The 71,225-nt window shown below is 35.4% G+C and overlaps 1 long non-coding RNA gene across 1 annotated transcript; it reads left to right on the top strand.

The window, feature by feature from the left end:
* The first annotated feature begins 18,196 nt into the window (after positions 1 to 18,196).
* LOC121428122 lies at positions 18,197 to 70,797 on the top strand. The gene is made up of 3 exons (XR_005971737.1): positions 18,197 to 18,992; positions 44,849 to 44,947; positions 69,930 to 70,797. It is a non-coding gene; the product is annotated as an uncharacterized LOC121428122 (long non-coding RNA).
* Positions 70,798 to 71,225: the final 428 nt, after the last annotated feature.

The raw sequence follows: 71,225 nt of genomic DNA, 5'->3' as shown, positions 1-71,225 counted from the left end.
CCACAGATATAGGTAAATTAAAATGGTTTTGACGTGACAATCAAGAATTGCTGCCGGGCTACTTTGCCACAAACTTTCATCATATTGATTACAAGGACTCATTTTGTTATTAATGTAGTAATGGTATCGTCATTAGGCAATTATTTGGAATCATTTGGCATAAACATCAAATGTCGATGCCGCCATTTAGGATGAGCAAGGTATATCAAAGTGCAATTTGCAACGAGTTAATGAGAATGTCTTAATTTTATTATCGGGGTATTATACAGATGACTTAGACCTCTGCATTTTTATTTATCTTTCTTCCCTACTAATTAAACAAAACATAATAGGGGGCGGTTGCCCCTCTTCCAGTTTCGAAGCTGCTGGATGTCAGCACACACATCACGTGACTTACAATTATATAATATCAAATGACCGACTTGCAATTCATCCTCTCATCGACCAGGAAAATAAAAATAATTTGTATAAATCATGATGAAATTAGGCCTACCTAGAACGGATCTTTTGAAGTCTATTTCAATATTGTTTAACATTCGCCGACAATAATTCTATATCCAAATTTAATATTAGAAGCATGCGTTCTCAGTTGATTTTGTTTTCCATTTGATCATAATGCTCTGAAAGTTATGACATGATCTTTATTTACAAATTTTTCATTGAAAGTAGAAACTGAATAATGTCATGTGCAAGGATTTCTTACATGACTATTGATAAGGGTTATATTTTAGTGTTACTGCTAAAATTGTACGGTAAAAAACCTTCAACTTACAGCATACGCCTCGGCGTAATTCTCGATTTAATTCACGACTCAATCATAGATAATTAATTACATAATTATTAGTTAATTGACGGCCCTCCGTCTTCTTCAGGAGTTTACAATGTGTGGTATCAGATACCACACATTATTAACTCCTGAAGAAGACGGAGGACCGTCAAAAAATTCGAGTAAACAATCAAAACTTATTGGCAATCAAAGCATTATCATCAGCATTATTGTGTAACCTTACCGAAGTGACTACGTGAAACTTAAATATATATATATATATATATATATATTTATGTGCATATATATATATATTTTTTTTTTGGGGGGGGGCGATGTGGATCTTAATGGTTCTAGGTTATACATCAAAGTCACTGGTGAAGGTAAGAATAACTGAATTATTATTTTTTCATTTTCTCTGATTATGAGGGGAACATTCTCAATTTGTTTAACATCTATGAACTTTTTGTGAATTGTGGAAATCTAAATTTCATATCACTCGTAAAAGAAAGTGTAATTTATTCTAGAACTTTGACATAATCATCCGAGGTACGGGAGCATTACCAAGCAAGGTAGGCTTACGCTCCTTACTTCACCATCTATTTTTTTCTCTCTCTCTTTCGAGGTGCTTTCGTTTTTAACTACCTTTTTACATTATTCAATTAGAATTCAAAGGTAGGAATATTGACGCAGTTGATGAGAACCATCTCATTGGCTATATGGATAGTAATTGGTATGGTGAGACGTGCTCAGATTGAAAATCGCTTCCATGAATATCAATCTGCAATAGCAAATAAATTCATTACTGAAACTGTTACCGTACTAAAGTGAACTTGCTCGGACAATTTTAAGCGAAATTACAAGAAAATAGAAATAAAAACTCCAAACGTACCATTCAAGGAAAGACGAAATATATTTAAGGAACATCAGCTCAGAAAAGAAAGCGCAGGGTGACCCTCAAACTTTCACGTCAACGGAAAACTTTCACAAATTTAAATTGTCTAGCGATTAAAAAATCCCGTCTTATAGACAATGCAATAGTTTGTCAGCTCTTTCCTTTAAAAATATAACCCCAAAATAATTATATATCCTACTTTATCAAGACGAGGATTATGTTTGTAATGTATGGAAATATACAGAGTATGTCAGACGACTATTTTCATAAAAATACTGCACATTTTATCGCGCCATTATATATTCACTTGCCTGAAGAAGATAGACAGCCGTGAGATCGGCTATAAAATTTTGATTCGAAATACGAATGAACATTTTCTCACGCACAAAACGCAAGCCCACATATCGCCTGTCAGTCAAATCTATCACCACCTCATCATTTTGTTATTTTTCTATTGTAAACCTGAAAACATGTTGGAACGTCACGTTCCTTTTTGTTTCAACTATATTTTCTAACATTTAATTGGATGTGTTCATAAATGGTACTTGAAAGGATGTGACTTCAAATCAGCATCGGATTCTAACTTGGCACCAGACCGTAGGAAAAGTAAAGGTGTGAATCATGTTACTTTGATCTGCCCAAAGGCAGTGATTACTGAATTTTACAAATAAGTTTATTTAATTTACCGAAATCGCATTCTCTCGTGGTTGGTATGATCTACCTAAGATGTAAACGCACTGTTTGTAACGTGCATACTGTTTTAGCTCCACGATTCTCATCTTGGGTTTTTCAAATTCAGCTCTTAGTCCATATCTCGGTGGGTAGTACCCACGGGGTGTACATTTTTAAAGATATATTCACGTTCTGAATGTAGTTTGTGCATGTGTTTGTGTGTGTGTAGGGCTGAGAGTCTATGTTTTTGGCGAGGATGTATTTTAATTTTTTTAAGATGAATTAATAGAATATTTTAAAGAGTCTATGAGGATTTGTTGCTGTACGTTTTTTTTCTTTTTTACTGAGATAACCATGGTTCTCACTATAAAATAATTTACTTTTTTCTTGGTACCTTCGCTAATATTTGATTGATTCATGAGCGTCTTTGCTTAAGAAAAGACTTTTGATGCGTTGTTGAATAGGGTTCATAATGTAAATGAGTAAATATGTGTTATCTTTATACGGATATATTTGAGAATTGTGATAGGTGAACGTGTATCGTCCCATGCTTAAAGTCATGAGCGTAATAACACATTTTTTTTCCATTTGAGCACCTTTTTGTCAGCATAATTGCATGGAGGTTATTAAGGGTGGAGAATCATCTATCTCATTCCCTTTCAAGTCACGTTTTCTGCCGCACAGATAAAATGTGTTAGACGTATTATGCTTCATTGGATCTTTCGTGCAGATTATGTTATGATGATTAGTTTTCACTGTCTCTGGTCGGATAATGATATTAGCAGGAACATCGTTCGCCTTTTAAAAAGCAGGAGAAAGCAAAAATAAATGTTGCAATATTTCTTTCAGTAGGATTTGAAATTACTTGACTGGCGGCATGTGGCCGCATTTATGACACATAAAATCGTAAAATACATATCCCAACACACTTTATCGTATTGTGAAGGTTTGGAAATTTTTAAAATGTTGATTCTTAGCTTTTTTTTTTACATTTTGAAACTGTCATCATACAATATTTTGCCCAATTTCAGGACGCAATTAGGCTTTGATATATGCATTTTCAGGTGTTTGATATTTATGTTTTGTAATTAATTATATCGAATATATTTTTCATTATATTCATTTCATTTATTTCCAAATACAATGAATATATAACATTATGACATACAAGTATAAATACAAAGATTTCGGGGGAGCCAGAAGAGGCTATTGACCTTTTATAGGCTGGACGCCAATACTATAGTGAATAATATAAGATAAAGAAAGAAAAATCAATATCAATAACTTTCCCATGAAACCAGGGGCATTACACTTTGGTCTCACATGTTGCAGTGCATTGTACAGTGTAATCTTTTATACTCCTTTAGAGATGGTTAGCAGTACTATGAATTCATTTGCAGTTCATTATCACTCCATCCTTGAAAATTTTATGGTTACACTCTGAAGAACCAGTGAATTGTTAAGAAACATGCTCTGTTAATCCAACGGGTAACTCCTTGGTTAATCATTTTCAGAAGAGTTGTTAATCCAACGGGTAACTCCTTGGTTAATCATTTTCAGAAGAGTTTGAAACGGAGGTTTTGACTTCTTTATTCTTTAATCCTGTATAGCCCTTAAAAATTCCTGTGCATGAACTCGACACGTTTGATAATTTTTCAATGTATTTTTTTTATGTATTGATGGAACCAAGGGGGAAAAAATGAAACAGATCAATTTATCAACAAAGTGTTAACGCATTAAAAAACAGATACGAATGAACAGTGACAAGGTTTTAGCTACTACCACCGTGCTGCTACCACTTCTACTACTACTACTACATGTAAAGTATAAATATTATAAATATATCAATTGTGCAATGATCACGAATATTCAACGTCGTGCTTAAAAGTGTACCACTGAACGACTGTAATAATACACGAAGAGCTTAACAATACTGAAAATTGATTTTCTGCGTTTGAGTTGCCGTCAAATTATTGCGCACGACGATGATTTGCTCTTGGTATTGTAATCATGTGCCCCTCCATTCTTGAGATGCACCTAGGCACCAGATTTTCTGTTTTTCCTCATCTGAAAGGGGTCAGGAAATATATTGCAATGAATTCATCATGAGTTTAAACTAGTTTACATTGCGGTGCCAATCATGTGGGGATTAAATGTCTCCGAATCACTGGATAGGAATACCACAAAATGACATTTCCATCACGAGGTATTTCACAGCTGGTATTGCCGTCAGCATTAGACTCGAATGTTTGGAGAAATGTAAACATGATGTTAACATGATGTAAAAGTTGAGAGAAGCGGTACTTTTAAAGAAAGGGGACATACTGAAAAGTGACATTGTTTTATCATTGTATAAAGATAAAGTGTTGTGAACGAAGTGATGATATACTCACGAGGGCACTACGAATGCCTTTTTGATCAGTTGATTATGACTCAATATTTCTAGGAAGACATGAAAAAGAAAATGAATTTGTTCTTGCTGGTTAAGCAAGAAAGAAGGTAAAACAAGATTCTATGAAAAGTTTCTGTCATCATCATCATCATCCTATTTGTACCTAGTCATGATTAGTTCTTTTTGTTGAAACATGCATTCATCGGGCTCACCCCCAATCATTGTTAGATGTTTTCCAACTCAAATGAGGGCCAATCACAGTCATTACTCTAATGGCAGACCAGACAAGCGCAATTCGAAATTAACCTAGTAATAAAAGGCTATAGTATCAACTTTGACAATTTTATACCCAAACCTCTCAATGACCTTCATTCAAAGAAAAGTGGTCCATGGGTTGCTATATGTGTTTTATTTGACAAAAAAGGTTACGATCAATGCGATACATTACAAATTGAAATTCTGCCTTGAATATCACACACAAATGTAACTCAAGTACACTGATACACCCCGTGATCATTCATTAGTTTGAATCGTTTTAAGCAGATTGCGTAAGAATTTTGATAAAAGAAAGTCTACATTGTGTTGAGGTCATGAACATTAAATTATCAAACGCTCTGTCCCTATCGATAAGCAGTACTGGCAAATTTAGTATTATTAAAAAGCTACGTCTCAGCCCAAGCTCTTCTTCGTAGGTAATACTTCCAGCTGTTGTTTACGAATCAGTTGAGTATATTGTTTTATGATTACAGGTTAATTCCACAACGTATGTGTTGTAAAAAGCAGGCTACCTTTCGATCTCAGTAGGAGAGAGCTACATCAAACATTTGATATTCACCTATATATATATATATATATATATATATATATATATATATATATATATATATATATATAATATAGACACTCTTCACCATAGCCATCTAATAACAAAAAGGCAAATGTTACTGATAGTTTTTTGTTGGAAATTTCCAAAATACCATTATCTTAAAGGCAATATTTGGTCATTGTAAACAAAGGGCCAATGTTTTATATTTTTCTGAAGAATTTTCATCGTATAAGTCATTATTATCTTTTAGTTAAAAGGTGTTCTTCATGAAAATGAAAATAACTGAAATTGTAGACCAAACGCCATACATTCTGATCAAGAAAGTGATCTTTTCGATTAATCATCCCAAATGGAGACTTATTCCAGCGTTGCATTGAGGAACATTTTTTAAAACATCACGAGTCAAACCAACCCATCATTTGAATGTACTCTATTTTATATATATATCTATTCACGATACTTAAATCAGTTGATATAATTGTAAATCTAATGGTATGCTCCTTTCGGTAGATTTGACATGTACATGGTGTGTGTGTGTATTGTGATTTATCATTTCGTTCGTACAGAATGATGTTCGATCAGGCGATGTTTGTAATGGTTTCCTAGAATGCAAATGCGGTTCGGTGGAACAATATTGTTTCCGTCATCTTCCATCAGGCATTAAGGTAGAAAACATTTGAATCTTAAAGAACCCGAGTTTAATATATCACACTAAAACTTACGAACCCAACAAAACTTTTACCAAACTCATTTTCACTGATACAATGGCAGCCGCAACGAAAAGATAATCCTGGCCGAGTCCTCGATGAGGCTATAGCATACAGGTCCACAGAATTCTCTAGGGTCTTGTGCATTCATTCTGGAAATAATATTTTTCATGTAAATCAATATTTTCAAGGAGAATTTATTACTAATCATACTACTATTGTAATCATGAGGAAAATGTTGACGATTATTATTATCGGTTTTTTTTCTGTGCGATGCTTCTTGATGTTTGCTTGTTTGTTGTTTTCTCTTTTTTTTGCTGTGCCCATTCAATGCCGTGACCCAAGGTACGTCACTGTTAACGATGATTATTTAGTTTGATGTTTATGTACTTTTTTTCCATTGTTGCTGTTTGTGGGGTAACCTGCCCTTCAGGTTTATATATTTCTACTTAAATATCATCATGCAGTACGTGGCAGTACACAATATATATATTTCAGATTACAAATCAATTTGATGTAAAATACTTCCTTAAGATTAAGTCAAATGAGTGATCAAACAACTATGTATATTTGATATCTATAATGCTTTTCGAAAAGGAAAAAATATATTTTATTGATGGGTTGAATTAATTCAATAAATAACAACTTAACAAAGTATCAGCAGAAGTGCTTCTTTCAAAACAGAATTAATATTTGTTTTTGTGGGTGTCATTTGCCGATAGAACAAACAAGACGTACGTAATTTGATTACGAATTCAAGTCCCCAGTGGTTTGCAACATCAATTCTAGCCAGTTTTATTTTGCGTTTCAAGTGGAATGAAATGAAAGGGGGATCAATAGCATACCCTGGACCTGCCCACTTTTTATTTTTTAGGATCGACTTGGGTGTTTTATCAACCATGACTCATTAGGTATTCTTTGTCCAGCATATACCTTTAGAGCTATCATGGTGAACCTCTAGCCTTTGAGATCAGTCTGTGTTTGAGATACCTTTTAATACTGGCAAGAAAGGCTGAAAAGTTAACATAGCCATGTGGATTTGTAGACGTGTCGTGGTTTAGTTGCCCGGTGCATTGTGTCTCTGGACTATGGATCACAATGTTCAGGTTCAATTTCCGCTTCTGAACTAACGTCCTTTTGCAACGTGTTTATCTCCATGTGTCACTCGACTCAGCTGGGGTATCTGGGCCCTCGGTAAAAATTTGATTCTTCGAAATGCTAAAAAATGCTATACTATTAAAGCTTGGGTAATAAATATTCACCGCTTAAAAACATTTAAATTAAAGTTTGTATGATTGTTACCTGTTATTAAATTATCGATTATTAGTAATATTATGAATTATACATGAGCCACTTAATTATAATGTCCAATTATCTCGAACATAAATTTGCTGTTCCAGCAAAATGCCACAACGCGCTAGTGTCAAATTAAGGAATAATGATTTTTAAATAAGAGCAATATTAGCAGCATGACCCAATATTGTGCTTTTTTTTAATGAGGGTGGGGGGGGGGTCAAATTCGGATGGAGATGTTTATTCTATATTTCAATCTTTTCGTAATGTTATTGAAACTCCACATTTACTGACATTTTGTAGTCTTCGATTCTATTCTTGGGTGAGAATGCCGTGCGGAATTCATCTTGATCGTGAAGAAATAAAAAGTTTTACGCTTCCTTTCCTCTTTAACGGATCTTCAGCAACATTAAGCAACATGTTGATGATATCCCATGTGAAGCTTTTTGTTTGTTCATGTATAGGTTAGGAGTACAGCATTGTTAGACTAGCTAGTTGTGAAGCATTGCACCGACACAAATTCCAATTTGACAATTTTTCTGGATGTTTGGCAACCAATCTATGCCTGTGTAGAGAGTGGAAATGATCTGTCCATCTATATAAGGAGGGGAGGAAGTTTACTGAAGCATATTTTAGGGCATTATGATAATAAATTTTCCTGTGTAGATGGTATACGTCACTGCAATGCATAATCCATCAAAATGCATTTCTCTCCAAATAAAAGCGAAAATTCGTACTTGTATATTGTAAAAAGGCCACGTTGATTTTATTCCAATGTTACAATGGCTTGAATAATTATTTTGTACATGAAAATCTTTTAAAATTATAGAATTTCATCTCATTTTTAATCCGTATTCTAGCAAGTTTTTGCAGAATTTTTGAAGAAAGACAAATGTTCCCTCGTCATTTTTTTTCGTATCACATGTACAGTCTCGGATTTTTTTTCAACAAATGAAATAAAGAAAGATATATGAAACAACTAAGAGGTTAAAAAATCCAGTAAGGAAATTGTAGCTTTTTAAGTTTCGCCTTTTTTCGGAAACAAAATTCATGGTTATGTATGTATCCTGTTCAATATGCAAATAAACGATTAATGACGTCACCCACTCACCATTTATTTTGTATTACCTTATGTGGAATGTGATATATATATATGTATATATATATATTTATATATATATATATATATTTCGACATTGTAATTCGATCAAGATTTGGTTCTTCCTTGAATTGCAATCGCAATGTGATCCAATAGAAGAGCTTCCTTATTTTCAAATCTGCAAAATCGAATATTCTATAATTTATCATGTGCACAAACTGCATAGTGTTGAATATCATCGGCCCTCTTATTCGCATAATATTCCTATCTTGCATGTATATAAAAAGTTAACGAAATTTTAAAACGAAATATTTGCATCGTCATTTCGATGAGATGTTAAGCATTATCCTTGATATTTAATGTATTCAAATCTGATAATAATAGTTGAATTTGGTTGACCGTTTAAGTATAGGGGTTATAAGAAACCTTGTATCAACCATTTGCTTTGATAAAAATATCATAAATTCAAATTAGATATACGAATTCAATCAAAATAGAAATCAATAACTAAGTTTGAATTCTAATTATGGTAGTAGCTCGTTGTCATCTCTGCCACACTGAATATAAACACTCTTTTGCTTGATATGAAATATTGACAATAAATTGATAAAATTCACAAATATACACAACGCTTAGATTAATCCAATATTACTCATGTCATGGCCTTGAATACCTTATTTACCAGCCTCGATGCTCCTATCACAGGGCTTTGGTAATTTCATGATCCACTTTTTTATAAAAAAAATCCACATTTGTGCCGGAATAAAGGAATGTGCACTGTTGAAAAAATGATCTTGCTTTGAAAATATGGGTATTTAAGTTTCTTTATTCATTTGAAAGCTAATCATATTGTCACTCCATTATCCCTATGTGACTATGATCTTGATCCCGAAAACTAATCGGATCATGCTCAATTGAGCAAAGTTGATCTTCGTCACTTCTAGTATACGATGAGTCTTGTTTGAGGTTAATCTGTCAAACATTTTTGAGTTATCGCTGAAACAAAAACGAGATGCACGGAGTGATGGACGATCCGAACATGTCTCTGGTTATACCACAAGGGAGTGGAAACATAAGATTTTCATATTTATGTATGCATGGTTACCATTTACATGTTATTATCAGATGCAAAAATAAAGAAAAAAAAGGGCAAAGAACCACAAAAAAACTTACGTAATATGTGTGGAGTGTACTTTTGTGCATGCTTATGTGTAAAGCCCCTTTTACACCTTCACGGATGCAACACGGATCATCACGGATCTCAGTCCGTGATGATCCGGGGTGCCAAATATATTATTTTCCTAGCATTCCCGGAGTGAGTACGGAGTTAACTGGTTATTAATACGGATATGTACGGAAAAGTACGGAGTCTACAAGGATAGGCAAGGTAGCAATAGGGATCCTGTTTGATATGCTCCCGGAGCCAACACGGAATACCGGGATGATCACGGATGTTACTGGGTCTTTACACGGACCTTCACGGTTGCTCACATTCTGTACTGGCTAGAATGAAGTTTCGTCCCTTTTTGCAGCATCTGGAGCATGCTCGTGCTTGGTTATGAATACGGACTATTGTTCATGTACGCAAACAATACAAACATTTGACCCCGGATAAAGCCGGTATCAACAAGGATCACCCGTTCTTACAAGGAGCGTCCCGGATGCATTCGGTAGCTACACGGATGTACAAGGAGGCTACAAGGATGAACACGGATGATTATCAGTCCGTGTACTCCGGGATGAAAAATTGAACATGTTCAATTTTTCTCCCGGACATGCCGGTACATCAAGGATGGCGCCGGATGAGTAGCCGGAGTGTACACGGTAGTCCCGGACTGTACACGGATGACCCCGGATTGACAATCCGGGATGATCCGTGTTGCTTCCGTGAAGGTGTAAAAGGGGTTTAAGGAGAGTGATTGGATAAGGGAGAGAGAGAGAAGAAAGACGGCTGCTGGATTCGTGAGGAAGGTCGTTAGTACGTGTATGCGAGAATTAAAAAAGGAAGTACGGAAGCTACATTACAGTCTGGAAAATGCGAAACAAAAGCATGCATCCAATCAATGATCTGAAGCTGTATTCGAATGATTCTTTCATAACTTTGCACCTGTATGTTGCCATAACACTATAGTAAGTAGGCATTCAGAATGCATTTAACAGGTGTATTCTGTTGTTGGTATTGACGAAAGGATGCGAGATAGCTTCTTTCAATAATTCATAGGATATCTTTGGTTGTTCTAACAAACACTTAAGTTGGGCTGAAATATAATGGTTGCTGCGATTGAACACACTACCGGATTGGTCAGATGATGCTTCGAAATATCGTGCAATTTGGTTGTCTACCAATGAGATAACGCTTTGTGTTTTTATTTCTAAATGTCACCAAGAACTTAAATTGACTTCTCGGAGTTTCTAACCAAGGGACTTTATATGACTCGTACCGGTGAGCAATGAACCCACGTCTGTTTTTGTTACCATGTGACTCAAAATACCAATCCATATTTTTTAAAGTGCGATGAGGTTCACTCTCTAAACTAGCTTCTTTAAAGATATTAACAACTTCATCTCCGAACATTGATGAAGACCCCCCAAGTGCTACCATTTTACAATGCTATGAAATTTGTATTGTTTTTATAGGGAGTGAATGTTCGATTGATCATGATGATGGTATTCATATCACGAGAAGGACAAATATATATATATATATATATATATATATATATATATATATATTATATAAAGAAAATGAGATATAATAATACCTTGTTGTTCCAGACTTTGGCAACTTGACTTTCAGTGACTAACTTTTTTTAAAAGAATCGGGATGATGACGTTTATCTAGACTATAAGAAGAAATTAGATGTAATTAACATAATGAGTTCAGTGAGAAATACTTGGAAACATCCATATCTATTAGAATCCATTTTAATAAGGTGTATGCTTGAGAAAGACAGCACTTGCAACTATTTAGATGAAGTTTAAAACAAACCATTTTTAGTCACTTTTCGAAGACGAGGTCAGCTTTAAAGCATAGGAGGTCTGTAGGGTATTTGTGAAATACTGGGCTAATCAAGAAGGTCACACTCTCCATAAAGATTGTCTTATCCAAGTGGAAAATGATGTGTCATGGGTGAAGTTGATGAAATTACTTTTCTCACCTCTCGATAATTGAACATCAGTTGAGTAGATTGAAGCGTCCCAAATCTGACTGCTTCCACCTGAAAAAAAAAGAATAAAAGAGGAAATATATTGGACAAGGGGACGAGAAGATCTTGACGAAGGTGAAATCGGACAAGAACATGAAAACTTTAACCTGACTGCTTCTACTTACCCTACCCGAATGCCACAAACACAAAAGTGAAGAGATTTTGAACAGCCAAAAAAAACATCAAATTTTGTCACTCGAAGCCTATTATTCGTCGTAGAAAACCAAATCTTGAGAATTAGACCTAACTTTCGTGGATTGATTGATGATAGTAATTACGGAGTAACTGACAGGCAAGCCGTGAAAACAAACCCTCCCTCATTCGATGCAAATTGTAGGATACTGTTTAGGGCCACTCAGAAAAAAAAACACTCAATAAATGGGAAATGAAAAAAAAATAATTTTGGAGCTAGCTTGTGATTTAAAAACTCACCGACCCATTTTTTCAGTATTTTCGAAATGAACAAGGTTATTGATGAATTTCTCACGTCGTCAATGGTCGTGTGTATCTTTATTGTCGGTGTGCGTTTTGCAAATATGGAGCTTTGTGGCCCGGTTCTTTAGTCTCCGGATTTTGAGACAGAGTCGTGGGTTCAAATCCCAGTCATAGCGTAGTTTCCTTCAGCAAAATATTTCCTCCATATTGTGCTGCACTCGACCTAGGTGAGGCAAATGGGTTTCCTTGAAATTGGTGTGCGCTGTAAGTTATTTCAGTCAATAAGCTAAAGGCGGGGTAATAATATCCAAGTCGCATGAATGCGCATACTTGGCTCATAGAGACGTTTATAATCATAATTTGATGTGCGCAATTATTATCATTCATTAATATAATGAAGCATGCGCTAAAGATAGTGAAGTAAATCTCGAAAAACAGATCTTTTTTTATCTGATTAGACATTAATATATTGATTAATACGAGATTAATGTCCTAATTAATAATTTCACTCTTAAATATCGTCGAAATGTTAAGTCTTAAAGTGATGAAAGTACTTCACAATTTCGGAGGGAAAATTCTTCCGAAGGAACGTTAAGTGAAGAATTGTTACCTTTTCAGACGATTTGACCGTTAATGTTGAATAATCAATCATATATTTATCAATTATTCAGACATAATGATGACAGTCGCCTTTTGGATTCTTCCTGAGAACGGACGTGCGTTACTCAAACGCTAGCTCTCTGTAAGTGCCGAGAGGAGAGACAAAAAGAGGAGAGTTTGTGAAATGAGATTCCATCATTGTATGACATCCCTGGATTTATGATTTTCAGTGACCTATTCTGTATTGACTCTAACCTATCAGACTGTTCTTTAGTTAAACCTTCGTGATACACCTGACATGCATTATCAAGGACAGATCTAGTGCAGGTCACATGATATTGCACATATCAAACTGGCTTTATTAGACCTGCTCTTCGTAATTGGACAAAAAGATACAACTGCTTTGCTGCTTTATTGTGTAAATTTCTTTTACATGACTTTTCCATTTCAACTTTTCATTGATAAATATCCAAAACTTTGGCTTCATCCTTTTGGGTAGCCCTTATACAGGGCCATGTGCCTATTAAGATGTTTATACCAAACGCCTACCGACTGAAAGCAAAGATTAGTAGCAAAAAGTCGAATGGATGCCAACTATGCGAGCCCAAAAGTCGCTCGCCGTAGCGCTAACTCTGGGTCTCGCCAACTCCCTTCATGGAGGCCTTGTCAAAAGGCTACCTTTTGGGCAGACTTTGTACATGTATCGTAACGGAAAGGTTTGAGCATAGGTCAGATATCGTGATTACGAACAGTAATTGGCCAGTTTTTGTTCCTTTGGGGACGCCCCAAAGTACATCTATCGAGCCAGACATAACTTGGTTTGATTTTACCCTCTGTTGTCTTTGAAAAGAAATTTTCTCAGCCAAGTTACAATCGTAGAACGGAATTCTAACTGTTTTAATTTTTTAAGAAGGAAATTGTGATTGATCATCCTATCGAATGCATTCTGGTAATATATTAACAAAACTCTTATAGCATTATTTTTTATCATGTTTGAAACGACCAATTATTGATAAGATCAATTAGAGCAGGTACAGTTGAAGATCCTAGAATATTGCCGTACTAGTTTGATTTTATTTTATTTACCAATATAAAAACAATACATATAAAATTACAACTGTGTCGAAAACTGTGTCGAAGACGGCCCTTTACAGTCAAGTATTCGGCATGTGGTAGGCATTCTTTATCCATTTATAAACATAACTTTCTGATATTTTTTGCCAACACTGGTGTTAGAGATGTACGTCTCAGGTCATTTCAATAGAAACTAGTGGATTTATTTTTTATTTGTAGTGGGATTACATCTGCTAATTTCCTAATAGGGGGAGGTATTCTCCTTTGAAAGAAGAATCGAATGTTGAACAAACAAGTTTCACAAGAATATAGGAAAAGTCTTTGAGAATCCAGGAAAGTATTCCATTTGGCCCAGGTGCCTTTGCATCGATGGATCTCAGTTTTCTTGTGACACCGAAGCAAAAAAATCAACTTCTTATATTATTGGATAGGTCAGATTTGTCATCTCCCTCGATTCCATTAATGATGTTGCTAAGTGGATGATTTAAGAAGGAATCTTAACTTTCCACCAATTATGACGATTATTATCATCTACTAGTATTTGCGCAAATTCTTTGCCATACGCTTTACTTACTTTCTCAGCAACTTACAAAGACTAATATTTATGTTTTGCGTGATGATGCTTGAAAATCAATTTACGAAAATGGTCGGTAATCCATGGTCGCTCACTTTCCACCTTCGTCACAATCTTGATTTCAATAAGCGATTTTAGACCGTTCTCAAATATTACACATTTATTTTTACATGACGGGGTTCTGATGAAGTCCTGGCGTCATATCCAAATATAGCCTTGCCGTTACCACTGAAACATTTGATATTCTAATTTTCCCCCCTTACAATAGGCACCGAGAATGAAGGTTTAGGTGGACCAATTACAACTTGGTGATCAGGTAATTCATGGGCAGCTCCAACCTCTTGTTCGTTGTAGTAATTAGCCATATTGGTATAGATGAGACCAAGCTTAGAGTCCTGGCGTGTAGGTTTCTTCAATATCTGTTTCAATCTGTAGTTATGCTTAAATACATGCCGGACATAGGTTTCTTATTCCCACCCCTTTTCTTGGTCATGAAACCTTTGTCTATGTTGTATATAGATATTTCAATCTATACAGCGATCGTATGTAGATTAGCATTGACTTTCAATTGAAAGGTAATCTTAACATTACCGTAAGCATGGTAAGACATAAGAAGTCACTCGAGCAATCCTATAGTCAAAAAGTTTAGTGCCAAATTCACGAATGGCACTGTCCTTCATTGGTCTGGTTACTTTCTTGCTCACATAATATTCACTAAAGTCAGGGGTATAGAGTCACTCGGGGGCCAAAGGATTGAGTTATGATCACTTGATCCCACAGGTGACATAATAGATGGTGACTTATAATGGGTGCCGACGTGAGTGATGATTTTTTTTCTAAGATTCTGTCACCACGTGTTGCCTTGTTTGTTTTTATTTTTCACCTTCCACAACAAATTGACAGAAAATATAATGTTACATCGATAATGATATAGAGTAGGAACAAAGCTTAGACAAATAATTTGAAGCACAGAGTCACTTAAATAACATTATAGGCCAGTAATTCGTTTAAACTAAAATATGGCTCGAAATAGGCATTCATATATAAAATCAAACAAAAACTAAAATAGTGCCCCTATAGCACGTCAACATATCGACATCATTTGCATCTTGAATAAAAAAAAGCATCATTGACCTCAGTTATGAAAAGTATTCGGAAAAAAGAAATCCTTCATATTCTTTTTTTTTAAAAGAATTGTTATGTTTCCCCTCCAATATATATATATATATATATATATATATATTTATATATATATATTTATATATATATCTATACTTAAATGGGAGGGAAATTGATTTTTTTTTCACTGTAGTGTATTTTGATAAGATAACAAGAAAAATATAGTGCATTTTTAATTCTGTTTTATAAATTTGAAGCATTAAGTTATCCTGAGGTAATATTTCGTAAACAGCACCCTCTTCAGTGCCGTTGCCTCATCCCTATAAACGAAGATGGCACATGCTATTTCCGCAGATCAAAACTAAACCCCATCCAGATCAATCTCGTTCGGGAGTGGTTTCCCTTGGTGATGGCCAATGAAGAATGATATTCCCTTGTCCAGTCGTGAAGCATATGTGGTAAAGGTCTACGTACAGGGCATCACAAAAGATGAATATTTCATGTTTGAGGGTATCCTAAATGGCATTATAATGTCATTTCGAGAAATGCACGTGACGATTATGGTGGACTCTTGGGCATCATTTCGGTAAATAGCCAACTCCAAAACAATTAAGATAAAAGTACATCCTCGTAGTCTGGAAGGTATTGGAGAGAATGATAGTGAAGCCATTACCATTACCACCTATGAGAATGAACTCCATGTTCGTGAGTCGTGAACCCAATTAATTAGTTGAGAGCCTGACAGAATGGATGCAGTCACTCGGTATGACCTGTAGGAACCCAGTGCCAAATCAATAAATTTGTCCGATTGATCGATTACTAGTAGATTCCATCATTTTAACTACGTTTAGCCGAGATAACACACAATTATTTGTTTCTCAAGTATTGGGTCAGATGCTTAAAAAGTAGCAATTGCTGGAAAGCAATTGCTTCAAGCACAAGCAAGAGCTAACCATTCAAAGGATCATGCTTCAGCAATTGCTTTATTTCATACGCACAAACATTTGCTTGTGCTTGAACCCTTTCTTCCCTTCAGAAAGCAATTATAATTGAACAAAAGCGACGTCACGCTGGTGCGTACACGACTCATGGAAAAGGCAGGACTCGATCGCAAAGTTGTGGTAGTGCAACTTACCACCCCTGGTCACACCGCCCGAGCGTTGTTGGAGCGGTCGTGGAGCGGTAGGGAAAGAGGGTCGAATTTCGCTCTCAAAATTTGGGAAAAATCGACATCGAAAATGGTAAACGGTAGCGAGCGGTGATGATTTTTTTCTCTCCGCTCCACGACCGCTCCAACAACGCTCGAGCGGTGTGAACATGCCTTTACATCTTTCCTCAGACGTTGTGTCAAACTAGCTCATAGTTAAGGAAATGCTAGCAGTCACTTAGCGATTGCTTGAACTTAACTAGCAATAACATTTGTTTGCTCATTTTTATGTGTACGGAATAAATCCAAAGCCTGACAAAAGCAATTGCTACTTTTCATGCATCTGGCCCATTATGTCTTATCAGTCATGTCCGGATTGACAAAATAGTAGTCAATTTCACTTATCCCTGACAAAATTATTTTAAAAAGTAATTGGTAAATTCTCATTCTGATTTATTACGACAATATATTTCAATGTTTAGACATAAAGTTTCTATGATGTCGATGATAGATTATGAAATTGTTTTTTTCTAGTGGATTTATTTTGTAGGCTCACATGAAAGTGTTTTTCACTAGTATTTAGATAAATTCTCAAGAATGAAATGGGCAGAAATTTGAACGTATTCTCCTTCGTGAACGTTTGTGATCGCTTTATATTTCGGCGACATGATATTCAGAATTGAATAATATTTCTTGATATTTAGATTACTGATGAAAATATATCAAGGGACGTGTATGTCAAGTTAAACTCCGTAACAAAGGCCTTTTCACACGTGAATCTTGAATCGTCACTGTATTGATGATTGCAATTCGTCTTTAGAATCATTGGAACTTACAAACGAAAACTGATTTGAATCGTGATTCCCGAGCAAAGACGGTTTTTTTCCTTGGTGACTTGTCGATCAAAGCATGAGAATTGTTTTTACGGAAGTGGACATAAAGCTCTACCACCCCCCCAAAAAAAAGGTTTTGGAGGTCAAGCCTTTCACACGTAAAATTCGTACCGTAATTTGAGTGAAACCTAACTAGAATTCACCTACGGGGTAGAATTTGAATTCGTGATTGTAGTTTGGTTTCACAGATGCTAAAAATTCGTCACTAGCATTATTTTTCACTGGAATCATTCAAATTACGTTGTTTTACCGTGTGAAAGGGTGGATAGACGATTTCATTAGATAACCAAATGGCCTTAGTCGCGAAGCACCATAGTTTGACAATAACTCACTACAAACTCCCTTGTGTTTGTGGCTATTCAACCATAATTCAACCAGATGTGTTCTCAAATTCGTTCGTACTGCATACGAAGAAACTGGCACTCCCACCCACCCTTTATCTCGAGAGCACTGCCTTTCCACCATTTCATTGGCTATAGCGCGTCATCAAACTCCTCCCCTTGTAACCATATATAGATTGGAGATGTTTTACAAGCGAGTGCTGTAACAAAATATAACGAGCATGAATCTTCAACGCATGTGGCGTACGTCTGTTCAATTTCATCTCGAATAGCGGACGAGCGTGCTTGTAAGTTTGCCGTTCATGTTTTATCTCATTTTGATTGATCATCAGCATTAGACGAAATGCCAAACTTTTGGCGTCTCTTTTTTGAGATCTAAAATTCGACTGGATCAAAGATTATGAAAAAGATGTGAAGCTATCACTTTGCAGATGATTATGAATGTCTACTGCTGATAACAAATGCCGCCGCACACCTATCTTGGATTGAAGTGAGCCATTTTCATGTTATTTTAGGAATGAAAGTTTAACTTGTTATTCGACCTGTCACCGGAGGATATGAATTTCAAATGGGAGTCGTGATATGTATTATCATTTAAAGATTTGCTCATTGATTGGTGCAAACGTATCTTCTTTCGATTGTTATCGATTCTAATGTTTGGTAGTTTTTTTGTTAACCTGTTTTGCTGTTGTTTGCGATTGAAAGGATGTTTGTGCAGTCGGCACTGATTCTCTGAGAGAAAAACCTGTAACCAGACTGTCAAGCGCTAGATCTTAATTTTTACTCTGAGATGAACACTGCAGTTTTAGGGAAATACACTGAACCATTTCCGAGCCTCAAGAGGTGTGCTTTTCCTGACGGATATTGGAAAAGGGCGATTACTCAAGTGTTCGTTTTCTAAGATCGTAGGATGTTCTAGCCTACTGTTGTCAGTCTCCTTTCATTCTAAAGACGTAAGTTCGTGAATTTATCTTTGATTTTCGTATATTTCGTATAAACATATAAAGCTGTAAAAACTCAGGAATCAGAAGCCAAGTGTTTAGCGGTGGTATTATAGAAGCGCCTAACAAGGTGAATTATGGGCGCAATTAAAAACCATATATTATTTTTAGTATTAAAAGAATTGAGGCTTGGGAGAGGGTTCGCTCAGTTTACTGCAAACTTATGTTTACAGCGTACTTTTGTTCATATCGTAAATCATGTATTGCCTGGAATTTCATAGAGATTTGGAAATGTTTGATTGGCATGATTGGTGGGTGATGTATTGATTTGTCCCAGGTGATTTGTTAAACTTTTTTTTTGAAAAATCAGTCAATTTAAAATGTTTTTATTATTGTGTATTTGGATAGGACATACGGCAATGTATCTAATGATTATTTTATGCCTTCGCTCATATCTTTGTTCTTACGGTTTAGGTAAAACAATGACTCACGCGCATCACCCATTGCTAAAATTGAAAATTTATTAAGCCACGTAAAACATGCACATTCCTAAAATGCGCGTACTGAGAAAGTTTGACCAAGAATTGATTTGCTTGATCCTGTCTGCAGAACAGTGGCGAATTTTATTGGTAACCAAGCGCACTTTAAGAAACAATAATGTAGCCGACCGTATTGACTAGCCGTTTGAACGTTTAATCCTATTTCTTGATATCAAGAATTCGATTTCTTGATATCAAGAATTACCATTGCTTAACTACACAAAACAATTTCTTGATATCAAGAAATTAATTCTTGGTATCAAGAAATCGAATTCAACGTTAAAAATGCTTGCCATACGACCGAGGCTTACAATTTTCATGTTTTTATGATCTAGAGAATGTCTCGATCTACTCTTATTACTTAGGTTTAATTAATATACGAAAATCGCTTTAAGTAATGTTGGTGTGACCTTAATTCGCGCGTTACCTAATTTTGCGTACTATCAAATATCTCTTTATCTAATTAATATCTTAAAAACTTGATACCACCAACATAATTCTTTAAGGTAAGGTCTAAAATTGTGAAAATATTGGCAAAACATCGGCATATTTTGTTACCTTTTGCGTCCTCTACGAGAAATTCAGATCTTCTTGACAAGCATCAAGAAATCGCCAGTTTGCAAGCAGAGGTCTCAACAAAAGTAATTAAAATGTGATACCAACCGAATTTATGGCATTTTAACCTCAATGTGTTATAATTATCTTACCTTTGTCTGCTTGATTTCTTTTATAAATTTTTACAAATGATCGTGCGCAAATTAAGGTCACACTTTTTTATGACACTTTTTCAGCCGAGCGCGCACTAGTCGATCGCTATGGAATTTTGAGATCGCGATACGGGCGAAACCCTTGACCTACTTGAAATTCTGTCAAGCGAATTTGACTTTGGGATCTTGCCTTCCGTCTGGTATTTATGATTTTGATTAATTTTCTGTGAACTGTGAGAAATATTTGATTGAGAATCAACTTCATGATAATTTTTAAAATGTGCGCAAATTATGGTCACCCATCATACAAATTATGCACATTCGTGATTGTCGACTTGCATTATGTGAAAACACGAGACGCTTGCACCGAGTGCTTTTGCATGTTGCGAATACCCGAGATATCATGCATCGCCAATAAGATCACGAATTTAAAAATTTACATTATTTTTTTAATAAAACGGGTCGGCATTATGAATTTGTGGAAAGTGGAAAGGTTTTCCGAATCCATCCTCCAAATTTTCGAGGAACGTATAGATGAAGAGGTCACACATGCTTTCTATTAAGACTTCAGGGAGGCGTTTCATCAATAATTTCGTCCGACAAGTTGTCAGATCTGACAACTTTCCTCGATTCTGATTGGTTGAGCAGCAATGTTACTATGGTAACTGTCGGATAAAACAGGACTTGTCGGATAAAACATCCGACAAGTCCTTTAATGAAACGCTCCCGTTGCAGAAAGAGTTGCGTTAAAACGCCAGTAAAAAATCAATCGCAAGTCCCAAATGCCCGCTGTAGATTGGTTGAAAATGAAGTTGCGCATGATTTTTAGAGTTGCGTTTGATTGCATCTCTTTCTGCAACGGGCCCGTGACGTGTAGAATGCACACCTCTCCTTTGAACGCGTATTTCAAATGGTGTCATAGTTTTTACGCGCTATAATGATGCGTCCAAAATGCGCAGTGCTGCACAAAAAACACGGATCGGAAGTTGCCTAGAACGCTCTCGATATCGGCTACCTCTTTTTGTTGATAAATTTATAAAATATACGAACGCTTTCATTGCGAAAAAAAAAATCTTATCACTTGCGTTCACAAGGATGAACATACCCGGGAGACAAACTTTTTTAAGGATGCCCTACATGTATGTTATTCGGATTAGGTATTCACCCAGAATTTAAAAAAAACCTTACAACACAAATGTATATAAGCAATTGTGTAATTTTGCTTTTTTTTTTCCTGGAGCAAAACTTTGGTCTCTCAAGGTGTTTTCTGTTTCTGGCAAGGCTGTAATAAAATTAGTAATAACTCCTTCAACAAAACTCATATTTCAGGTGTGCTTTCAGATTGTTCCACTCGGGATAGTACGCCATTCCAAAATACGATCTTGCCCTCGGGTAATATGTTTCTTTAGAAATGGGAAGGCTCAAAATATTTATATATGCTTTGTCTCTTTAATCATATTGTTGACCTTTAAAAACAGTTGAACGCAAGTGGTTTGTCAATTTTTTACTCTATTATCCTCAACAAAATATCAGAGTATGTAGAACTATATATATATACATGTACAACAGCTTTAGCAACTCTTTCTATATAAATATGTTGCAAATGAAATGGAGGAAAGATAATATCTCCTTTCCCCCATTACTCTCGCAATATACAATAACCAATTTTGAACCTCAGTAGACTTTTCTTCATCTTTCAAAACTTATATTTTCTGTGTCTCCTTATTTGAAATGTATTAATATGGCTTAAAATGTAAACATGCACATTTATTTATCCTGGATGTCGTATGCAAAGCATATGTGAAATAATAATAGTAATAATAACTGGCATTTAGTACGCTCTCCATAGTTAACTATATCACAGCGTTACAAACGAATTTAAAACAAGAGTACATAATAATTACAATAAAAATACATTCAAAAGAAATTAGTCGGAAAAGAGGTATGTTTTTAGAAGTTTCTTGAATTGATCTGAAGAGTTTGATGATTTAATGAACGTGGGTATGTTGTTCCATTCTTTAGAAGCAGTAGCACTAAATGTACGATCACCTGATTTTGTACGAGTTTTGGGTATGGCAAGCAAATAATGAATACCATTATTTTATTGAATTGAATATTTAAAAAACAACTTCAAATAACTGTACACAAGGGAAAGATATAATGTGTATCTTACCACCCAATTTTGATATTTTCAAACACCACTGTACGATTATTGTTAGAAAACATGCTGACCATTTTGGTTCCATGGTTAACTTGGCTTACATACACACGTGATCATGCAACAGCACCACCCACATGGGATCACAATTGACCAGGGACTCTTTACCAGGCACATGGGTCGATTCGCGGTATGGTTCAGTTCATGTAGCAATACCAATTTACCCGAAGACGAGAATACTATCAAACAGTCTATGATAATAGTCTGAGCCTCCTTCAAGTGTCTTTCATGGAAATAATGTAGATTTTACCAACCAACCTATATCATTAATACCATAATCCTATAGACAATAATAGATAAGCATGCTAGTAAAAGCATTTTTTCCTCCAATTCGAAAGCAAGATTTCTTTTGTGCTTTGGTAATGTTTGGGTGATATGTGTTTTTTCAGTGGTTTATCGGTAATTATTTTACCTGAAAGAATGAATAATTGTTCTACAATAATAGCGTGCCTTGTATATATAACTCATCCAAGACTGACCATATCAGTTTAATACATATGAAATAAATTACTTGTGAGAGAGTCGCTGATTGGAATATAAAATCTTGCTTTCACATTCTCCCATATAACATGTCAGGTATGTATTCTGGGCCCTGCACTATAATAATTTTAACTTTGGTAATTGAAATCCCTGACTTTGATTGGATGTTGAGAAATGGTCCCATCATTGTTAACGTTGCTGGCAGATTCGGGCCCAGTTCGTTCACTACTTCCATTTCCCCTGCATTTTAACAAATTAACAATAATTCATGAATGAAATTTTGAAAATGATACGACTTTTGCGAATTTTATACGGATTTTAAGAAAATTATTTCTCCTTTGGTGTTAGGTTTTCATCGAACTGCATCGGATTGTGAGTCTTATCAATTCGAAAATTAGCTTTTCGTACATCACAAATACAATAAAGGAAACGATATAAATCGTAGATATCGTCTTCATTTTTTTTCAATTTGTCGACGGTTATCTGATATCAATGGTTTTTGTTTCCATAACAGTTTGATTAGCATAGAATTGAAGAAAAGGTCACGGTAAGGTATATTCTGGAGAGAGAAAAAATGAACAGCATGGTTTGAATGATATGGACAAAACATGAAGGGAGTTGGAGAGAAAATTAGAGAGGGGAAGAAGGGGGCAGGATACTCGGTCATTATCGTCTTATTGAATGAAACGAAATAGCGATAGAGAGTGGATGGAGATAAAATCATATTCATCATGAACTGATGCTGTAGATTGGCAAAATTTCAAAATGCTACTCTTTCACTTAATGTCAATTTCATTTAAATTCTCTTTGCTTTATTATTATGAATCAAGAATGATTTCGAAGCAGAATATTCTTCGTGTCTCTTTAAATAATACCGCATTACAACAAGTTCGTCATGACAAATACAAGGCATCATAATTTGATAATTATCTTGATTTAATTTCTAACGTACATATACACAACATGTTGTCCAAAAAATAGTTCAGTTAGCTTTCTGGGAAGAATCTTGTTTTGAAGTTAATAGCTCCTCCCTTACTTTGATTATGGTGTTGTTTACATGCAGCCTTTAAAACACACAGACCCCACCTTCAAAAAATAAAAAATAGGGCAGACCGTACATACTTTGATTGAGACAAGAGCCAGAATTTTCCGTTTCATATTATACAGCTGCATGTGAAAGTCAAGAAAACAGATGAATTATATTAATCTACAAGATATCCACGTTCTGTTAAAAACATTCTCATGAAACAAGATGAATGTTTCGTTGAGGCAAGAGGTAGAATTTTCCGTATCACATTATACATCGAAAACAGAAAAATTATATTAACCTAACAATATATCAAAGTTCTCTTAAAAACATTCTCATGACATGTATCAAGATGAATGTTTCGTTTAACATAAGACGCAATATGATACATCCCTGGTAATTCATTTAATCTAATTCAGACGTTAGGGATGGATGATAGATGTTTGGTGCTACATATAAAAAAAATATCCGCATAATAGATGGGAAGAAATCGGTAATAACGACTGTTGAGACTACATGCGTTTTACGCCTTGATCAAGTTTAATCTTAATTTGAATTATGTGTGGAGGAGCTGCGTTGTAGTGGTTCTGACTCTCGCCTTGTAAACAGAGGGGCGTGTGTTCAAATCCCTACGCGGTCTGGCGTCGTTTGGCGAGGCGTTAATCCACCCTGGTAGGATGTGAAAGTAATTGTAGCTTGTCCAGTACTGTGTGCGCCTCACCGGCGACTGACTGGAGTACTCCCCAGGGAGTGGAGAATGTGCACACATTGTGTGCGGGAATGACTGATCTAATCCGATGACCAGGGTAATAATATATTCGTAAAGCGCTTAGACACATTTCGATGTATTAATCATTAAGCGCTATATAAAAGCGGATTATTATTATAATTATTAATTAAGTATCAAACATAATGAGAGAATGTAAGTGATTGATTCATGAAAATTTATATCACTAGATTGTAATAACTGATTAGGTTTGGGGTATCATTGTTCTTTGATATCCCTTTGTGTATCTTTGATTTATACAAAACACTGATAAGGAAATAAAAAATATGAAATCGAGAGAGAAATTCTACTTGTGATCGGATTTTACTTCCTCCAAAAGTGACCCTTTTCAAAAAAGGAATTTTCCTCATGTATGAAACAAACAAACAAACATGCATTCACCTCATGCCATTGTCATAAAACCAATTGTCGGGGAAATAAACACCAATTGAAATTCATAGTGTAAATTCGCTGTAAATTGTGAATATGATCTTTATCAAGTTCTATTTAGATTGAAACCAATAAAGGAATTATCTGTGATATATTTTTTTCCTTATTATTGAAGCTTTAAAAACTTGCATTTTAATTTTCAGATTTTATATATCATTAATATTTATTATTTTTTCAGATAAATACACATACTCCATTGGGTCATTAAATGTGGTTATCAATTTCAAATTCAGACGATCATGATAAAAAAATTATGAGATGTTAAAATTGACATCATCAAAGTGGTCAGTAAATTGAAATTTGATACTTCATTGGTTAAGGGCACTGGGAATGATTTTTAAATAAGGGGTACTGAGGGCTTTTTTTAAGGTTGCCTTAAAAAAAATGCAAGCAAATAAATGAATAAATAAACAAATGAATATTATTGCTCCCAAATCTGCGTCATTTAGGAGCAATAACCTTGCTTTTTTGCTTGTCAACTTGATTTCCAGTGATGCTGCCTATGTTAATTAACATACACCCCAACACCCCACTTCCCAGAGCTATGCATTGGTTGAAACTAAAGGGTTGATATTGCTCGGTCATGATTTAAACTTTCTCTTCGTTTTCACCCGCTTTCCAATTTTTCCAAAAGTATCAATTACAGAATAATCATTAGAACTGCTTATAATATTTTTAATCTCATTCTGTGAAGTTTGGCAAACTTGAGGTGAATGGCAATGCATCAGTAGGTCAGTAAAAACCAATTCTTTTAGCTATACCTTCATTTTCATAGGCCATTCAACGCTTCCATGACAAGAGACCCCCCCAAAAAAAAAAAAACGAAAAAACCCCGCAGCTTTGACACTCAGTGACTGTTTAGTCCTAGCATTAGCTGATAAAAACTAGGAAAATTAAAGTATTATTGTACACGTTGCCTTCATGCAATTGAGTCATGTGTGGTGTCAGGAAAAGAATAAAGTTATCAAAGAAAAAACTTAAGCTGTAATAATCAATAATCTCTTAATTTCAGCCTTCTAAAACTCTCTATACCCCTCATCACGACTTTCGGAGTAATTTGGTCACCTCGAAAGTCGGGTGGCAATACAACCACCCAAAACAAACAACATTATCACCAAATTACCAGTTGGATATAGATGTTATCAAAATGATAAACGAAAACGGTATGTCTTTTGTATATTATTTTTTTAAATCAGGTATACTGCTCAGAAAGAGCATCTTAAAGCCATCAACTCACATCCTTTGCTATGTAATGTTTATTATATAATATATTTCCGAGGCGAGTACCTCACACAATATGCACCAGATTGATCATGGAATCTTTTCCCGTAATTTCCAATGTAATTATTTGACATTATAATCTATAAAACATTTATGCTTTCCAAAGGACATTTTTCAAATATTCTCTCTGTAACGATTAAATTTTGTCGATATTTTACCCCTTGAACTAATAGTCAATTGCGTATTTCGATTATTCATTCATTAAGTGTAAATAAAATCTATATCAAACTGTCTGCACGAGGATGACGAAACGTAACAGTTCTCTTATGATTTCCCAAATGCCTTGAAATACAATCAAAATTGAGTGTAAGCTCGCCTTTGCGATTAACGTGATAGCAGTTCATTTATTGATGGCAAAATCGAAAACTGAGTCCACGTACAAATTTAGAAAATAATTATGGACATTTAAAGGTTGAGGACCTAATGCTAAAGTCTCTTACACTGGACCCGGATTTTAAAAGGTGACCACTTTGGGGTCGGGGCCTCTTGAACTGAAATTCCACTCCCCTATTCCCCATGGCTGCTAAATAGAGAAGCGTTGTCCTACCGTAGAGAGTAAATCGACGACCTTTTCATTCCAGGTGGGAATATCGGTAAACTGTGGAAGCATGTCACAGAAATGAGAGAAATTTACTAATTGAGACTCAACTGGGTCACATAGCTTGCTCAATCGTAGAGTTGAATTTATAATAGATTCAAATAATAGACTTTTACTCTACAAAGCCATAGTGTAATATAATCATATAGCTTTATAATGATTGCACTCTATACAATGACTTTATGTATCATAAAGCCATGTCTAAGATGGTTATAAAAATGATACCTCATTTCTGACGAGGCACGAGCATGCCAGTAAAGAGTCGCTGCTGCTTGGATTAATGCTTATTTTTGTAGATCAGATATTGTTCACTCCAAATGTGACAGATGCGGGCAAATATTGACGTGAAAAACTTTTTCTTCAAAGAACGTTTATATGCACATATTGATTTAATTTCATGTCAATAGTTCTGACAAGTTGAATACGGCTATCACCTTTCAAATGAGTGTGACCTTGCGATTATATCATCAGGAGATGGTAGGCGAAGTATTTATGTATATTAATAAAAAAAGATATTATATTTATCGAACATTTTTATTTTTATATATAAAAAAATCGATACGGTCATCCATTCTCATATAGCACTTCATTGAGCACCGAATAAGGCGGATACGAGCGCTATACAAATACCTATTATTGATAACATTTTCCTTATAATAAAAACCACTGTTGTCTTTCCCATAATAAAGTCATTGACAATTGGCATTTCATTTAAAGAAATTTAGTTAGGAATGGATGATTAAATTGGAAAACTTAAAGGAGAATGAAACCATTGGAACAAGATAGCTTGTGTGAGAACAGAAAAATCAAAGAAACAGATCAAGTTTGAGAAAAATCGGACAATAATGAGAAAGTTATGAGCATTTGAATATTGCGATCACTAATGCTATGGAGATAGCAAGTTGGCAATGCGACAAAGATGTGTGATGTCACTATTGAACAACTCTCCCCATTACTTTAGTATATGTTTCACTTGAATTGCCTCTTTTATCACATCTATCCATAGATCATGTGTTCTTTCTACATGAGGGCATGTAATACATATTTTTCAAGAATACATCATGGATAGAGAGTTTGTATCATCATAAGAATAAGCAAAAAGAGACATTTTGAGGGTATTTTATAGTCCACCAAAGGGAAAGTTGTTCATCAGTGACATAACATATCATTGTCGCATTGCCAATGGGAGGATCTCCATAGCATTAGTGATTGCAATATTCAAATGCTCATGATTTGTCCGATTTTTCTCAAATTTTCTTTATTCTTATTCTTTGATTTTTCTGTTTCTAAGCAAGCCTATTTGTTCCAAAGGTTTCATTCCCCTTTAAGTTAAAAACTCAAATGTTATGTTGTTATAGACTGTCCGGTTTACATAACAAACAACAACTGAAAAAACACTCCAGTACAAGGAAGGGCAAACTAAACACCATCATAACATACGTATAAAAAAATCAAGCCATCTTGACACTTAATCGGTGCAACCGTCACATGAAATTGCGATGGGCAGATAAGGTAAATAAAAGTGCAAAGCGTGACTTACTTAATAATTTGTGCAGGACCGGAAATAACACATCGCATCTAGGGAGATGGTGTCAGTTGTATTTTTTCTGACCTTTCCGCCTTTTTACATAAACAACAAAGTTCGTTCATGTAGTATATATTATGAATGTCCCGGAAAGAACAAAATTATGACAAAGAGAGTGAAATTTTGAATCGTAGCTCTCATTTCAAATGAAAATTGAATAATAATGCATATAATGATCATTTATGTTTTAATTCGTTCAGCGTAATAGATGAGGGTTTTCTTTACTCCTATTTGTGATATTCCCATAAGATAAGGCTGCTGATTTGTTTTGTTTTTAATTACCACATCGCGATGACACCAATGGAAAACATTTAGATATGAATTAAACGAAATAGCGATAGAGAATGAATGGAGATGAAATCATATTTATCATTCAGCTGGTGGATTACCACACTAAAACAATCGTCCGTAACGGTTGCTAGGAGATGGGCCGCATACTATTTGCTTCTGAAATGATTGAGTAAAGTGAAATATATGGACGTGATTTACAATACCGAGAATAAACTTAGATTGTATCACCGGTGATTTGTTGTTTTTTAAATACTTTTTTTTTCTGGATAATTCAAGGGGACGAACAAATAGGAAAGAGTTTTGATTTATAATATTTAAATATTCTCGATATACATGTATATTCTTTGCTATCACGGCAAGGATCATGCACAGCATACTTTAGCCTCGTTCAAACGGGTTTCTTATAATAACAAAAGCCGCATTCAGACGTGGGCTTCTAGTCAGAGAAAATTTTCATTATGCATGGATGAAAATTCCAAAGATATTTATCTTTAATATTAGGACCTAGACATAGGCTGTTTTGGTCAGATGAAGCCCTTGTCATGTGTAGTCGAAGGAAAGGTTGGAGTAGTGCTCGTCTTGACAGAGTTACTCCGACCTATCTCCGACCATGATACTCCTGGTCGGAGGTCGGAGGAAGGTTGGAGTAGTGCTCGTCTTGACAGAGTTACTCCGACCATGATACTCCTGGTCGGAGGTCGGAGGAAGGTTGGAGTAGTGCTCGTCTTGACAGACATACTCCGACCTATCTCCGACCATGATACTCCTGGTCGGAAGTCGGAGGAAGGTTGGAGTATTGCTCGTCTTGACAGAGTTACTCCGACCTATCACCGACCATGATACTCCTGGTCGGAGGAAGGTTGGAGTAGTGCTCGTCTTGACAGAGTTACTCCGACCATGATACTCCTGGTCGGAAGTCGGAGGAAGGTTGGAGTATTGCTCGTCTTGACAGAGTTACTCCGACCTATCTCCGACCATGATACTCCTGGTCGGAGGAAGGTTGGAGTAGTGCTCGTCTTGACAGAGTTACTCCGACCTATCTCCGACCATGATACTCCTGGTCGGAGGTAGGAGGAAGGTTGGAGTAGTGCTCGTCTTGACAGAGTTACTTCGACCTATCTCCGACCATGATACTCCTGGTCGGAGGTAGGAGGAAGGTTGGAGTAGTGCTCGTCTTGACAGAGTTACCCCGACCTATCTCCTACCAAGATACTCCTGGTCGGAGGAAGGTTGGAGTAACTCTGTACAGACGAGCACTACTTCGACCTTTCCTGAGATTGGGCTTTCTCCGATTCTTCTTCCGACCGATTCTTCTTCCGCCTATGACTTGGTAAATATCTTTTGAATTTTAAACCATGCATAATACAAATTTACTATGACTAAAATCCCACGTCTGAATGCGGTTTTGTTAGTGTAATGTCTACATTAGCGTAATGAAATATTATTGATCAATTGATCAATGAATGAGTGCCTAAGCAATGAAATGAATTGTTTACCTTAAAAAGAGAATAAACTGACCACTAAACATAATCATATTTTGATTTTGTTAGTGTAAGGTTTACATTCACATTGTGATTTTTTTAATCATCAGATAGAGGTATTAAAAGTAACATGTATGCATAAAATATAAATTAAAAGTTTAATGTAAGAACGCAATAATTTATCTTAGCACATTCTTTTCCAAGCTTGCCTACCTGTTAACTGAAACTTCTAATAAATGAAGTATATAAAATCAACCCTTAATTCTGACCCTTGAATATGTCTTTTACACACGTATTCGATAAATAGTAAATTGTGCAACTTATATACACCAAATAGGAAATTGGCAAAGCTAATGCAGCTAATACTAATAATTAAAACTGGTGTGCACCTCCAATTGACCGACCCACAACTGTGAATCACCTATTAAACAAGTAGGTTTTGAGTAGGGTTTTGAACTGATTCACAGATTTGGCATTATCAATTTATAAGATGGTAACTTATCCCCCCCAAAAACAGAAAAATATGACAACTGATTGAAGTCTTATAAAAGCCTGATGAATTGATGTTTATTTGCTGAAATGTCTATAAAAAGCAGGGTTCCTTCGAGAAAGTACTCGAATGGTTTACCTGGAAATAAAAAGGAATCGCCTTGATAAATGTCTGATGGATATTATAATGCACCCTTGGTAGATTTAGTTCATATCCTTTCCTAATCACACTCTATGCATTAGAAATTAATGCGTGCATATTGCACTCTGTATTACTTATTCATTATTCATCAATATATTCTATTTTTATATTTAGTTTTTATTGAAGATAAAAAGGATGTGGATTTGGGAAGGTTTTAGTATAAACAGATGTTACACTAGACGTGAAAATGTTACAGAATTAAGGATTCTGTTAATGTTCATAGACCTTGCAGAAGCGGAAGAAAATTATACGAATATCAAATTATATAAATGGATAAAACATCGAATATGAGGTAAAAAAAAGAGAGAAATGTTTCAGCATTTACCGTGTTAAACATAAAGATAACAAAAATCATATCAAGAATCCTTGACTCTTCAAGTGTGGTTATTTGAGAGTCATATTTCAGATAATCCGGAGTTAACTTCGACCAAAGTTTTATGGAGTGCCAATTGCCAACTCGGTCTTTAATGAAGAAACATTCTTATCATGCTGCAAAAAGTTGTCCAAAATAATTGAGTCGTGAAATAGGAAGAAGAAAATGCAAATGTATTATTAATGTTAATCAATTAATCTATACATTATAATTGTTACGAATGTAGAAGAAATGTTACGAAGTGTCGTTTGAAATTCTAGATTAGACTATGATTATAAATAGGGTTGAACCTAGGTATCAGAATACCACCCATTGTCTTCTATAAAAATGACGAGTAGCCGTCAATGTCTAAAATTAGGAATGGATCATACATGTAGGCAAAATCGAATTAATGTTGGTTCTATATTTTGTACAAAGCCCTCCTTTTTGTAGTGGACAATAATTATAAGAAAACAAATACATGACGTATTGATACAAATATTCAAACTATAGCAAATGCATGTCATTCGTGTTGTCTTCGTAATAATTACCATTGAGACTTTTAAGCGGCTTGGATGAGCTCGTAATATTTGCAAAAGGAAATATTATCATGATTGTGTTCCTCCATTATTGTGTACCAGTGCAATAAACAGAGGTTCTTCTGCAGCAACTATAATATAATCCTTACTTGAAGTGAGTATATAGCGATATCGATTGTTGATTGGATTTGGAGTCTTTTGGACGCAGAATATTTTTTTTCCATTTTGATGTCATAATTTATGAACATTTTTGAAGGCGAAGGGCTGCGAAATATGGAGTGAATGGCACGTAGTGCATTTTCTCTGTTGATATCCATTCTTGCGTGACTGAATCGAGTGGTCTTGAGTGTGAGTTAAATTTGTAGATGCTTCATGTGGTACATGGGTGAATTAATGTAGGTATATTGTAAAGCGGCAAGCTCAAAGTAGTCTGGTCATTCAGTATGCAATCACGGTGTAGAGAGGGAATGATCGGTCCATGAGAAAGGTAGTGCGTGGAAGACAACGACGTTTTGATGGTGTCTGGTGTGGGTTTGTGTGTGGGAAGGACGGAGAGAGAGGAACGAGAAAAGGGAGAGAGAGGGAGGGAGGAGGGTCCAATTTGTTGAGATGTGAGATCAATCATTTTCATAAATGTATATTTTGATTTGAGAAGAATTTGTCTATTAAGAATTGTAAAAGCTATTGATCAAGCAAAGACATTTATTACAGAGAGGTTGAACATAACTGTAATTACTGAGTCAAAACAAGGAAACACTATCTGTAAAAAAAGAACGGAAGATAGATATACTGTAGACGAATTGAATTATATTTGAGGGAAATATCCTTTTATCAATTTGAAAATAAATGATAATGAATATTGTGAAAAATAATAATGATGATAATAATGATAACAATAATAATAACGACATATTAATATTTCAGAGAAGAAAAACCGATGAAGGAGAGTGTGAAACAAGTAAAAAGAAAATTATTAATTTACAAATGTGAGTTTCCGTAGAGAAATATAGATCTTATAATAAATGCATATGAGATGAAATGAAATAGAGTATACGGGGGCGGGTACGCTTTCATCCAAGTGCTCCAGGCGCACAAGTAAAAATAAACAAAAACCTACTTCATAAATAAAGGAACAGAAGTGAGAGCAAACAACATTGACACATCCATTTGTATCCTGAATTTATTTTTCCCTCCAAAAGTTGATTTGTTTTTTTTTTCTACTGAAGGGATAAATTCAGAGAGAAAGGGTGGGTGGATGGGGAGGATAGGGAAGATTTTATTCGAGGATTTTATTAATTTCATCTTGCTTCACAAGCGAAAGTATGATTTAAAGGTGGTGCTGACGTTTTCGTCTTGCCTGCATAGCAGAAGGAGACTTTAAACGCCGTCTTTCGGTGGTGGCGGCGTCAAGATCAAATCTTAAATAAAGGTTAGATCTTGGAAATATCATCATAACTTTGAAAGTATATAATCCTCGTTTATTAAACTTTGACACAGGAGTAATTAATAAATAAAGTATTACTGAACGTCCTGCCTGAGTTTAAGGTCATATGATTAAGGTCAAAGGTCATTTAGGGTCAATGAACTTTGGCCATGTTGGTGTTCTTTGTTGATTTCCATCATAACTTTGAAAGTTTTTAGATCAGGGCCCCGTCTTACAAAGAGTTACGATTGATCTGATCAAACGCAACTATGGACGGCCAGCAACGTCAACGTCTATTATGCATGTTTGTTCAAAATACTTTCTAGCTATGATGCATATTCATGCATTCTTTTCTTGGAAATTCACTGCTCGTATCTTTGCATACATAAAAGACATTGTACAAATATTTCGCAGAAAAAAAATATGCCACTGATGGAAACCCATAGAGTTACGATTGATCGAATCAATCGTAACTCTTTGTAACTCTCCTAAAACTTGGACATAAGAGTAATCAAGTATCACTGAACATCATTTGTGAGTTTCGGTTCACATGACCAAGGTTTGGGGGTATTTGTTGAATCGCCATTATAACTTTGAAAGTTTATGGATCTCGTTCATGAAATGTAGACATAAGGGTGATTAAGCACCACTGATTGTCTTGCACAAGTCTTCGGTCACACGATCAATGTCAAATGCCATTTGAGGTCAATGAACATAGTATTTTTTGGTGTTTGTGTGAATGATTATTTTATTGTCGTTTTCAAAGTCAGCACTACTGCTTTCTTGAATCGGGTAATGCAGACAAGACTGCCAGAGGCACTCCACTTGTATGAATATTATTCCAGGTGTACGCGAATCCAAATATAAACTATCTCGCCGTGTGAGCCTATATACCCGTCTAGCTGGTTTGTGAACATGATGTATTCATATCTACTGCTGATATGTTTAACCCAGTCCATGGAGTAATGTGGGATATATAAAGGGAAGCGGAAGCTTCGGGTAAGATAATTAGTCTGCCATCGAAAACGAATAGAATATGATAAATTATAGGGCATTTTTTACTCCAAGTGAGGATAAGGGGGTCTGTCCCCTAAAACAGCCACTGATCTTTTTAAACCAATCATCGTCATGTTTGAAACATTACTGTCTTGTCAAATTGATGTGTGTTTATAGTAAAAAAAAATCAAATTTGGGGGTTTTGTATTTCTTAGAAGTATATTTCATTGAAACAACGATACAATACAAAATGATCTTACAATGGACTCACAAGTACCAGTGAAAATAAAGAAATCCATAAATATTATTCTAAAAGGCCTTTCAATCTTCATTACTTCATTCGCTTATTAACGACCTATTGTTCTCAGGTAAACTCGCATGAAAGTAAGATTTACATGAAATTCATATCTCGAGTAAGTATATCCTTTCCGCTTCCAAAGTTGGTTAAATGGACATTTAATCAATACAGCTGTACACGGTTTTTTCTGCAAGTAGCAACCATCTCGGTTACGTTAGAAAAAAAATCTACTAAACGACGGTTCAATTGAGGACAATCTTTGTTGAGCATGAAGAGGAACGGTTCTGAATGGTTGTTTTATCGGGATTACTAAAATGAAATAGATCGGCGGTATGAGAGGAGGTCAACTTGTTTCAGCTGAGCTACTTTCATCATTCAGAGTACCACCCCTTTTTAGCAATACGGCTCTTGAACAAGTTAATGGGAATCTTAACTTAGTCAGTGGGTCGGTCCTTCTAAAGTTTAATCGAATTACTTTAGAAAATTTATTTATTTAAGCCTGTCTCAATGGATGAAACATCTGCGATAAGATTTGGGAAGCTTCTAATATTGTTCAAATGCTCGATTTAAGGACGTGCTATATAAGTGATTAACGTCTATGATGAACGTCTATTATGATAAAATGTAAAGCTTCCTACTCTGGGGCGAGTTTATTTTTATTGGGGGAAATGAAGCGTGCACAAACGCACTCAGAATAATTGGTTTCGTGCTCCCGTATCAGGACTGATATGGTATACGATTAACGATGAAATCAATGACACTTATTTCCGTGTTATTCATTGTGTTTAATAATGATATAATGAAATGACAACCTAAAAGATCAAAACGAAAATACACGCATGAAATACCAAGGGACCTTCAGCAGCCGGTATTGTGCTTGTAGCTTGAGGATAAGTAATGCATATACAGTGCGTATCAAAAAAAAGTTTACACTTTGAAAAAGCCCTGGGAATTAAAAAATATACAACATGTTGGTAATTCTTTCACATATAATTATTGGTTTGGGTCTCATCTATCCAATGAAGGTAAAAGTTTTGACAGAATGTTACACTTGAGTGAGCACTGTCCATTTTTGTAAAGCTCGCAGAAATCTGCGCAGAAATGCTTGTTTTCACGCTGTGTCAAGGGGAAAGGGCGAAATCAAACTTACCCTGTGAAGCATTTCTCATAAATTTCCCTAGCACTTTTAGCCAATTGAAATAAAACGGATACATTCAAGCATTTTGTAATAATTTTGCCGCCCAAATTTGAAATTTCAACACTTAGTAAGCACAACCTTTACCCTTTTTGTGCCAGCTGGATCTGAGGACATAAATGAATCTGAACAAAAGTTTTTATCAGACATCTCCAGCATTTTTCACTAAGTTTTTATAATTTAAAGTTGGTTTACATTTCATTTTCATTTAATACTTGTTTCTCCACACTTTTCCCAAGCTTGGCAAAGATTAACAAAATGAAAATTAAGCCTAAGCCATTTCATGTAAATCACAGCTCAGTGTAAAGCAAATATCGTTACGATGGACTCGGTGTGTGGGGGAGTGGGATGGGGCGCAAACCGCGCAATGCACTCTTCGAAGTGTTTTGGGCAAGGAAACAAGTTTAAAAAGGTAAAAGTTATCTTCATATTAATTTTACTTGCTAATTTCCACGTGTTCTTCATGATTAAGGTCTACTTTTATTCGCATAACTATTTCAAAGTTCTGCGCAAATCATTTTTCACCAACTTTTCAAAACTAAGTGGTGCTCACTCAAGCGGAAATATTTTTCGACAGTTATATCGTCATTTGCTTAAATGGATCTGTACCAATGCTAAAATGTAGAAAAATTGTCAGGATATTACAAATACATAATTTTACAGGATTTTTTTCTAAGTGTAAACTTTTTTTTGATACGCACTGTATAGTAAACATGTTTGTGCTAATGCACTCAATAACTACCTTTTGTACAGTGTGCACCCCCCAAAAGTGACCATTTTAGAAATGCACACCTAAAAGATGGCTTTTAACAACCATCAGAGTCGTAGTTAGTGATATTTACTCGACCTCATGATATCCTACTAGGCCAAACCGGTTTATGAGTTTAATTTGATTAATAGTGTATCAAGTACACCGTAATTTCAAATGCGTTTAGACCGTCACATTACCTGTGTTGGAAAAGACGAAACTCTGATTACGCAAAACAGTAGCGGACCCTGACCCGGAGGAGACAAGCATTGGAGGGGTACAGCATTGTTCACAAACAATACAGTGCCCCTCCAGTGCTTTGTCTCCTCCGGGTCATGGTCCGCCACTGACGCAAAATCATTTTTTTGGTAGACTTTCCTTCACAAATTTCTCTGACATGCAAAAATAATTATTAAAAATAAATATATAAAGGTCCGCAGGGGCCCCGGGATGTCTCGTCTTAGACAGGACATCCTGGGGCCCCTGCGGACCTTTACTTAATTTTTATTTTCTATCTGCATTGCACTATTCAATATAACCGCAGAAGTGTTTGTTAGAGCAAAAGGGGAATTTTCTTTCCCTTATTACCATATCACATTCTTTTCGTATTGAGACTAGAGAGGCTCGTCCTTTTATAATGTACTGTTCATCTTTCGTAGAGTGAATGTTCGCTCCTTTCGAAGTGACTGGGCATCTTTAAGCAGTTTTAATCTCAAAATGGCTAAATTCAATAAAATCTCAATCGAAACGGACTGATCCCGATTATCTCTCCGAGAGGACTATAATAAGGGATCTAGTGGAAATCATTATTGAAATTGCACTGATCCATTAACAAGATAATCATCTTATAATTAAGTTTTATGATAAACTTTCAAATGATCCTTAAAAAGTCCTAATCTGAATTTTTTTTTAATTGCTTCCAGAGCATTATAATTGTTCACTGGCACTGTTAACTTAATATGCCCTGATTATGTGACCTGAATCTCAAAATCAGTGACATTTGACATTTGTAATCCAAGGTATATGACATAATCCCTTATTTTTTCATAGTTATGAAATATTTTGTAAATATATATATCTTTGCCGAGATGCGACGTTGATGGCGGTGCGCGACCGTCAGAAAAAAGGTGAATATATCTCACTTATGCTCTGATGGTGAGACAAAAAAAAATGGTCCTTGCTTTTCAAATTATGGTAAATCTGTATGAAACGTTAAAAAAATGTGCTTTTATAGGCTTTTCATGTCTGATGTAACTTCGTAAATTTTTAAGAATACTCTCATGATCTCACTGCTTATCGTCCTCATATTCGAAATGTCAAATCTACATGATTTTTTAATTCGTATTAGGTCGAGTGAACTGAAACCTGTCAATATTCTCACACGCGCGTCGTGTTACAAATATATCGTCTAACTGCAGCTATAGCGGTATCCCAGGTTCTTTTTTTTATATTGTGATGATGGATTTTTATCTCTGTTTTGCCAGATTAAATCGCAATGCACATTCCCTCAGTAACACTAGAAACTGATTTGTCATGCGGTATACACCTCATGCTTTGTAAGTGTATCCAGATTGTCTTATCAGACGGATGCTGACATTTTAATTGTGGTGTCAAGTGACGCTGTGGGATAGATTTGTAGGAGGTGTTAATGAATTGTCTTTGCTTACGGGAAAAGATAGTCCGGAATGATTTAATTTGTTTGGATATGGAGGGAAGATACCCCCTCAGGGGCTCGTTGCAGAAAGAGATGCAATAAATCGCAACTCTAAAAATCAGGCGCAACTTCATTTTCAACCAATCAACAGCGCGCATTGGGACTAGCGATTTATATTTTGGCTTGCGTTTAAACGCAACTCTTTCTGCAACGGACCCCAGTTCTTTGAAGTAAAAATCGTACAGTGGTGTTTATCTTTTACTCTGTTTCTTCCGCCAAATAAAAACCATGCTTTACTTTGATTCAGATATCGAATTCCGATTGACAAAGAAAGCATGGAATAAGATTGCCAATGTTCTTTAACGTGGCACATACGTAATTTGAAATATACAGTTAGTTGAGGTAGTTAGGTTAGCAACAAAATTAATTAATGTCAATTAGCAACGAAATGGTTTCTGTAATTAATAATTCCTCTGTTCCAGCACTGACAAGTCGACATAATGTGATCGTGTTAGTGGACCATGGAGTAGACCCAGTATGGAGTCTGGTGTTTCTTGAAAGTTAAATTAAAAGGGGAATACGATCAGAGTCTGAGCATACACACGCAGGTCTGACCAGTCTACAGATTGGCCGCGATCCTTGAGACATCGCGTATTTGGAAAATTCACTCTGTCCTCGAGAAAATTAGTCGATCTTGCACATGCGCAGTCTGTCGTGTGCTCCGCTTCTTGACTTTGAATACCGTCAATAAAAAGGCAGACTGATGGTCAGTCAACAGGGTGTTCGATTGTCTCTCGGCAACAACTGTCTACTTCTCATAGACCTCAATATTATTGTTCAGAACATAAACAGACACGTATATATGTTGATAACACCAGTGAATAACAAGATTGTACATTTCGCCCTTTCTTATGAAATCGCCATCAGAACTTAATGTACAAGTCCGTCCTTTTATTGGAAAAAAATCCGCGTAATTTGATATTGATAAAGAAAAAAAAAAGGGGAAAAAAATCTCAATCAGGATATTTTCACAAATAACTTACGGGATATCTTCCCCTGCTGGAAGAAAAAGGTCTGTTAAAACTTAGATGCTTGCTAGGTTTTTGTGTTCAAGTGATAAATGGACGGTTCACAAGTTTTAAACGAGTTCCAACCGATTAGTCTTTGTCATTCAGGCTTTATATGATCTTTAGTGTGTTTTCCGCCTCAATGTACCAAACTGCATGCAAAATGCGAAGAAATGCCTATTTCACGAAATGTGGGTACTCAAGTACACCCGATGAACGTGCGCTCATTCATGATGTACAAAATGCTTAAGTCTGGTTTGCCGCAATCAAATGGTGGTTTTCTCACAGACCTCTATGTTTTTGTCCTATCACTGTCTTATCTGTTTGCTCAGCTCTTTGAAAAATGTAGTCTTGGGAATATGCGGTTCAGAAATTTTACTTTTGCTAGTCCACAAAACTTGTGAATTATTTTAATTTCGAATTCATGATTTGTTTGGATGCGTGAGTTTTAAAGTCTTTATCTAGTTGTAGTCATAAGCATCTTATAGGTCTTTTTTTTAAATTTGCTCGATATACGGTTGGTAGACCAATGGAAATAGAAATAAAAACTACCATGAAATGTCAATTACATCATGATCACAGTGAATTAAAGATAAACTATTATGGTGACATCGCCCTAAAAGGACTGGGTTATTTGAGATGTATGGAGGACGGGGGGGGGGGGGCATGATGGCCAAACAAACAAACCACATAAACTACAAGCCAGTATATAAAAAAATCCTGAAAATATAACTTTTTATTCATTATGAATAATATATGCCAATTCATTCGTTAAAATATCACATCAAATTTTCATTTTTTACCCCAGATGTCTTCTTTGTAATCTAATTTAAATATTTCCACAAAGTAAAAATGCAAAAGCCATTTTTTCCTTATGTATTTATTTATTTTTTTTCTTTTTTTCAATGTAAATTATCACAGACCATTTGAAAACTCAAACCCTAAATTAATTAAGCAGACCAATTAGGTCGAAAAATAATTATCCTTTCATTTCCTATAGACTTTGTACACAAGGTATAAAAATGAGCCATTTTCGGCATGACATTGTCTCGTAAAAAGTCACTTGAAGTCGCAATGTATATACCCGTGCGTCGCGAATTTCTCAAAAGTTGCGCGAGGCTCCAAAAAAAAAGTCAGGAAATTTTGTGGCGCTATCTTATTGCTTTTCGGAAATATCGCGCAAAGCGTCTGGGCATCCTGCCCCCAGTCCTTTTAGGGTTAAAAGGATACTTTATTTCTTTTATATTCTTATGATTTGTAAAAGAATCTTTACAGTGATTCTCACATAGCAGTTCATGTAATTTTTTATGTTTCTTATTATTTTTATGTTACTAAATTTTTCTGGTTGATTTATGCAATTACATAAACTAAACTGAAAAACATACATCCTGTATATATAGTATTCTGCTATTAATCGTCTATAGTTAATTCTTTTCCAAGGGTAGTTGTATACGAGTGACTTTCCATATTCCACATTCTGCATCGTTCTGACTGGTTGATAGATCCATTAAGAGTTCCATCCGTTGCATTGCATGGAAATCAAATGTGCAGTATAAAATGTACACTTTGGCGCTTAGATTATGAATCCCACATGCATATTGTAGGTGAACATGATGCTATACACTTGAGACTGATGCTTATCTCAAGGAGTTGATATAGGTACTTCAACAATGCCCCTAGCACTCAGATTTTTCAGATAATGTTTCATGATTATCGCAGATTTTTCATTCTTGGAGAATAGAGAGAGGGTTGTACAAATATCCCGCTTCCTGCTCATTTTACTTTCTAATTTCCTTCCCCTCTCTCTTCCTATTTCCATTCCTAACTACATTTTATTTTTGGCGGCGTTTCCTTTTTCTCCAAACTGTTACCTGGTTGTTGAATGCGTGTGGCGGCTTTCTGCATTACTATGTTCATTTCGTATATCTTACATCGTAACCCACTCATCCCTGACTCCCCTTACCCACTTTGACTGCTGTGTTGTCCAAACAACATAAAATTTGCTGGGGCGAATATTTAATTTTCTCTCCCAATCTTCAGTCGGCCTGCGAATACAACAGGCCTATCGTTAAAAAAATTGTCATGTAACTGTCATGTAACATGTACTCTGTAATGAAAACATACATAAGAGCCAACGAACAAATGGAATGAGGTTGTCTTCTGCTTTTATGTTCCACATCGGGCTAAAAATCCTCGGGCTAAATCAATGCCGGTTTGTTTTGAATACAATGGAACTAGATTTATTTTATGATGGATGTGCTAAGATGTTAAAAAAACAATGTCTTTCCAGATAACCACTTAACATGCTTACTGCAAATTAATAGAGTGACATATATATTATATCACCATATCTTAATGTGATGGAATCGAACTTATTACTTTTATTCCTATCTGGGACTCATCAAATGTTCTTTTACACAGGTTGGAACTCGTTTGGTCACGTCTTACCCTGATCATTTGTGAAGCCTTTTACCTCGGGCTAAATCCTTCGAAAACCCCAAATATTTCGATCACCTTTAAATTGAGTCCTGGCTGCTCGGGAGGGGGGGGGGGTCAAAGAAAATTATCAGCACTTACCAAATTGTCAGTCCTAAAAATTTCAGTGAAATCTTTGGTTTTGGTTGGCTGAGAGACACTGGCCTCTTACTGTTACTATAGTAACTGTCGGAAGAAGTCAACTTGTCAGTGCTGAAAACTTTCATGAAACGGTCCCGAGGTCTGGTCTAACTTAGATATGAAAGAAACGCTGGATAATCTGCTTGTAAATACCGAATGGCACGAGTTTGACTTTGTTTTGGTGTACTGCGTGTTACACAATATAAGTCTGATCACTTGCGGTCATCGAAGCGGTTCATGAGTTGTGAGAGAAAAAAAACAACATGAGCCTATAAACCTTGATTGTGATTTGGAAACCGTTGACGAGTATTATTTCGACCGACTCAGGGCTGTCATCAGTCTCAATGATAGTTGGAAAGGGGGTTATAGGTAAAGAAGTTTTCAGTTGAGAGTTGTGTATCGAGGTTTTTAAGCATTATGATTCATTTTCATGACCTAAATATTTGATTGTCTTCTGATGTAGATTCGTGAATTGGCATTTCGATTTGAATGAAAAAAAATACATACCTTCGTTTGTACCATTGTCGAACCAATATTCAGTAGTCGGTCTTTTTGTTGGAGAATGAATAGATACAGGAGAGGCAGCGGGATCCCGATGTAATCTAACTAATCAAAAATCTTAATTCCCCAAGAATACCCTACACGTACTTGGAAACTTTTGTATCTTTGAGGCAAAGATTCCTGACCCGGATACGTCTCTCACTGCTGATCCTATGTATAAAAACAAACGAAATACTGACAGTTCTGACTGGAGGTATTGAAGATTGCCAATGAGTAGTAGTATTCAGTTTCAGTTCATCACAACTGAGAATCGGTAAGCACTGGCACGAAGTTGCTTATGCTGTTCAATGTTTACGTGATGAAGAAGAGTTACTGCGACGATCCCTTTCCGTCATTTAAAGATTTGTCTTTTCATCGATCACCTTCCCTCTTCTTTCTGTCCTTTCTGGAGTAATGTGACCCCTGTGTTCAGTCTTCTATCAGTTTTCGTGATCAACGTGATTTAGGTTTTATCAAAGAACCACACACTTGGGCCGACCGAAAGAGATTTTTCTGTTCTGAGAATCGACATTGCCAGTAATGGATTTCAAAATAGAAAATAAGAAAAAGAAAGATTGAAGGAAATTAGTCAAATGTGAGAGCAATAGAGCCCGGCGCACACCATGCGATTCGTTGCGATTCGAATCTCAAAGATATTGAAATAACATTTGATAGAACATTCCAACCAATAAAATATTAGCATTCAGAATTCCGAATTTTGATAGGACTACTGAAATCAAAATTTAGTCAAGTTCGAGCCTCCCTGTAGAAATAAAAGCAATATCAATTCAAAATCGTAATGACGTCATCATCGCCCGCGCGTTGGAGTCGATTTGGACTTTACTCCGAATACTTGTCGCAAAGCACAATTATGATTTTATTATTCCTAACATAATGCCGAACTTCAAATAGAATAATTTTGCTTTTTGGAAATGTCACATTTACTGCAAACGTGATTTATTAAAAAAAAAATGCGTCGCATCAGATCTCGTGGTGTGCGCTAGGCTTTAAGGCTATGGTACTCTCAAATTGGTATTATTTCTAGTGATTACATTATTGCAAAATAATAGGGACAAATACCTTATTTGTCATTCACTTAAAATTTTTCGAAACGTTACAATGCACATATTGATTGCCCTTTTTAGAATCGGTTTTAGATATCGATTCATGCATACGCCTTTCGTCAATCCGCTATACAGTGCGTATCAAAAAAAGTTTACACTTTGAAAAAAGCCCTGGGTATTAAAAATATACAGCATGTGGGTATGTTTTTCACATATAATCTTGGGTTTTGGGTCTCATCTATCCAATGAAAGTAAAAGTTTTGACAGAATGTTACACTTGAGAGAGCACTGTCCATTTTTGTAAAGCTCGCAGAAATCTGTTGCGCAGAAATGCTTGCTTTCACGCTGTGTCAAAGGGAAAGGGCAACATCAAACTTACCCTGCGAAACATTTCTCATACATTTCCCTTGCACTTTCAGTTTTTTTTTTATAAACGGATACGTTCAAGCATTTAGTAAAACAATGTTGCCACCCAAATTAAAATTTCAACACTTAGTAAGCACAACCTTTACCCTTTTTATGCCAGCTGGATCTGAGGACAAATCTGAACAAAAGTTTGTATCAGATATCTCTAGCATTGTTTTCATTAAGTTTTATCATTAAAAGTGGGTTTACATTTCATTTTTCATTTAATACTTGTTTCTCCACACTTTTTCCAAGCCTGACAATGATTAACATAATGAAAATCAAGCCTAAGCCATTTCATGTAAATCACAGCTCAGTGTAAAAAAAAATATCGTCACGATTGCCTCGGTGTGTGGGGGTGGGGCGCAATGCACTCTTCGAAGTGTTTTGGGCGAGGAAACAGTTAAAAAAGGTAAAAAATATATCTTCAAATCAATTTTACTAGCTAAATTCTACATGTTCGTCATGATTAAGGTCTACATACATTCACATAACTATTTCAAAGTTCTGCGCAAATAATTTTTCACTAACTTTTCAAAAGTAAGTGGTGCTCACTCAAGCGGAAATATTTTTCGACAGTTATATCCTCATTTGCTTAAATGGATTTGTACCAATGTTGAAATGTAGAAAAATCTTCAGGATATCACAAATGTACAATTTTACAGGATTTTTTAAAAAACTTTTTTCGATACGCACTGCATACGTATAATCGAAATCTTAGGCTGGATCGAACGACTATTTTGCCTTGTTATCAGGCCTGTGAAAACTTATGAAACGGCCGATCACCCTTAGTCTCTTGCTATCGCTACCCAATAATTATTTCGATTGATAACCGAACCTAATTTTGTGTCTTACAGAGTGACGATATAATTGGCAAAAAGGCGAAAGACTGTAGTCAAAGGACCTACATGTACCGGAAGGTTCTAGCAGTGGAGCTGACGGAACTGAGGATTGAGGTATTTCATAATAAAAGTATTTTACATTCTAATATGGTAATAACCCGTTAGGGATGGGAATTGACTATCGACAGGCATTGGTTGAGTTCGGCAATTTCCTATAAGGCTTTTAGCAGCTTATCCTAAAACCATTGGCAATTTTCCCGCCCACAGGAGCTGTTCAGGGCTAAATTTCGTTATAGCAAGTAAACCATATAGGAGTATAGTTAAATGAGGGTAATGCAAGGGCGAGAGACGAAGCGAAAGACGAAGAGAGAGAGGAGGGGGTGGAGAAGAGTGGGGGAGATTGACAATGGTACCTATTTCGTCATCACGTACTGGCGTAGGAGTGATTAAATAAAGTAGAGGGTGGTTTGATTCTAATGTACTTTGGGAAATGAAATTTCATTTAAGGTAAATTCTCGTAGAAAGATATAAGACGTATATAGGTTAAGGAAATATTTACATTCCCTGAAAAGGTTGAATACAAACTCTGAATTTTGATGATGATTTAAAATAATGCTAACTATACTTGGAATTCAATTAGTAAATAATGACCGCATGTTAGTCGGATTCAAAGGCCCGTATCTGATCCTCATGAAGTAATAAAACGACGTTTTGATATATCACATTGTCGTGTTGTTAATCCTTAGATCTGATCCATAGTATTACATCGGACCTCGTTAAGGGTAATTTTTCTTATCCGGAACGGTGCCAACTGACAGATTTCCAGGTTAATGTGACCAGGAAATTTAAACAGTGTGACATAGAAAAATTTGATTTAACAAGTGAATCGTATTGTAAAGGTTAGACGAGAGAAAAAAAATCTTAACTTTTTGAAGATAAACATCTGCACCATGAACCCCTGTTGCAGAAATTGAGGAAATAACAGCAGGACAATGATGAACCTTCAATTGACAATAACTATGTATATTTGTGTATATACATCCTGGAAAGTTCTTGGAATGTTCTACAAAAGAAACTAATAGATTGTGTCTTTTCCTGGTCGGTAGTCATATCAGATATTCCATGGAGAACCAGTTCATGGCCAAAATGGTGAAAACACTAAGTAGTAGGCCTATTTTTCATAGTATTGTGCCACAATCGTGATTTTCCTTCAAACTGTTTTCTCCTTTTGTCTCACCAATACTCAGACGTACAAGTTTAAAATGTTAGATGCTAGTTGATATCTAAAATGGCGATATTTGGTTTGTATCAACATGGTCTTCTAGTAGACGGTCTAATGCTCAGACTGTCTAACACCATCATGGCAAAAATCTTCTTGGTCTACTATCATTTTGGGCTAATATCATTTGGTCCAAACATCACTTTTTCTTATGCTCACTTGGTCTAATTTTCAAAATAAATTTTAGTTCATAAACAGTTCATAAAATCGTACAGACTAAGAGGTGTTAGACCAAGTTGATATTAGACAAAACGAATACAGCCTGACTGGAAACATGAGAAAATGATAATTGTTTAGACCAAGTGGTAAATAGTTAAACTAATAAACAATTATTAAACTAGCTGTGATGAGACTAAAAAAAGTACACAAAGTGGATGTAGAAAGTGTCAATTTCCCAATATTTTTGTTTGATCATGCGTTTGGAAAATGGACGAAAATTATTCATGTGAATTGAAGATGAATAGTGAATACGCGTACCAAAAGGGGCCATTTTCAGCCTGAGGTTCACTGATTATAAGATCAGGCGGGACTTCTCCATATTGTCTTCTCTATTGCAAAGATGTATTTTTACTCAATTATAGTTGTATTTTGATTTTTCATAATATTACAACTAATTTTCAAGGGAGGATAGAATATAGGTAGTTTTCAACCTTTGTTTAGTTCTTCTGCAGAATATTTGACTTAACTTTTCTGAGAAATGTTGTATGGTAATGAGTATAGGAAATACTAGAGGATGACAGGCGATTTCGTCCTCATGACAACCCAAATCGCCCCTAAAACTTCCCAAAATTTCCCCAAAATGCATGCTTCTAGGAGGCACAAAAAGCTCAGTCGGTAGAGCGTGGATTTTGGATTCCGGTGACCTGGGCGGAGAGGAACTGAAGCCGTTGGTACTCTGGTTGCTTGCTTACAAGCATTCATGCTTTCTTAGCAATCAGGTAAACAAAAAATCACCACTACCATTTGACTATTCTTACTAAATAAAGTGAAGATCTCAGACATAGGCATATTCTCGTATTCACTGCGAAAATTACTTCTTTCATTTACCGAACAAGTTTTGTTCGTGTGAGTAAATTCAATGTATATATTTGTTCATCGAAAAATAATTTCAGATAATGGTTATAAATGGAACCTTTCGATCCTACGCAGAATTGAGGATATTACGTACACTCTAAAAAGATATTGCCTAAAAGTGAAGCAGGGCTCCATGAGGGTAATTATGTGTCCAATCAACATTGGGCATTTTATTTATCCAGTGTGATGAAAATTTTGCCCATTCTAAAATAACTGCTGCTTATTTTTTAACCTTACTGGACAATGTGCTTCCCGCATTGGGTAAAATATTGCACCAAATTGGTTGGACACCTAATTACCCCCGTGGTGGTAAAATTTTACCCAATATTTTTACAATGTATAAAGTGCAGGGTCCATGAAGAGGTTCCATGGCATTTGCCCCGATGGAAAATCTACACGTTAAGCCAAACATAAAACCTTACCTACAAAACTAAATAAACCCCAATCCTTATCTTCACATTATTCTGAACCAAAAAACTTAAAATCCCAACTCTATCCCTATGCCCTCTGAGATATAAGAACGGAGCAAAATGTGTCACCGATGAAGAATATTTGTTTAGAGAATGGAGTCAATTTTTGCAGCTGCTTTTTGTCAGTTACCATCATCTCATTGATGTTAAATGAAAGCGATGTGTAATGAACCTACATATTTCTATGTCCATTACGATAAGGAGGGGGTACATACTTTGTGTACCTTATGTTGCATTTAGCACAGTAGGCATGCTGGAAACTTCAAAGGCATCTACCCTCTGTTGGAGATTGTTGCTAACATTTATAGCATTTATATAATTCACCCACCACGTTTGCTCATTTGAACGAGCGGTTGATTGAGTCTTTAATCTCTCCGGGATTAAACTGTTTGGATCACTACTCGGTATTAACAAAATATATATACTGTTGTATCTCAATCAGTATAGCAAATCATGTGACATTTATTGATCGCGTTCTTGCCATCCATGGAAGTAATTTTATATTCACGAAAATCATCTTCATACAGAACAAAAGTTGCCCGTAATATATATTTCATAGAAGACGATGAACATTTGCTTGACTGATATCTGCCCTAGACATGGATTTCTCCTTCTTTGAAGACTTTCTTTTAGACATGCAAATTATATGTCTGTCTCCTTTTTAACCTACTCTTTGAAAGAGAGAAAGATAACATGTTGTTGTTTAGAATTTCCGAGAACAAGAAGAGTTGCGTTTTCCAAGGATGATTGCGCGTGTATGCGACCAAATTATGTAACTGGGAAACCTAAATAATTTATTCATCACGGGCATAACCCGTTGTTCACATCTATTGTTTCTAGTAAATGAATGGTCTGTTATAGTTATCAAGTTCATTTTCGCACGTTCTGAAGTCTGAAGCTTTTGCATTTTGCAAATATTATATTTCATGATGTAGAATAATACTGTACTATCGTCTTGTTCGAGTAACCATGGTAACCGTATGGTATTTATCACAACGTGCAGTTAAATAAGATTTGCCTCTATAATTGTTCCAATTCTATCTTGAATGAAGCTCGGGGCAAAAGCGTCTCGTATTTTTTTCTTTTAAAGTCAAATATTATAGGATTTTCTAAAGAGTTTGGTACATAATGAAACTGTAACATTATTTTGATTATCACGGATATTTGATTAATCGGAAAATACAGTATATTTTTTTAAACGTGAATGGGCTTCCCGATTAACAAAAATGACGTGTTGAATGAATGTCATTTATTTATCCCATTTTATTTATTTACCTCACCTATTTAATCAGCGGTATTTTGCGGTATTAAACTTTTATAAGCACAGTTATGCAAATTATGAATAACTTTGAAGTGTCAGCTTGCTATTCTTATTCCAACTTCCAATGTAAATGTTTGTTACTTTCATTCGTTTTTATTCCTGCTGAATGGAATTATGCATGTAGTGGGATATCACATTTCCATTGCGTAATTATTTCTTGAAGAATGAATTTCAATTTTTGTTTTTAATTTTACAAGAAGAGGTAAGCATGTCTGACCGGCAGATGACTTTCTACCAAAGACTCAGTTTTCGTTATGCTTTCAATTTCTTAACAACTCTAATGCATGAGAGACACTTGCCTGAGGCAGCAAATTATAGTAATTTGATGTTGATCTTCGTTGCTGCCCAGCTCATTTCAGGTGAGAACGTATGTCATTTACAACGACATTGTGCAAATTCTTATCAAATTGTATTTCCCCAATAATGTTACACGATATCTGTTTTATTGAATACAAGTGATAAAAACACATTTATTGAAACTTTTGTTTTCATGTTTTTAATCTAAAGATTAAGGAAAGGCTACTAGAAGTAACATTTTAGATTTCTTTTGATGCGAAAGGTTACGTAAGTCATTTCTAATTGTTTACCATCGTGTAAATCCCTTACAGGAAAAAAAATCGTATATTGTATACGTAACGCCACTGATAATGGTGTGGGGAAAAAATAAGTGATCGGGTGAAAGAAAAATACTCACGTTCACTCATCCTAAAGTACATGATGAATTGCTCTTTAGAAATGTAAGATAGGTTAAGCTCTGTAAAAGAGATTAAGAGAAAAAAAACAAATACATAAACATGTTTGTAGTACTCTGGCCCTGTCCGCTGAATTCTAGCATAACAAAATGTCTGCTAAAATTGCTTGAATTTGACAGTTCTTGTTAAGATGCTGTAACTTTTTACTACATTGTAAAAACTGTGGTGTTAAACTGACACCGGTTGGTGTTAGTAGAGGACCACACCATGAGGTGTTCTAATTACACCCTAGAGATTGACCATAACACCAAAAAGTGTAAATGTAACAACCAAAGGTGTTGTAATAACACCCATGGGTGTAAAACTTACACCACCAATTTAACACCGGTGTAAAACAACTGGTGTGGTCTTCTATGTACACCGGTTAACACCAGTTTTTGCTGTGTACATTCTTATTCCCAGATAGAACACACTGGTACACTGAAGATGCGGGAGCGCGGGCGCCATGGCTATCCAAAAGTTTCACGAACATCAAAAGAACAAAACAAAGGAAAATTAAAAGGGGGAAATATGTCATTTAATGCATGAATAGTGCATACTTAGTGTATCAAAATATATTACAAAATTAGATTTTAGAATAAAAACGTCATATTTTTTTTCCATACACCCATTATCTAGCCTCCTTAATTTCTGGTTCATGTATACGCCAGTGATGGAATCAGTCCGACACAATCAATTGCAGGAATCTCTTTTTCCTGAACGTATATTGATATGATTTTATAGCAATATTTCGAAAACTTCGAACCCTTTTGCTTTCTTAATAATGTTCCAGCGTACGCTGCGTTATACAAACTCGCAACTGCAGCAGCTTTTCCCTCAAATCACACTTCCTTGGCAACAGGTTAAAGGGGAAGTTTACGGCTGCTCGGGCCCCACGTGTCCCTTCGGCGAAGTAATGTGAAAACAATACATGATCGGGTGTAAGAAAATACACACGTTCACTCATCCTAAAGTACATGATGAATTGCTCTCTAGAAATTTAAGATAGGTTAAGCTCAGTAAAAGAGATTAAGAGAAAAATAACACCATTAACATGTATGTAGTACTGTGACCCTGTCCGGTGAATTCTAGCATAATAATAAAAAATGTCTGCAAAAGTGCTTGAATTTGGCAGTTCTTGCTCCCATGCTGTAACTTTATATTGCATTCTTATTTACTGGCGTAAAGAGGGGGAGCGCGGGCGCCATGGCTATCCAAAAGTTTTACGAACATCAAAAGAACAAAGAAGGAAAATTGAAAGGGGGAAATATATCATTTCACGCATGAATAGTGCATAATGTTAGTATGTCAAAATATGTTACAAAATTAGATTTTACTCATTTTAGAAAGAAAAACGTCATAATTTTTGCTCTATACACCTAATGTCTAGCCCCTTATTTTGGGCTCATTTACGCCAATGATGGAATCAGTCCAGCATTATCAACTGCAAAAATCTCTCTTTTTTCATGAAAGTATTTGATATGATTTTTTAGCAATATTTCTGAAAATTCGTACCATTTTGCTTTCGTAATAATCTTCCAGTGCGTTTTACGAACTCGCAACTGCAATATCTAGAATTGGCCAGTATAGGCCTTAAGGTAATCCTGTCTTCCTTGGCGTTACTGGTGAAAGGGGGAGGGGGCGGCTGCTGGGCCCCACGCGCCCCTGTGCTAAGTAATGTCAAGATTAGGACTATATTTTCCCTTGCTCAAATCTGTCCTGTTCATGTACTTGCTCACTAACAAGTTAAAGACAGGCTAGAGACACAGATCTAAACTCGAATACTTAAGTGAAAAAAAACCTCTCCCCGATGTTTTGTAATGGGTATGAATTTGACTGCGTAGGTGTAGAAAGATAAATGGTTTACGGAGTTGACGAGGGAAAGATTGAGTTAGGGATCAAATAGAATTACATTACTCTTTAAATGTACAGCTTTCCATTTTTCAAACGTTGCAGTTCGGGCATTTATTCATCACATCCGACCCATTTCTCTTGTATAGAAGCAGGCAGAAATGTATGTAGCTTTCATTGCCAAGTAGACTAAGATAGGTTATGTTTTTTTTATTAGTAATTTGGTTTGCTTCAAATGTTGCAAAATAATTACAAAATTTAAAAATACAAATTTTTCATGAAAATATTTTCTTTTAGTCAGATGCAATGAAGTTCATACTGCAATCATGAGTTTTAACAAAGTTACGATAGATGGTAAACAGGTACAAACTAGAGGAAAAACGATGTTCACTATACAGACTTACGCGATTAGTTGTTATTCTTACACTCCGACCATTATTATATTCTACATTTGGCACTTAGTAACAAATGGATTTAATACACTCATGGCCTTATGCAGTGGAGAAGGAGTGTGTGTGTGGGGGGGTTACGATGGGTATGCTGCCCCCAGAAATTTTGAAAACCAAATTTAACCATAAGTGTGCAAGAAATCCTTAAATATCACTTTAGTAGATGAAAAAAAAAAAAAAAACATGATATACATGACAAGCTAGGTCGCTTCGATCCATTGCATTCGTATTTTCTCGAAAATATTGTGTCTTGTCTTCCAGGGAAAAAATGCGTACAGCCATCTTTACACCCGTACACACACACACACACTCCCACGCACACTTCACCCCCACACACCTGTAAACACGCTCGTGCACTTACCTACCCGCTCCCTCTCTCACACCTTAAACAAGCTCTCAGTGTGTATTTATAGTGCAACAATAACCTAAGGCCAGCCGAATCCTGTGAAAGACATTAAAAAGATAACCCTCCCTCAGTGCTTTCACAACAGTGTAGCAATAACCTTTTCCCCTCTTGCAACTTAGAGATAAATAGCTTTTGGTTAAGTGTTCCCTTAGCCAGCATCGATTGTTCGTACGTCGTCATCAACAAAGGGTGTGCGCTAGCATCCTCAATAGTCACGGTTGACCGGTAGTGAGCCCATGGGGCCTCGAGACTGACACATAAGTTGCACTACTAACATGTTGCTAATAGACGTCGGCACTATTTCGATTCGACGGGCAAGACTTAGACAGTTCTTTTAATCCGTACGAAATGTACGATTTAACTCATTTAAAGTAACGTAAACATTTCAACATAAATTGCAGTTGCTGGCGAAAACGACCACACTTTATACAGAATCAAGCAAAACGATTACCAAGTGTTTGTGCCCAAAGATTCCGGTTAATCTGGTAAAAATGAATCATATGGCATTTTTCAAAAGGAGTAGACGGATTTTTTATTCAACATGATTAAAACAAAATTACATTTTTCGTAAGCTCGGATAGCTTTCACTATTTTACGTTTTGCTTGCTTGTTTAATCAGAACTCAATAAATTTTCAATCCATGTTGAAATGACTGAGACTTCTCGAATTTTACTTTAATCTGGAACAACTCGTTTCCGAAGACGAATCACGAAAGGGTGAAACGAAAAACTCTTGATGTCAGTGCTATTTTTTTTTACAGGAACAGGAGAAGCGCTGAATAGTATATGATTTGCTTAGAGACGTCGTTTCGATGTATTAATCTCGACATTAGGATCTGTAATAAATTACATTTCAATAAAATATGTTCATATCAGCATTAGATAACCCGAGAATATTAATGAATAAAACACCCGCTCCTCAAGAGGTACATCAACTGCAAAACTTTTGAACAGCGATGTCAATGATTACAGTCCGAATGGTATGTTACCTGATTTTATATTTCAAGTTTTCTCGTTAACGAAAATAATTAGCTTTTAACGGTATAAATTCGACTCCATATCAGCATGACCGGTAGCTCCTAGGTATTTAGTTGAAAGAATGTCCCTGCTATAGAATAAGTAAAAAGAAGCATGACCGGTAGCTCCTAGGTATTTAGTTGAAAGAATATCCCTGCTATAGAATAAGTAAAAAAAAACAGGCTCCTTCGTTTAATTCAATCTTCAGTCTTTACTAATTCTTAATTGAGCATCTAAGTCTAAACACGATGGGGGTTACTTTTTGATTGGTAAAGAAGGTCATCAACATCAATGTTTCACTCTTCCCTATCTCTTACCTCGAGCTAATAATTCAGCCGTGTACATTTTCGCTTTGAAGTAGCCGGGCCGCCTGGTGGTTTTAGGGGTGTGTTTCTTTAATATTAACAGTGAGTGTCTTCGTTAATGTCATTCCATCATATCAGTATTGAAATGCATACATGTGCCAGGTGACAGAGATTTTGATAAACATTTTTTTTTACTGTGGAAGTCCCAAATTGTCCCCGTTTGCTTAAACAGCAACATATTTTATTCAATTCGTTCCCTGAATGCCTGTTCTGCTTACACTAATACTATCTCTTAAACGAAGTCGATATATTGAGAGCTTAATAAAACGTAGTTTGAAGGTACCGCTGATATTTTGTCATCTGTCAAAAAAAAACAATGTGGAAAAGATGGAATCCTTATCGAAAAAGAATGCACCAAACAATGATTTGCATTTCATATTTCGCCTGGTTTTCCCTATTTAAACGCTTGGAGTTTTTAATCCATTTTTTTCTTCAAATAAATTCATTCCGCTGTCATAATCTAATTTTAGTTGACTTACATACTTTTTTGCGATTATTATTCCGTTCATATTGATACCAAGTACCTTTGCTCATACCACTAGACCGCCAAGAAGTGTGTAGGTGGATCCAAATATAAGTCAACAAAAGATGGATGTGAAAGAGTGACATTTTACCAACTACTAGACAGGGAGATGGAATCCCGAAAGTAAACATGATAAACTTCTAATGATTCCACACAAATGAAAGAATATTGATATCAGGTTAATGCGTCGTGTTTCGTCTTTGGATATTCTGTAGGGATTGACATTCTGGCGGTCGTACGAAACGGGACAAAGTGTTTTCTATTTTATACGAAGCATATTATAATCAACAGTTTTCAGCATTGTGGCGTAACTGTGCACACTTTCAACCTTCTTACTTTCAAAGGAAGAAATCCATCCTTGCAAAATAATCTAGTATGCTCAAATAATTAACGTTTTACAAATACTTGATGATTTTGTAAGGTATAGACACGAGATAAAAAAAAGCTTATTTAAGCATGTTAAGAGCTGGCATATTATTAATTCCATGGTCACATTTGTTCTACGGCGGCCGTACGGCGAGTCGAAAACAGCCGTTTTATTCATTTTTATTCAAACCACCTATATTTAGCTTGCACAAAAATGTTAAAACGGCTGTTTTTGACTCGCCGTACGGCCGCCGTAGAACAAATGTGACCATGGTATTAAGTCTTTTAATGAGTAACTAAATCATGTACCATGTCTACAGCCCTTTCTCTCTCATAGGTCAGGTTATACCTTTTGTTTAACAGTGTTTGTTTTTAAAACCCTCTAGTGCGAGGTAAGCAAGGGAGGTAATAAAGCTCATTCCCTAAATTCCTTGAATTGGATTCCTTTCAAACAATCGTAGATTAATTTGTGAACTCTTATAGTCAAGTTTCGTATCTCGTTTTTATTTGTGTGCCTCATTGTTTTGTTGAATGGCTTGATTGCCGACTTATTTTTATAATTTGAATTACACCGTGTTTACACAGTGACTCGGCACGAGGGTTTGACACGCGAGCCTTGCTCAACACGACAATGTAATGCTGTGTAAACGCGAACATTGGGCTACGCGAGCCGTGTCGAACACGGCTTTTTGATCCGCCGAAATGGTAGGTTTCAACCCGCGAGCCGAGTCAGATTCGCCTATTTTTTGTGCGTGTAAACAGAAAGCCGTGTCGAACCCGCATAACCTAGATTAAACACGGGATATATGTGCCCCTGCCTTTGCTTAGTTTTAATAGGTAAATTCTCATTTTTATGGCTCGTAAAATTCTGTTGCAGCTCAAAAGATTGTATGGTATATCTATATTTGTATGATCCGTCATTTCTCCAAAGTTGATAATGCGGAGAGCTCTATCTAGCCAGGGGCCAGTCCATCAGGAAAATCAGGGAAAAATATTTTACCTTTTTCCAGTCAGAGAATATCAGGGAATGTAATAAAAATAAAAACTAAATTTAGGGGAAAATTTATCAAATGAGGGAAAAATCAGGGAATTTTGATCAGCCCATACAGAAGTCGAAAGCACGGTAGTCAGACTCTGTTATATTTTGTTGCATATCAAAACAACATCCACTGAATGACTTGTCATTACGGTACCAATTAGTTTTACATTATTGTTTTATACTGAAAAGACATGTAATTCACTGCAACAAACTGGGAATGGGTTTGAATAATTGTCAGGGAATTTTTAAACTTCATCAGGGAATTTTTGTTTTCTTGAAAAGCTGGGAGCCTTATCTAACTTTAAGGTCAGTGACATCGGTTCACAGCCATCAACAAAGAGTGAGTAAACTTGTCTTAATAAATTAGATTAAAGAGACATAGATGTAGCCTGCATGTATAATGTGAATCGATTTCAAACGGCATTATTTTATTTATCATTGGCAATCCACATGTTCCATAGGCTACTGAACCCTAGCAATTTGTTGTTTTATAATTGAAACTGAAGAGCTATGTTAATTTTCTTTTAATGTTAAGGTAATTCTGCCTGTGGCACAACAGAATCTGATGAGGACCCTGTTATGTTTTAGTTGATTGCAACTTGACTTTTGATTGATACAAATTGTTCTTTGTTATTGAGTCCAACTCCTCCGTAAAATGTATTTGTAACAGATGAAAAACTACACCCTAAATTCATTAAATCTACAGCTTAATTCCAAAGGGCTTAGATTTGTTAAATCCCATGTATTGTAGTAAAAGTTGCTTCTTCATGATGGAGTAGTGTCTAACTCGCCTCTTTTTGTTTCATTATAAACGCGATCACATTGCCGTGTTGAGCATTGCCCTCCTGTCGAACCCCCCCGAGTCGAGTCACAGCGTAACATTTGTCAATTACTTTTTTCTTTCATTGCTTACAATTATATTCATTTCTTGCTATTTTCGTCAAGTAATGCTTACGTTGGTTCTTTGCGTCTTTAACATGAATAATGTATCATGTTTTTTCCCCAGTTCGGTTGAGTTTGTCCTCTATCACGAACTTTTTATGTACTTTCATGCACAGGGCGTGATCAGCGTAATAACATTATAACATTCGCAGTACTTCATTATGTCGCACAGGCGTCAGTGTATTGTGTTGAAACTGATGATTAGCCTAATTATAATTAAGTGCTTAAATTATTTATCCCATTTGCTCAATATTAAATTACGATAGAACTCCTCCACCCTTGCCTTTTTGGTTCATTAACCTTCCGATTTTTTTTCTTAAGTGTAAATTCAAAGAAGTAATTCAAATTCGAAAAGTTAGCAGCTGGAAATTGAATTTATGATTATAGTGAAAAACCCTCTCGAAACCAAATACTTTTTATGTATTGAGACATGGATGATAAGTTCTGAGGAAGAAGTAGACGCCTAATTCTGTCTTTTGTTGTTTTTTCCTCAATCACATTATTAAGAGCCCTTCCAATTATCAAAGTTCCAATCTATTATTTTGATATTTGAATCAAATCTGTCTTACCACTGCATCATGATCTTTTGAAAAATGATAATTTTGAGTTTGTTATCGATTAAAAGTGAATTCAAATAGGAATCATGGAAGGTATTCGGATTGATAACATTTAAATCAATAAAAAAATGGTGACGTGTGTTATTTAAGTTGGTGAGATGATACCATGGTAGGTATTTGAAGCCGGGGTCATGCAATATTTCCACCACCTTCATTTGCATCTAAGGAAGTTTTTGCTAAATTGATTTGAAATTTGAGTAACTTCAGTGTGATAATTTGTGTCAAACCAATTTCACTAACCGTATCGGATCGGGATAATTGAACCTGTGCTTCCTTACTGTTTTTTTTCTTCAAACCCGCCATTTTCCTGTCATGACAAGGTTACCAGTTATTATCATCTGATGCTTTGATAATTTATCTCATCTCTAGATCGCATCAACCAATCTGTATCTCCTACCTTATCATGTTTCTTTACTTCAATATTAGCAAGATTTTCCGCTTAAGGTCTGTTACCATTTGATGGAAGCCCTTTTAGTATTCTCATTGGGAAACCTATCGAATCCAACTGGTCCAGGAATGCCAGGAATAATGTTCAAATATTTATACTAATAATTCTGTGGAGGTGCGGACAACAGTGAGCATATGGGATAAGATTGGCATTTGTGGTTGTACCCCACGGAGAAATGGTCAGTTTGCCATGCCTGCGTCATGCTGGGTAACGAATTAAGATTTAAGAATATTTTCATAATAAATCAGAGGAATTATTAGTGATGGTTGAAGCTTGGCATACACATAGAAGGGTTTATTCGTCCTGACATGACATGTATCTTTGCAAATATCGCTGTTGACACGGTGATGTCGCGAAATTCCTAAAGATATCCAGAATCCCTTTTGTTTCATTTTCCGTCTTCATCTTGTTTACGATTGAGCTCGAGAGTGATACGGATAAACGTTGATGCGCATTTTGATTGATATTATTTTTCTCATTCTCTTCGAGAATGTCATTTCCTATGAATTTTCCCTTCCAAGGCTGATGATAAGTCCCGAACTTTTTTACCATTGAAATGAAATAAAATAAGATCTACATTATTATTTGTAAGATATACTATACAAGGTTCCTTCCATTGTTATTTAAATTATTGTTTAACAACTTATGGAAAGTGAATAACAATGAAGGTCCACTGTCTTACATTAGAGGGCACCTAAATTAATTGATATTCGAGTACACTCTAAAGGATTACAGATATCATAATTAGATACAAGTTGTTGATATAATCATACTTATGTATACTTACACACAAATGACTGATTTCGCGCGAATACAAATCCTTTATCACGGATTTATACTTAGACACAAATGATTACATACTTACTACTTACAGAAAGGTGATAACTCTATACGTGTATCCTTGCATAATGGTTTGTAGGCTCTGTAGATGTGACTCAATGGAAGAGTAGTGGTGAACATAATGAAGGGAGGGGTACACTTCCTATTTTCTTCGTATTTTAAAATTGGTTGAAGACATATAATTTGGTGGAATTATGTTTATACCATTACGTCAGTTGATTTTCTATACCCCCTCTTTTCTTTGATTTTTCCTGTTCACAATGTATAGTTCCATATACCCTTTGAGTTGTAATATGTAGACTGAATCTTTGTCGAACAACCTTATCCTCAAGGGAGAATGTTGATTGTATCTGTTCAATTACATTTTTTTCTCTCTTTCAGTCCAGGGGATCCTCATCATGCTCAGTATCCTGCGCTAGCATCAAAGTCCAAACCTACCCTCCTGTTTTCTTGATGCAAGACTCAGTCTAAATTTACTACTTTCTATCTTGTACTTTTAGGATTGATAACTTATATCTTCCCTCATTATCACACAAGTACGGTATCTTCCATATCACAGTATCGGATTCAAATGGATGGGCCAAATAGTCCAGGATAGAAGAGGCATAACCTTGTTTTTTTATATATACAATATTTTTTGATGGTTTCTTGTCAATTCGAGGGTGCTGATTACGAATCTGAATGATGCCACTCGTGTAACCTTGAGCATTTTCCGCAAATTGGCAAAATCCAATATGGCCGCCAAAATATGCAAATTACCCATGAAAATCATAAAATTGTCCGCATATTGGCTGTGAAATGCATGAAATTGTGTGGCAGGAGTGAAATACAATCTTAAAAAATAATTTTTGACAAAATATTTATCTTCCTGATATTCAAAATGGCCGCCATAGGCCATTGTTTACACTATCATGTACAATATGAATAGGGAAAACTAATTTTCACAAAAATGAGCACTAAACTGCAAAAATCGCGATGTATGAAGAAGTAATATATGCAAATCACCATTACTAATGAGATATATTACTTATTATGTCAAATATGGGAAAATTGCAGTATTTGATATCTAAAATAGCCGCCACTGGCCCAAACAGTATTGCGTACAATGGCAATGGGGGCCAAAAAAATTCTCAAGAGTGATCACTAAAATGCTTATTATGAAGATTAAACAGTTGGAATACTGACTATAAACATAATTATTAACGGAATATATTACTAATATGCCATGTATGTGGTGAATGTTGTATTCTGATATTCAAAATGGCTGCCAAAGGCCCTAAAAGTATTATACAGAAATGAGAAATGGGAGAAAAGAAATCACAAGAGTGAGCGCTAAAATGCATATATATGTGATAAATTAATTTGATACTGTCTAAAAACTTATTTTCTTACGAAATATATCATTCAGGTTTTAAGTTTGTGTTAAATATTGTATTTCGACTTTCAAAATGGCCGCCATCGACATTAACCGTATTATGTACAATGCAAAGTGGGAATCCAATATTCACAGGAGTGAGTACCATAAATGCACGTAATAGTGATCTATGAGTAAAATATTGTCTGAAAGCATAATTTCTATTAAGATATATCATTTATTCTGCCAGTTAGGTGATAAATACGGTTATTTTTAAGTTAAAATGGCCGCTACAGTCCCTTACAGTATTATACACAATATGAATGGGAACAAATCATTTGAACAGAATTTGGCTTTGCTTGGTCAAATGGTGATGTAATGGTATGAGTGGAATGTTGTCTGAAAACATGATTTATAACAAAATATATCATATCTTATGTAATTTAGGTGATAAATACTGTATTTCAACATTCAAAATGGCTGCCATATGCCCTTTTTGTGAACATGATTTGTCTCCACTCTCCACCCAAAATGTATATTATACGATAAGTGCCTATGGTGGCCATTTTCAATTTAAAAATGCAGCATTTATCACCTTAATTACACACATTATGATATATCTTGTTAGAAACAATGGTTTTAGACAATTATCTACCTTTACATCACAATTCACAATTATATGCAATATTTAGAGTCAAGCAAAGCCAAATTCTGTCAAAATTATATGTCCCATGTTACAATGTACACAGTACTTTTAGGACCTATGGCAGCCATTTTGGATTTCAAAGTACACCATTTATTACCTCCACCATGTCCACGACCAATATGTGATGTATTTAGTTAGAAATAATGTTTAAGACAATATCTTTACCCATACATCACAGTTATATGCATTTTATGATTCTCACTCTTGTGAAAATTAGTTTCCCTGTTCGCATGTTACATAATTTAGTTAGGGCTTGTAGAGGTTATTTTGAATGTCAAAATACAGTATTTATCACCTATAAATGCGATGATTAAAAAAAAATGTTTTCAAACAACGTTTTACTCATACAACAGGATTATATGGATGTCATAGTCAAGCAAATCCAAATTCGTACAAAATTATATGTCCCAATTCACATTGTAGATAATACTGTTAGGGCCTATAGGGGCCATTTTTAATTTCATAATACAGTATTTATCTCATGCATGACAAAAGAAATGATATGTCTTGCTATAAAACATGTTGTCAGACAATATTATACTCATAGATCACAATTACATGCATTTTATGTTTCTTACACGTGTTAAAATTAGTTTCTCTATTCGCATTGTACATGATTAATATAGGGGCTATGGCGGCCATTTTGAATTTCAAAATACAGCATTTACCACATAAATGGCATATTTACAACTATGTTTTTAGTCAGTATTCCACTCGTTTATCTTAATAATATGCATTTTTAATGCTCAATCTTCTCATTTTTTGGCCCCGGCCATTGCCATTGTACATAATACTCTTTGGGCCAGTGGCGGCTATTTTAGATATCGAAATACAGCAATGTTCCCATATTTGACATAATAAGTAATATATCTCATTAGTAATGATGATTTGCATATATTACTTCGTTCATACATCGCGATTTTTGCAGTTTAGTGCTCATTTTTGTGAAAAATAGTTTTCCCTATTCATATTGTACATGATAGTGTATACAATGGCCTATGGCGGCCATTTTGAATATCAGGAAGATAAATATTTTGTCAAAAATTATTTTTTAAGATTGTATTTCACTCCTGCCACACAATTTCATGCATTTCACAGCCAATGTGCGGACAATTTTATGAATTTCATGGGTAATTTGCATATTTTGGCGGCCATATTGGATTTTGCCAATTTGCGGAAAATGCTCAAGGTTACACGAGTGGCATCATTCAGATTCGTAATCAGCACCCTCGAATTGACAAGAAACCATCAAAAAATATTGTATATATAAAAAAACAAGGTTTGGTCAATTTCCTATGGGGCCTATCCTGGACTAAAACTAATCAAGGTACTAATGGATAAGTCGCTTTTCCGTTCCGATCATCGAAAAGCAAAAACGGAATTCTTCCCCGTAGTTCGGTTTTTTTAAACACAAAAACGAAATCACAACGAGAAAAACGTGCTGTGATTTCGTTTTTGTTGATGAGAAACAGAAAATTGAAATCAGAAATACTTTTGGGCTTTTTCTGATTTCTCATTCTAAATTCGTGTTTTTAAAAATCAAAAACAAAATCAAAACACGGTTTTAGCTCTGTGGTTCTGTTTGCAAAAACGCAAAAAGCAAATTGTCAAAATTGATTATCAAATGAACATAATTCCCAAGGATACCAATATTTTTTAATATCATTAATATATTTTTTCAATAACATGTTCACTTTGTGTACATGTTCGTTATTACTGTATTATATCTTGTTCATTACTTACCTAATATTTTCGTTATTGATATCATTTGTTCTTTTGTTAACAGGGCCACATGGAAGACCACCAAACCGATGATATGTGCCACCCTGTATAAATATATTCAAATAAACATGGTTTATACCTGTATAGGGCAAATCGCTTATAGTATGAGCCTATCATTCTCTTTACCATTTTGACAGGTATCTTCAGGATATCTGGTTTATTCTGAATTTAGATGAAAACATTCCAAGCTTTAATAGATATAAAAAAGATAGCGGTACATTTCCAAAACACTGATCGGAAAGTGAAAGTAGCAGCGGATTTCAGTTCTCATTTGTTTTCATTCTATCAATGCAATTCATGACAATAATATTGATTGAAGTTAAGTTTATCGTATTTGATGTGCTGTTTGCTTTATTGCCCGGAGCATGTTTCATCCAAATATTTTTCCTTAAAACGAAGCCTTCCCGCATTTCAAGCCAATTGTCATGATCAATTCAAGCACTGCTTAAGTGTGTCATTCCAATGAAAGAGAATTCTTGATTAAACGATGGGGAGGAAGCATGTGATTTCCATGTATCATTGGTCACTTGATGATGTAGTCATTATACATGTACAGTCTACCAATATTCAGTTGGGAACAATCATTTTGAATGGCTAAGATTGTAATGTTCAAGAGAAGCAGCTTCTGTAGAAACGTCATAGTACTTCCCAATAAGGATTTGGGAAAAGAAAGTAATTGAGATCCAAAGCTTTTATTTCATTGAATAGAAGCACATCCGGCGGAATTTACTGAAAGGAAACTATGCAGTGGTGCATACATACCTGACATGGACTGAGACAATCAATGAATGATCGGGTCAAGTTTTAGCATGTTTAGTGACGCTTTGGCAACGCAATGCGAAATATTGTCTTGTTTACTGAATCGAATTGTCCAATTGATTTAAAAGTTTAAACATTATATCTCAAAAAATGCAAAGGGCCTATATGAAAATTACGTTTTCTTTAGGTTTACCACTTTGTAATTAAAGGTTGAAAAAAGTAAAATAATTTTTTATTCAGAATATGAGTACCCCAGGAACTATGTCCGGTGTAATCCTTCTCCGAATCCAAAGCATCCATTCTTCTTATCTAAACATCTTTTGACGACAGGTATTGACCTCACTCCGCTAATCTGAAGAGAAAATATAAGCCCTTTTTGAGGGGGGGGGTGAAGATGGGTGGCAGTTCTTACATTTTCTCTTCCTTCGCTTCCGTTTCCCTTTATTTGTGTCTGAAAAAAAATTGTCTTCGCTCACCTTTAGTTCTTGACGTTTCTAGGCACCATGGAAATGGGTATTGCTTTTCTTAAGCCTTTAATGTGCCTACTTCTTTATATTGTTATATAGTCTGTTTCCCCTAATTTTTTCTTGAAAGTTTATTGGTTTGATAGTAGTAGTAACAATATAAGTAATATATTGCATGATGTAATTAAATTGAAATGTTTCTTATTAGAAGGAGACCTCACAAAAAACAATAAAAAGGACTGAAATAATGGGACAAATCATTGCACTCTAAAAAAGAGGGTAAAACCGCTCCATGAAGTTAATTATGTGTCCAACCAACATTGGGCATTTCTTTGGGGCATTTTAATTTATCCAGTGTGATGAAAATTTTGCCCATTCTAAAGTAATTGCTGCTTATTGTTAACCTTACTGGACAATATGCTTCCCACATTGGGTAAAATACTTCCCCAAATTGGTTACAAACATAATTACCCTCGTTGTGGTAAAAAAATTACCTAATAAATTTTACAGTGGTTGTAAATCTCAACTAGGGGATTTCTCGAAGCTTCCCATTTACATACATCATCCCCATCAACGACCGCCATCCTTCTGTAGCAACTTCAAGTTGGTGACAAACGTTTAACCTCAGTAATGCAATATGGATTGACACTGATTATATATCATCCTGCCCATCTGACATGTATGAAGGAGGAGGCTGATTTCATGCCCACTCCCAATAGAGTTTTTTAACCTTGTCATAAATGGCAACGATCTAGACATCTTCAAAACGTCATAACGAAAGTCATGTCTCTTTTGATACAATCATTACACGTGATGAGTCGTCATAATTGTGGATATGGATCTCTTGTGGTAAATTGTGACATTGAAGTGATTCTTGTAATGGAGGAAGCCATTAGAAATTAACTGTCTGTTCAACATTAAATGCATTTCATATTGATTCAAAGTCTTTTGTTTGAACCCCTCCGCCATGAGCACCCATTTGTTTGCTCTTTCATGTTATTATTCTGATTTAGAGCAATTCTGACTTAGAGCCATAACAATCTATCTCCAGAATGCTTAACCATTCCTCGAACCTGATCGGTGAAGATTATTTGTAAACATCAAGTTCCTAGAGGTACCGAGTCTCACGAAATTGAGACTAAATCCTTGCTATCATGGCCATTCTTCGTGTTTTGCATCGACCCTAATTGGCATATTATGAGATACTAAGGAGTTTAGCGCGACTTCAGACTAGAAAATGTCAATTATGGTTGGAGAAGGTAAAATACACTATCCAATTAATCTCTTTTGGTTGTTATTGAGACCATCTTTGGGAAACATGTACTGCTCCGCCAATCCAAGAATGGTTTGGCGTAAGTTGGTGATTACGTCCTTGCCTAAGGGGTCCAAGACCAACTCAAGATAAGTTAGCTTCTGACATGATCTAAGGTAGCCTTGCCAAGTTCACATATATTTCTTGGAGGAAATTAAATAGACGGAGAATGGGGTGTGAGAGGCAATATTCTTCATGAGGGAAAAGATCCAGTAAATTTCTTTTGTCCTTTTCTTCATTAGCTGTAAACGTGCAATTTTTCAAAAAGCTCCAGGGGATGGTCTACTCAAGTTTACACCATTTCCATTAAGATATTAGGATTCTTTTACTTATAGTACACTGTAAAAACTGTGGTGTTAAAAACTGACCAATTGGTGTAAATAGAGGACAACACCCTGAGGTGTTAAAATAACACCCTGGAGATTGAACATAACACCAAAGAGTGTAAATGTAACAACCATAGCTGTTGTAATAACACCTATAGGTGTAAAACTAACACCACCAATGTACACCGGTTAACACCACAGTTTTTGCTGTGTATGAAAATATAATCTTAGTTCGACCGCTGATTTACTTTCGTTTTCCCCTTTTTCTTTTGGATGCATTTTCTGACCAGAATTTGCCTCGAACAGCAACGTGTTGTCAGTTTGTTGTAATTAATGCAAGACCCTTAGGCAGTTTACTCAGAAGTATCGACCTGCTTTGAAATGGGGGATCGGATTGACATACAACTAGCTTAATTCAGTGTAAGCAGTTATTCATTGGATGTTAGTTTCAATAAATCTTTCACACAGAAGTGGACTGACACTTTAAATATTTTTTTTATAATTCATTTGCGTTTCACGCTAAAAAGAAATAATTGATTTTTGGTTGTCTTTGCTGATGATGGGAAGCAAGCGATTATGTTGACGACTGCGATTTTAAGCGATGACGATTTTTAAGTGAACCTCTTCCTTAGTATATTTTGATAAGTTTGATGGTTAGATACTTTGAAATCAAGAGTGACAGGGATCCAAGATATTAAAATGACGTAAGGCAGAGGCATCATGTTTGTTACAGATGGGTCATTTATTTTACTCGTGGTGCAAGCCAAATACAATTACTTTTAAAACGGGTCCATGAATAGAAAAAAGAGCAATTCATTTTTTAGACAAAACACAAAATTGGAATTACGGATTAAGACAATTACCAAAAATTATTTCATGGCCCATAGACACTCGATGATGATAATCTATCCTATAGTATACATGATGTATGTTCATTATTATTATTAGATACAACACTTCTTTTACCCTTCCTTTCTATAGATTATCGTACTTCGTACTAATATATTCTATTATCTATGCAATAAAAGTTACTGCATCAGAGTGATGCTTCATTATTATTAGAATGTGTTTTATGAACGTGTCAAGCACAAATTGTCTCAAATATTTCAATTCACAATAATTGATATTTTTATATTTATATCTGCTGTATTCTATTGGTAAAATGATTATCCTAACTTGAGTTCCCTGGGAAAAGGGATAGATGGTAAGCTGTGTAAGTATAGTTCATGTATCTGAATGTCTCGATCGATGTGAACATAGCAACCATCTGTCAGGTGCAGATTGTGAGTGTCTTCCACGATCATTAAGGGTATAGGCCAAGTATCGAACATTGCTCACCTTGTACAACAGGCCGGATATTCATGGCCATGTTCAACTTTGTTGATTTACAAAAGTAAACATTGAATTTCTGTAGAATAAAATATAGTTCTATTATTCAGGGTTTTTTTTCAAAATATATTTTATGTCACATAATCCCAAACACACCCTCTCTCTCTCATACCCCAAAATACACACACACACACACACACACACACACACACACTCACACACACACACATGTATATCCACGTCTAAATGAATAATTCCAGATTCTTAAAAACAATTTGTTTCGACGAGACATATTTTGAAACTTGATTGAATCTTTGATATTCGACAGCTTTGGCAGCACAAGTATTTCCCCCAAAAGAGGTTAATGCTATTGCAGACAGCCTTACTCATATAATATAGAGTGAACCAATGCTTCTTGGTGTAATTGATTGTTAACATGGTTAATCTGGTTGTTAAGTGACGTTTTCTTTCAATTTTGTTGTTGTCGTGTTCACCTTTCTACAAGTTGTCAATTAATTTTCCAATGGACTTGATTTAAGTACATTCAAGATGACGTTGCTCTTGATGAGAAGTACTTCTCATTCGAGGCTCGATGTTAACTTAAAATAGAGTGTCCCAACAAAGTGGTGAGAATTTGGATGGCATACTAATAAAACAGCTTTTCATTTTGCAGAAGTTGAAGATCAAATTTCGACGTTTTGTATTTTGCGCTCCTCCTGATGAAGTATTTCCTAAAATACACACTTAGCCTAGATGCCTCAATTTTTTTTGAAAGCTGCCATTTTGCTGTCGCTTGAAATATTTGTGAAAATGGTGAATATAATACCAGCAATAACAGTTACTTAAACAATTCTATTTACATCTTGCGTATGGATCATAGTATATCATAGTCAAAAATTAGTAAGATATCTAAACCTTCTGACCTATCATGTCATCATAAGTTTTATATTATATTCAATGTTATGTCCTATTGTCTTTTTTTTTAAATTGTTGTAATTCGGATACATGACGTGATTGAAGTTTTTTACCTGAATAAACCCTTTTCATTAGAATTGATTTGAACAATCTAGAGGAATGTTGTATATGATAAATGGATCTTACAAAATGCAAAGCAAGTTGAAAATGAGCAGAAGTAGCTGAAAACTAAAATCACTTTAAAAATTATATTCATTTACATACTAAGAGGCACTCTGGTCGTCATTTATCATGGATGTGCCCCGATGTTGCTCAATTTCTCACATAAAACGAAACTTACAAAATTTAGTCGGCGTGTGCCGTAAGAATTACCGTCATCAAGATTATACCCATGGTAAATGATGGTTAGTCGGCATGTGGCTTACAGTGGAGACCTTGAAATAGAATATTCCATACCGTACGATTTCCGTACGGAAGCTCAAATAACCTGTGCCGCCTTCGTATGACGTCCGTGCATCGATCGTAAGATTTTGAGCATGCTGAGTAGACAGTGGGGGCAAAACATATATATCATTTATTTTGTATGGAGATCGAAATATGACTGTTCGGAGTAGTGTTTGTTTTACGACAATAAACATGGTTTTTATACTTCGTTTTTTCTTAAGGCGATCTTGTTATGAAGAAAAGGGGTTATTTTCGCCTTGGGTTTGAATAGCCCAGAAGAAAGTCAATTACATTTCCCTAGCAAGTTTTTTTTTGATTTTTCTGCAGATTTCAAGCACATTTTAGTGATTGAAGAATATATTCCCTGGATGAAAGTTTGTTTCCCAATGAAATTAGAGCTCCCTCTAGAAGTTTCACTTTTTCCTAACCATCGCTCCTGCTGGTAATTCCCTCTTAGTTACCCCATCTCATACTATCAGAGGCTACACCCCTTCCAGCTACATATTCAGCACTCCATCAACCCCAGCTGGAGAGTACTTTATGGGAAACTCGTGGGGAATGCTTAGCGGTCTTCTGCGTACTTCAGTGATAAAAGACTTCCATAGTTGATTAGGGGATGATGACGGGTGGCAAGTCAATTGGAGTCTGGAGATCAATCAAACTTCTTTTTAAAGGCGAGGTGTTGTGCAACAAGAGGATCTTGATTGAATTTATTGGAGGAGAGTTTGATTACTATGACGTCTTTATTTTATTGAATAGTCGACAGTGAGAGGATTTTACACGTTTTTTTTTAATTCGAGTCATGTGATCGCACAGTTTGGCTTTATGGCGTTGAGTGGAATATTGTCCAAGCATTATAGTTAGGATTGATTAATATTGCGTTTTTTTGTTAAATAATAAACACACAGAAATACTAAATAAAAGCAAACATGGAAATGTATGTGCAGTGTACCTGGTGATCTATATGATTTCCTTTGTGTCATGTATTTGTTGATTTATTCCTTAGTATTGACAGATCTACGAGTTATATGATAACTTTTCCTTTCGTTTTCATTTGAATATTTTCTTTGTTTCTACTCTTATAACAAACACTGCTACCCTGAACGTCACTTTATACATTCTTTTCTATGTCGCTGTGTTTTGGTTCAAGAAAGCCTATTTAACCACATTACTTAATCTACCAGGATAAAAATATATTACATAGTATCAGGTATGGAAATTGACATGCTTAATTATAGTCGTTTTCAACCGAAATTTGAGAAAAATTAGTCTGAGTGGATACTTGCAGCATTTTACCCTGTATTGTTGGTTTACCTTTAAAGAACACCATTTCACACTGACATTAGTCAAAATAAATCAATTCACGGACAAGTCTTCTTATGTCCCTTCCACAGTGGAAAGTGCTATCGACGTTCAAAGGGAAGAGTAAAAGTGAACTAAATATCTCAGACTGGTATAGGTCAGTATTCGGTCAAACGGCTGCCTTATATTTAAGAAGTTTGAGTCAAGTCAATGACTATTGACGGCATTGGGTCAGATACCGGAAGAATTGCAGATGGTGATGTATGTAATCGGACGTCAAGAGGAAGACCCCCCCCCCTCCTTCCTTCGCCTTGTTAAATATCACTGTTTACTTTACTATTGTTATGATACGTGCATCTGGTATGTAAATTAATGACACATCCTGGGATAGTCAATTATCTGCTATGTTTCAGGAAGATGACATGTTAAGTTCACATCTACTCTAGATAACATCTATGTTTGTATGTTATCTCGAGAGGTGTATTGGGGATGTACTAAGAATAACTCAAAATATTGTCCTATTGATTTCGTGACCCTGTGATTTTTTTAGATATCCAACTAAATATCTTATCTCGCATGATTGACTTTATTACGATTTTTTTATTTCTTTCTTTCGTTCTTTCTGTCTGTCTTTCTTTCTTTCTTTCTCATATGGCATCCAAACAGAATTGAAAGTTCAAGGTTTGGTAGATGACCTGGAACACTTGTCACTCCTCAAAATACAACCGTGATACCTGAGTGTAGTTGGTGAGTAAAACGCTTGTCTAATCCTGAGTTTCCGTATTGCCGTTAATTGCATTTTTTTTAAATGTTAAATCCTACTTTTCTTCTGCATGGACAAGTCATTAAATTTAAGTTCTAACTAAATTACAAATAGATATAATACATACTGGCAAATGTAATGCCTAGTATGCTAGTTTAATGTTTAAAAAGTGTAACTCTATTTCTATCCCAGCTAATTTAGTTGAAGTGTGGCACCATTACTTTGCATCAAAATGTGCTTGATACAAAGAATCTAAATTCAGTTTACTGATTTAACTGATAACACTAAAACCGTTCGAAAAAATGAATGACCTATTCTATGCGTAACTTTTATTAAAAGAAGAATTTTATTAACTTTTATTAACTCGTCATTACACGAGTTCCTTACTTATATTCGCTCAGATCTACAAGACTACCATAATTATAATTAGATTTTTTGTTAGTTTTATTGATCCTTCCCGTTTTATTGGATTTATGTTTTCCTTGATTGGAAGGCGGATTAAACGGATTAGATTAGGATTGACCATCTTGGTATCTGGTATTACTCGAGACTGATCTTTAAGATGGTACATCCCTCTTGCTAGTTATCAGGTGGGACTTGTTTCGTGTGTGACAGAAGTTAATCAAAGTTCTGTTTCCATCAAGATATTAATAGTCTCACAAACATTTTGTTATGAGGAAAAAGTGTATTTTATGCCACTTTAAAGATGGACAACCAATTTCATCAAACCAGCGTCATATTCATTTTTTCTCTCCAAAATTAACGATTAAACGAAGGTGATTACTTTCCGGATTTCTGTGTCTTATTCTTAATCCGAATACCAGGGTTGAAATTGTATTTCAGATGATACGAACATTCACATGGACCTAAAAGATACCCTTTTTATCAAATAAGTACTTAGTCTCTAGAATATGTAAAGGAATTTATTCCTTTTATTGACATAACAATAATAATAATGCTGCATTTATATAGCACGTCATACAAATTTTTCAAAGCTATGCACACTGTTACCCCGGCTTTAGTAATCCTTTAATACTTTATATTGGCATAAATACTGAAATCCATCGATGTAGGAAAAACATCCGTGACCTTAAGAAATAAATCAATATTGATGTTGATCTGGAATACGACCCTCTTAATTCACATAGCATCTTGATATCAATATGCATTAGAAACTGTGGTCCAATTGGCAATTATTT

The sequence above is a fragment of the Lytechinus variegatus genome, chromosome 1 (assembly GCF_018143015.1).
Source record: "Lytechinus variegatus isolate NC3 chromosome 1, Lvar_3.0, whole genome shotgun sequence".
Taxonomy (NCBI): Eukaryota; Metazoa; Echinodermata; class Echinoidea; order Temnopleuroida; family Toxopneustidae; genus Lytechinus; species Lytechinus variegatus.
The sequence above is the reverse complement of the archived record's forward strand: the minus strand, read 5'-3'. Positions and strand labels throughout refer to the sequence as shown.